This window comes from Pomacea canaliculata, linkage group LG2 (assembly GCF_003073045.1).
Source record: "Pomacea canaliculata isolate SZHN2017 linkage group LG2, ASM307304v1, whole genome shotgun sequence".
Classification (NCBI taxonomy): domain Eukaryota; kingdom Metazoa; phylum Mollusca; class Gastropoda; order Architaenioglossa; family Ampullariidae; genus Pomacea; species Pomacea canaliculata.
The window spans coordinates 1194998-1248103 of record NC_037591.1 but is presented as its reverse complement, the minus strand read 5'-3'; the positions used below and the strand labels follow the sequence as shown (position 1 = coordinate 1248103).

At 49.3% G+C, this 53106-nt stretch overlaps 3 protein-coding genes across 4 annotated transcripts; 2 read left to right on the top strand and 1 right to left on the bottom strand.

Annotated features, from left to right (window-relative positions):
• Positions 1-4724: 4724 nt before the first annotated feature.
• Positions 4725-14981, top strand: LOC112557675 (endoglucanase E-4-like). The gene is made up of 12 exons (XM_025227667.1): positions 4725-4871; positions 7854-8053; positions 8372-8585; positions 8965-9138; positions 9325-9509; positions 9646-9805; positions 10828-10939; positions 11417-11567; positions 12162-12309; positions 12997-13162; positions 13701-13891; positions 14823-14981. The coding sequence occupies exons 2-12, from the start codon at positions 7859-7861 to the stop codon at positions 14882-14884; spliced, it is 1758 nt and encodes a 585-aa protein (XP_025083452.1). The 5' UTR covers positions 4725-4871; positions 7854-7858; the 3' UTR covers positions 14885-14981.
• Positions 14982-23525: 8544 nt separating this feature from the next.
• LOC112557596 lies at positions 23526-37395 on the top strand. 2 transcript variants are annotated; one of them, XM_025227556.1, is made up of 7 exons: positions 23526-24381; positions 32479-32722; positions 33687-33874; positions 34532-34717; positions 35093-35187; positions 36036-36100; positions 36131-37395. In XM_025227556.1, the coding sequence occupies exons 1-7, from the start codon at positions 23834-23836 to the stop codon at positions 36245-36247; spliced, it is 1443 nt and encodes a 480-aa protein (XP_025083341.1). In that variant the 5' UTR covers positions 23526-23833; the 3' UTR covers positions 36248-37395. The 2 variants fall into 2 exon arrangements, with proteins under 2 accessions (XP_025083341.1, XP_025083340.1); XM_025227555.1 differs by having other exon boundaries at positions 23679-24381; positions 36036-37395.
• Positions 37396-39729: 2334 nt separating this feature from the next.
• On the bottom strand, positions 39730-52208 carry LOC112558008 (serine-rich adhesin for platelets-like). Its single transcript, XM_025228185.1, has 4 exons — positions 51700-52208; positions 47940-48563; positions 47307-47513; positions 39730-46476 (listed from the first exon to the last, which is right to left on the bottom strand). Exons 1-4 carry the CDS (start codon positions 51734-51736, stop codon positions 41435-41437), a joined length of 5910 nt encoding a protein of 1969 aa, XP_025083970.1. The 5' UTR covers positions 51737-52208; the 3' UTR covers positions 39730-41434.
• Positions 52209-53106: the final 898 nt, after the last annotated feature.

Sequence of the window (53106 nt, the reverse complement as noted above, 5' to 3'; positions counted from 1 at the left end):
CCTACACACCTCGCCTCCAGACAAGGGTCACTTGGTGCACTTCTTGGGTTTTGTCTATTTATAGGTTTGAGACAACTAGTTTGAAGCAATTAATGTCCATTTCCATCTTGAAGGATTGGTTCCTAAATTACCACCCCTCTCCTCCATCATAGAAATGTTTCACTGGACGGAAGACGCACACACAAGGGACATAAGCGTGTCTGTGTGTTATTGCAAGGGAGGTAATAACATCACTCAGATCCCCCTTCCTCTAATCTAATGATTGAGGAGGTGAGCACTGGAACTACAAACTGAGCTTTTTATGTCTGGAACTAGAAACTGAGCTTTTTGTGTCTGGAACTAGAAACTGAGCTTTTTGTGTCTGGAACTAGAAACTGAGCTTTTTGTGTCTGGAACTAGAAACTAGGAACTAGAGCTTTTTGTCCCTGGAACTACAATCTGAGCTGTTTGTGTTTGTCTGGCTCCACCTCGGGTCCAGTGTGTGCCACTGCTCACATTACCTGACAATGCTTCTCTCCTGTCGTTGTCTCCGTGCGCGTGTGTATTTAGAACTTATTCTGCCCACGGATATAGCACGTGCACACACACACACAGATACAGTGCACACACACACACACACACAGATACAGTGCACACACACAGAGAAGAGAGATAGTGGAGTTCACAATGCTGCGGCTGTGGTGCATCCTTCTCAGATGTTCAAGCGTGGCATCACCACAAGTATTACACCCTCCCCTCTCTACTCCCTGCCCCTCCCCACGGCCTAACGGTGCTGAGGTGAGTGGCACGAGAGACTAGCCAGCCTGACCCCGCCCTCACAGGGCCGCCCACGGGATCTGGCACAATCCCTGAGATTAGATCGCCACTCCACTCAACTCATGTTTCATGTGGTACAGGTGTGCACATCGCCATCTACCTCCTCTCCTCTCCCCTCCCCCTAGTGTGACAACTGTCACCTCACCTCAGTGAGTGCACCGGGAGACACACATGGAGACAGTGAGTGGTGCTCACCCAGTGCACAGCGTCATGTGGACTGACCTGGTCCTGAAGGTTTATGTGATACTTTGTCTTGTCTTTCACCTGTAAGTCTTTAAAAGTGTCTTTCACCTGTAAGTCTCTCTCAAACTGTCTTTCACCTGAAAGTCTTTAAAAGTGTCTTTCACCTGTATGTCTCCCTCAAACTGTCTTTCACCTGTAAGTCTTCCTCAAAGTACGTTTTACCTGTAAGCCTCTCTCACAGTGCCTTTCCCCTGTAAGTGTCTGTGGCCGCGTCTGTCATCTGTATGTCTGTATGAAAGTGTTTTTCACCTGTCGGTTTTTGTTTAGCCTTGTCGTCACGCTGTTTTTTTCATTCCTTGTCTCAGTTGCTTAGTTTCGGCATTGCAGTTTAAAAATATTTCCCAAGCATTCAACTAGCATTAAAAATGTCAGAACCAAGGGCACCTGTACAATAATAGATTAAAGCAAGCTCAGGAGGTAACCTTCACGACAACTCTAGTGCACCTGTGATGAACAGGTGAGCAAGCAAACAGGTACATCGACATACAACACCTTGCCTTGAAGTGTACACCTGCTCGTTGTTCTCACAGCTTACATTACCCCGAGATTTACTGGCTGAACCTCGGGTGCCCTCGGAAGGATCCATTGGAAGGAGTATTTTTTCTTGCACCTGAAGGTGTTAAGGTGCATGTCGCGGACTGAGTTGTCCTCAAGATTCTGTCGACATGCGCCTCCCATCAACATGGCCGCCAGCCTCGTGTCCGTGGGTGAGTAACAAGAGTCTGTCAACATCTCGTGGACTTGGGACTAGTGGCAGACTGGAGGATACTGTAGACACAGCGGCTGTGTCCACCTTGATGTCGTCTGATGGAAGCTGCATGCATGTGTCAAGCTCTGGGAGGGACCCGGAAGTCACGGAGGTTGTCTCCTCAGGTGTTTGTGCCAACATCAGCGCCACCACCAGGTGCGAGACTCGCCATCACACACCTGAGTTACAACTGTCGTGGGGCGTGTGTTCCAGCCTCTGACCGACCTGAGTGTGGAAAAACAACGAGCCTAGAGTGTTTCTCAAAACATAATACACAAAAAACACAAAAATAAAGCAACAACAACGAACAAAAAAGAAAAGAAAAGTGCGCGAAGGTCCCCAAAATAGACTGCAGCTGGCGTAGGGCTCCTGGGATTAGATTATCTCATTATCTCAAAATAATAATTATATTTGATCGTTTTATCTTGTAACGACACTAGTGTGTAAATACAGGTAATGTTCCTATGTTGACACAGAACACAGCTTCGGTAACATTCCCAAGCTCTCACCTGTGCCAGGTGCACATTGCTTGTGACTAGTAAACCCAAGATGTCAGCATCACATCGTCACTTCACTTTCCTCCATTCCCAGCAGGAAACTATCTTAAATATATCACTCACTATAAATTGTGAGAACTCAGTGTGGCTGAAAAACCTTTGCAGAGGCGCTCGTGCACACACATACACACACTCTCTCTCTCACACTCACACTTAGACACTCTCTCTCTCACTCACACAACAACGATTTCTAATCATCTCACTGACCTGCTCGGTAATGAGAGAATATCGACCTCGTAACGCGAGTCAGTGACGTGGCGCGTGCACAGTGTGGGCGAGATACAGAGGTCAGAGGGCATCTGTCTTGTCCTCCACAGGCCATGGCAGTCGCTGTCTCAGACCTCGTGCAAATGCACCTACAGACTGTGTAGTAGGAGGATGTGTCAGACCATATGTCAGCCGCACACAAGACTGGTGTTAACTGAGCATCAAACATCTTAACAACACAATCGTCCTGTCCTAGAGTCCACACAATTCTCATTATTTTCACCACATGACCCTCGGCTCAAGCTGCAAATTCTTCTATTGCTTAATTAAAGGATAATATTGTAGTTATCGTGAAACCTGAATAGTTATACCTCGTTACTAGTTCTACCTCTTTGTCTTGTTTTTATCAACTAAATCGACAGCTTTCATGCAACCCACAACAACATAGAATTTTATTCTTTCTGGTCTAGAAACACCTCACTGACCACAGACACACCTCACTGACCACAGAAACACCTCACTGACCACAGAAACACCTCACTGACCACAGACACACCTCACTGACCACAGACACACCTCACTGACCACAGAAACACCTCACTGACCACAGACACACCTCGCTGACCACAGACACACCTCGCTGACCACAGACACACCTCGCTGACCACATAAATGTTTCTGGGCCATAGAGACCAAGGTGTACAGTAGGTCAGAGGTAGATAGTTTTGTTGCCAAGAGCCAACCTGCTCTTCACAAATTTTGTGTTCTTACTCTCTCCAGGTATGAGGCTCGCAATGATGTGAGCGAGAGTGACTTGCCCCAGCTTGGAGTAAACAAAACTTGACCTGAACAACACTCAGACTACGGTCGGGAAGGAGTGAATGCCGATGGTGACAGAGAAAGAACAGGTTTGCAAGCGGGAAGAAGTGGTTAAGAATGTAGGTGCAAGTCTTGTCACACCCAGCAACACCTTCACTTCCCACAACAGCTGAAGACATGGATGGAGACCAGATGGAGACCAGAGCCTGTGGTCCAGACTAACCGGGGGGCTGGGGGTGGTGGAGTGTGTACTGACATTCTCCGTCTGACAGAACAGAAAGTCCAACTCGCCGGGTGGCACGTGCGGCTAGTGTACTGGGTGTGGGTCTGTGACCTCCCCCCTGTGGGTACCATCAACACCCAGGACAGTCTGTGGGGCCCAAGATTGTGGGGGAGGTTTCCCACCCGCCAATGACGTGTTGTGTCTCATGTCCTCCGGAGTCAGGTAGAGACTCGTCTGGCCACAACCTCCGGGTTGAGGTCGTTGTTGTTTGCTGAGGTAATTAAAGTCTTCGTGAACTGCGCGTGGCTGGTGTCAGCACCGACATGAGTTCAGTGTGAGTCTTGGTGTCTGTGAGGGGGGCGAGCTTACACCCTCGTGTACCTGTCGCCATGGGTTGTGATGTCTGTGGATACTCTGATATGTGCGTGTGGGTCATGTCTAGTCAATGTGGGCGGTGTCTGTGTGTCTGTGTGTCGGTGTGTTTGTGTGTATCTGTTTGTGTGTGTCTGTGTGTGTGTGTGTGAATGAACGTGAGGAGTGAGGAAGAGAGAGCAAGCGAGAAAGAGTATGTACGTGTGTAGTGTGTATGTATGTGTGTGTGCAGGAGTGTAAAGGTGTGGATGTGTGGTGCGTACACACAGCAGTGCGAGCTGTGTCGTGTGAAATTGATAGTGTACTATCACTGAAATAAACGAATTCTTCTTCTTTTTCTTCTTCTTGTCAACCACTCCTTCTACCCAGTTGTTTCCTCCTTCTTTTGCTCCTCCTGCTCATGAACAGACTTCCTTCAAACACGTGCAAAGATGTAAGACAGTATTGCAAATAACAAACATTTAAGGCGTGGCAGGTGAAAGTCATGGGAGTGCAGACACACCCTCCCCCTCCCCGTGTGTAGACACCACCCCTCCCCAGACCCCCCCACCCCCCGTGTCTCACTTTAGTAACTGTACCTCCACCCCTCCCCCACCTCACGTATGCTTTTTTTAAGGAGTGAATTAAGTTTCTTAAGTATTCGGATGTTTTATTTTCGGAAGTTCACTTTCTATTGTTTGAGCTCGTGTCCCCTGATAACCCTTGACCTCCACGTTTGTGTGTGGCGCTTGGTGGAGAGACAGAAGGACGGCTTTGGTCTGGTTCCCGCAATGAGACTGAGACTTGCATTGTCCTCTGTCTTATCTCAGCGATTACACTCCATCAGTACAAATACCAGTCTGTGACATCGTGTGGCAAGTTATCTCCAAGCCAACGACCACGAAAGGTAAGACAGTCGGTCTGTTGTGAGGGTCCACGATGTGGACAAGTCGTTGATTGAAGTCGGTTATGGGACACCGAGGCTGTCAACAGAGTCAGTAGTGTGGGTGTGCCCTGTGCCCCATGCCCCATGCCCCATGTATGCCCCATGCCCCATGCCCTATGTATGCCCCATGCCCTATGCCCTCACAGACATGAAGAAGAAGAGACGTGGTGCTCTAGGACTGAGCAGGTGGAGCAGGCGGTGATGTCTGACGCCTGCTGTCTAAATGTTGCCAGTGTCTAAACTAACTCTCTGTCGCTTTTGTTGTTGTTGACATTTCGCACAAATGTCCAGGACTGTGCTCATGACTCACACATGGGGCAAGATGAACTCGTTGAACGGAAAGGAAGAGTGAAACCTCCGGGGTGCCCTCAAGTCCCGTTGTATCGGCAGATGGACTGGACATTGGTGGGCTACATGTTGACTAAAGCTTTAATACCCCGGGTGTTCTCTTCAAAACAGTTGGCTGCTTGTGGTCATCAGTTTTATTAGACTTTGTCCAACGGACGACGCCATTGGAAGGACCTTCAGGGTCTATAGATGACCATAGAGGTTATCCAATACTTGACTCAGTCCGTCATGGTTGATGACAGCCAGGTGTAAACATTGTCCGTAACAGGGACACGTGGCTGACACATGGCTGACACGTGGACACATGGCTGACACATGGCTGACACATGGCTGACGTGTCCGGGTAAGAAAGGTTGCTCGGCCTGCACACTACCAACAGGAAGGAGACTGTAGGATGTCAGCCATGGGGGCGGGGGACTCATCAATCGATGTCCTGTTGTTGATGCTCTCCACGCGCATGCGCACTGTGTGGCTGACAGTTGACACTTGGATGACCTCGATGACCCCTGCTGTGGGTGTGCAGCGGGTACCTGGGGGATGAGCGTGTGTTGCGAGTGAGGCTCGACGCCATCTTCCTGCACCACGTGACCTTTTTCACGATCATTCCACGTGGAAGCTCGTCATCGCTATTTTTAGGCCCGTTGTTTGTGGCGCCGACATCGCTCGGAGGAATCAGCGAGGGAACGTGGAGGACTTCTGGGAGAGGAAACGCGGAAATATTTATCACAGACACGATGGGGAGCTGAGACCAGGAAGGAAGGAACACCGCATGAGAGATGTTTCGACTGATGTTAACACAAACAGGAAAACAAGAATGAGAATCGTCATAGGATTCCTTCAAAATCTTTTCTGAGCTGACACTTGCCCTCGTCTGTCGCATCCTCCTTGTTGCTTTGTTTATCTCAGCTTCGTGCTGAAGGCCTGAAGTGATGCCACATGCTGTAAACAGGAGATTATGTTACACACCAGGATTGAGTGGCGAATACAATTACAAATGTTTGAGTTTCAGCAAAAGCTGTTTTTAGATGATTAGTAAATTTTGCCTCTTGAGAGCCCCCCAGTAGAGAGAGGGTGGGGAGGTGTGGTCCGCGGGCCGTAAACACAATGTTTGACAGTTGACACTGTCTGATGGTAAGACTGGTGTGTATACTGCAAACACACAGCTTGTAAATGTATACCTGTCATCACAGCACTGAGGGTTGGCTGTCCTGGGTTCAGTTCTCGTCTCGGGGGCGGTGTTGTTTCTTGGCATGTGGCATGTGACTGCCTGCCTTACCACGAGGTACCCTTAGCTGCTGGCTCGGGTAAAACAACAATCCCCTCCCCCTTCAAAATGTGTACTTCATGTGCTTCTTTCTAGCAAACTTGTCTGGAAAACAGGAGTGAAGATGGATAACTAAGCATCAAACATTTTCACTGGACTAGTGAGTTTCTGTACTCATGCTAATAGTGAGTTTCTTTATTTACTTGAATACTGAACTGGTTTTTTTCTCTACTAACAGATAAAAAATACAAAGAAGGAGGAAAGAAGAAAGTACTTCAAAAGGGCGTTTGCTCCTTCTTTGACGGTAGCATGTCTGTCTAGCAGCTGTTCACAACAAAGATATCTATCTATATATATCTATGAAGTTAAAAGGTTTTTTCATCTGTGACGGCATCAGCTGTCTTTATAGCAGTTGCTCAGTGTGAGAGGACGATAAGACAGGCGTTATCGTCTGTAATGGCATCAGCTGACGATACCGGTTATTGAAAATGAGAGAGAGATGAAGATAGTCATCGCCATCTTTACTGGTGCCAGCTACCGTGATGGCAGTCACTACAACATCAGGCCGCGTGTCTGACATCAGGGAGTGTGTCCGACATCAGGGTAGTGTGTTTGACATCAGGTAGTGTGTCTGTACGATTGAGTGGCGCTAGAGGTACAAAGTGTGAAACTAATAACAGACTAAATACAACTGTAACTTACACCAACTATGAGCAGCCATGTACCCCAGGGTGGGGGACTTGATCCCACCCGCCAAGATAAGCACAAATGTACAAAGGTCTTCCCAGCAATAAATGTGTAGATACCAAGGGAATGAGGGAGGAAACACGTCCAAGACATCCCAAGTCGACCTCGTCCCCCATCTTTACCTCACATACCGCCAGCAAGTGAAAAGCTTCGTGTCAACACCAGCCTCCCACTCAGACAGAAACCATCACAGCTATCAAACGATGAACAGTACAAAGCAGCAGCTAACCCGGATGACGTACCCCAGGCCACTTCCGGTTTGATGTTGGCTGTTGATACTTCAAACAGTTGTTTGTTGTTTTCTTGTTCTCGATACATCACTATCATTGTACATCACTGTACACCAATATCACCAATATCGTTGTACAGTATACATCACTATCACTATACATCACTGTACAATTCAAACTTGTACAGAGTTTGTACCATTAACCCTTTATTTACATATTTACACAGCACACCTGTAGGTCACACCAGCAGCTTGTCTGTAGAGCACCTGGAGATGTCGCTGATGACTGAGTACATCCCTCTCACCTTGTGAGATCCTCTCACAGACCTGTACACCTTGTCTCACCTGTGTGCAGGTATCATGGACACGGCCACGGTCGTGGTGCTGGTGGCGACAGTCCTGCTGGGGACGGAGGCGGCTAACATCACGGTGGACATGCAGGTGATGCAGCAGTGGGATGACAACTGGGAGGGCAAGTTCTGCTTCACGCTCAAACAACCCATTGTGGGCTTCCAGATGGTCTTCACCTTCAGCCAGGGGGTCAAGAGCATCCAGGTTCGCTGCTTGAGGATGCTTGGTGGAGGGCGTGTGTGCGAAGGGAGGGGTTAAATGGTAGTGTGCGTGAACTAAGTTATCCTCCCCATGGGCGGAATAATCTCCCCTGGTAGCGGCGTGCACATCGATTGTTAATGGAGGCGCTAACCGTCCGGTGTTGACAGTTTCTGTGTTGCTTACCTGACCTCCGCCCCCTGTCAATGTAGATCGTTGCCCTTAGATACTACAGTCTTACCTTCAGCACAAACACTTAACCACAGACTTGCGAGTCGTAGTTACCCGAGTCTCTACCCGGCTTGACACTTGACTGTCCGGCAGCAATGGGTGGGCAACTGGCAGGGCAGTCCTGCCGACTGCAGCACCACGTGGACCATGCTCAACCAGGACAGCCACGGCGTGCACGAGGCGGGCGAGTTCTGCGTGCGCATGATGGGACGCGTGTGTGGTACCCCCTCTCACCTCACTGGCCATGGTGTACTGGTGGACCTGACAGACGACGGTCAGCACGTGTCGCCTGTCCCCGCCATCGCAGGTGCGAGAGAAATGTCCACGTCATCCTTGTCATGTCATTAATAGCACAAAGGTGTGATGTGGACACCATTTCCTAAACCCTGCCTTGGGTACAAGGGGACTGAACCTCATCACAGGTGTGAAGGAGGAAAACTGCATAGAGAGAGACAGAGAGAGAGACAGAGACAGAGACAGAGAGAAGATGCGAAAAGTGAGATGGAGAGAAATGTGTGTTTGTGCGAGAGGATGAGTGAGAGTGTGTGAGGTGAAGATTAATGAATGGTAGTTGTGTGTGTGTAAGGATAAGATGACCCTATACTGGGGTCACCATGTCATCTGCTGTAATCACAGCTGTGAATATTAACGAGGGGCCAGCGAATCACAGACATTGTGTCCTGCAGGCGCCCAGCAGACGAAGTACAACTACGCCGAGGTGCTGCAGAAGTCCATCCTCTTCTACGAGGCGCAGCGCTCAGGTAAACTACCTGCCAGCAACCGCATCCCCTGGCGGGGGGACTCGGCTCTACAGGACCGGGGGGACAAGGGCGAGGACCTGACAGGCGGCTGGTATGATGGTGAGTAGGTGGTGTGTGTGTGAGTAGGTGTTGTGATGGTGAGTGGGGGTGTGACTGTGAGTGGGTGGAGGACGGTGAGTGGGTGGTGTGACTGACTTGCGAATCTGTCTCTTCTCCAATCTTTGTCTTTTCCACAATCTGGTCTTTTCTAGAATCTTTGTATCGTCCTCCATCAAAATATTCCAGCTGGTGACAACGTCAAGTTCAACTTCCCCATGGCCTTCAGTACCACGGTGTTGTGCTGGAGTCTGCTGGAGTTTAAAGATGCTTATGACAAGGCGGGACAACTGGACTACATGTATGACTCTATCCGCTGGCCCCTCGAGTACTTCATCAAGTGTCACACCGGTCCTAACGAACTGTATGTACAGGTGAGACGCATAGCTCGATTAATTGCTGTCCTTTGAGAGTAGGCTTCTTCACCTGTAACAGCTCACCTGTACAAGTAGCTCGCCTCACCTGTAGCAGTCTCACCTGGGCTTTTCTCCCACAACCCATCTGTTGCAGGTGGGTACCGGCTCGTCTGACCACGGGTCGTGGACAAGCCCGGAGCGCATGGACCAGAACAGGAAAGCCTACAAAGTGACAGCCGCGAGCCCCGGAAGTGACGTGGCAGGAGAAACAGCAGCAGCAATGGCGTGTGGCGCCATCGCATTCCAGAGCAAAGGTGAGACACAGTGAAACGACACAAGCGACACAACTGCTGACACGGACACCAAACTAGACGACTTCCTGTCCTGTCGTAGTGTCACGTGGTCAGGACATCGCACAGTCAAGTTGAGACTAAAAGTGACCGCCACCCCAGTACACTCGGGTAGCGACAAGGGTCGTGTGCACACAGCATGGTATCACGTGATGTAGGGGGCGCTCGTGTAAGGTCGACAGCGGGAGCGAACCGCATGCGAGCAGCTGCCACCCGACGTGCGGCGTTGAGATGAAAGGTCGCCGCGAGGAGAGTGATGATGTGCAGTCAGATGCCAGCTGGTCATCACAGGTGTGGACTGACAAGGGAGAGACTGAGACTCGCAGTAAGAACTGCCGGAGCTCAGTTGATGTGCGCATGTACGTGAGAGCACGTGGTCATAACGGGGTTAGCAGCTCTGTCACGTGGGGTACCTGTAGATGACCACGTGGGTAGTTTACATGACTTACGTGCTAACTAAGTCTTGTTGTACGTTGATTCGCTAGTCGTCAAGTCTTCTGTTCGGGTACGAGCAGGGGTGGGAGCTCGTGAGGCGCGTGCTAACATGTTCATGTATTGACTGACATTAGCACACTAACATGTTCATGTTGTTAGCTCACTAACGTGTTCATGCTGTTAGCACACTAATGTGTTCATGCTGTTAGCACATTAACATGTTCATATTGCTAACACACTAACATGTTCATATTGCTAGCACACTAACATGTTCATATTGCTAGCACACTAACATGTTCATATTGCTAACACACTAACATGTTCATATTGCTAACACACTAACATGTTCATATTGTTAACACACTAACGTGTTCATATTGTTAGCTCACTAACATGTTCATGCTGTATTGACTGACATTAGCACACTAACATGTTCATGCTGTTAACACACTAACATGTTCACATTGTTAGCACACTAACGTGTTCATGCTGTTAGCACGCTAACATGTTCATTTTGCTAGCACGCTAACATGTTCATGCTGTGTGTGCAGACAAGACATTCGCGGAGAAGCTGTTACAACACTCGGAGCAGCTTTTCGACTTCGCGCAGGCGCACCAGGGCTTCTACTCCAGTAGTGTTGCTGACGCCGCCGCCTTCTACAAGTGAGCAGCCACCTCCCCTCCTGTCCCCCCTTTACAGCGCTCCTACCCTTCCCACCCCTCTCTTCACGAGGCTCCTATCCTCCCCTCCCCAGTGTCCGCTGCTCCCTCCCTGGTCCTGTCGGCGTGTGAAGCACTGAAGCACTTGACGAGCACTTGACGATCACTTGATTGATTCCACAGATCACTACACCAGGTGTCGTCTGCTTCAAACACGAATGCCTCCATCACTCAGCCACACACCCCTCCTACCCCACCACCCACTCTCCGTGTTCGGTTCCCTGTTTGTAAAGACCCCTTCCCCCAGTGTTTGGGTATCGCTGTGTCACGTGCTGTACTGTGTCACGTGCTCTACCCGGGAACGTAGGGGTGTCCTCGTCATGACATGTGAGAGAAATGTTGTGGAAGTCGTTTGCTGACTGTCTTGTGGTGGCGATGCTACCTCACCTTGTCCACGTCACACCTTTGTCACGTGTGCAGGTCAAACAACTACTCGGACGAGGTCTCGTGGTCAGCGGGGTGGCTGTTCAAGGCCACAAATCAAAACAAATATCTAGAGATCGCCAAGAAGGGGTATCTACCCGGCCCCGCCTGGGGTTTCTCTTGGGACGAGAAGCTGGCTGGCAACATGGTGAGCTCCCGTCTGTCTGGGTGGCCTGATGCTCCCTCCCACTGCTACCCACACCTTTCTTGACCTCCACACTCCTTTGCCCTCTGACCCGCACTCCCCTGCTCTGGTCTGTGAGTGTGTGTGGTGTGTGTTGTAGAAGTGAGTGTTTGTTACATGTAAATGTACGTGCGTGGTTGTTAACGACTCAGTCTGTGTATGATTTATGTAAAGAGTTCTGAGAAAACCTTTGGAAAGGCACAATACTCAAATCCCTATAACGATACATTGAAGAGACCTTTATTGTATCCCAGAATACTCTCAAGATAAATCATCTTCTCTCACACCTCAAGCACCTTTCCTCATCCAACCAACTCTCGCTCACCCTCCAGTCTCACTCCTCTCGCCAGTCATCTGTATCCAGGTTCATCTGTGCATGTCTATAAACATCCTCAACATCTCGTTATTCACACCTGGTTGCCATGTGTCGTCCTGTTTGTTTATCTTTCTTTCTCGTCAGCTTTGGTTTCATCCCCCCCCCCAACAATTATTGTTGTATTGACCTCGCCTCCACACCGAGATAAACAATCAATGTTTGTGATTGTTGTTGTCTGGCAGCTGTTGATGTACAGCTTCACCAACGGCGAGGCCCAGTATCGCACGGACATCGAGGACTCGATGAAAGCCTGGTCCAAAGCCGGGGGGATGGACTACACCCCCAAGTGTCTGGCCTTCCGCCTGCAGTGGGGGGCATTGCGCTACTCGGGTACGTGCCGGCCTCCACACCTGACCATCGCTCCATATCACTGCAATATTAATAGTATCGGCCAGTTATTATTGTTAGGATGGAGGTGAGAAGGGGGGACATGTCCAGCACACGGCTCAGACCAGATGATGACAAAGTCTTTATTGTTGGCGCAGACAGACACAAGCCACCCCACTGTAGTGTAAGTCAGTAGCGGGGTTGTAGGCCCCCAGACAACAACTGTGTGGAGGACAAGCTTTGAGCACAAATTAGAGACATTGGAGGAGATTGATCTCGTTCACACCGGCGATTGTGAACTCGCCCTCGCCAAAGAAGATCAATGAACACCGGTGACAGCGCCAGCAACAGCTGCACCACGTGGCTGACAACGTGGACACTGAGAAGCTGGGTGTGGGTGGCTGTGTACCCGGTGCTGTCTCGGGATTTGTGTAGGGGTCAAGATCCTGTGAGAGCGAAATCTTGTAGGGTCAGGGTCAGCACAACATCGTCAGCACAACATCGTCAATGGTAGTGATGCTCAGTGATGCTCATAGGCTAGTAGGGGTTAACAGTATTGATACACCTTAGCTGTCAAGCTGCCCTCTCATGACAAGTTGTGTACCCGGTCTCAGGTGATTGGTTAGATATACAGAGCAATTATTATACTGTTATTAGTTACCCGGATGTAACGGGTTGTGATGGTTACAGCCAACATGGCCTTCTTCGCGCTGGTGGCCGCCAAGTACGGGCTCCACGCCAGCGACTACCGCCAGTGGGCCATGTGTCAGATCCACTACGCCCTCGGCGACACGGGCAGAAGTTTCGTAGTTGGCTTCGGCGTCAACCCCCCGACACGTCCTCATCACAGAGCCAGGTGAGCATCCCTCTCCCTTCCCTCCGCAGTTTGTCCTTCACAAACTCCTTCTTTCTGCAGTCAGGTGTCACTTCCTGCCTCCGTCCTGTCATCCACTCACTCATCCACTGTCGTCTCGCTCCCTCACACACACCAACGCACAGTCCTGAGGCGGGTCATCGGTTGATTGACTTTATCGACTTTAATGACGTCATGTGAGTCACGTGACATAAACATTGTCTTCCTACCACTGCCCTTTACTCTCCTCTCCAGCCTCCCACACCACATCCCCCCGACAGCTAGCCAGCACTTGCCATCGTGGTCTTTGATGGATGGAAGCTGACAGCTGCTGGGTAGAATGTGTGCGTGCGTGCGTGCGTGTGCATGTGTGTGTGTGTGTGAATAAATAAGGGTACACAAGAGATAATTGGTCATAAACCTCCACTCTCCCCAACACACACACACACGCACATCGGGGTCAACACGTCGGTGATGGCTGTGGCCTGTCAGTCTTGGACTAGACACAGTGTACCACTTACTGCTTGCTTGCTGTGTACAGCTCGTGCCCCATGCTACCAGCGCCGTGCGGGTGGGAGGCTCAGCAGAACCCCGGCCCCAACCCCCACGTGCTGTACGGAGCACTGGTCGGGGGGCCCGGGGGCAGCGACGACTACGTGGACGACCGCAAGGACTACGTGCACAACGAGGTGGCCTGCGACTACAACGCCGGCTTCCAGAGCGCTGTGGCCGGTGAGTGACGTCATGGGGGTACACGGGGTCACGGCACTCACCTCGTGCGATGCGTGCGCAATACGACCTCCGTTAAACCCTCCTCATCCTCGGTTGCAGCTCTAGTGTTCTGTTTGTTTGCTTGTTTGTTTGTTTGTTTGTTTCTCACGACAGGTATTCTAGTTTCAATCAGCTAATGTTGCCACCTTCAGATGTACACAGAGTTGGTGTGCGTGCCCGTCTTTTAGCTGCAAATCCCTGTGAAGATGGAAGGGGTCGGGTGAGTTGGGGGGCGAAGGGATTTATCCTGGTGCTTGGTGCACTCAGTGTTGGAGCAGGAAGTGGTGGGGCTGACACTGGTACAGTTGGGTAACACCCCCACACACACCCAGACACACACACCCCCAGCCTACTCCCCACTGCCCACCAGCAAAAAGTGGCGCCTTGGAAGAATAAACACGATGAGCCACTCTAAGTTTACCTCCTGTGCGGCCGCTAGGGTACAGGGTGGTCACATGTTTACCCTGGGAGCATTGACGATGAACACTTGTCACTTTTTGGAGCTCAATGCTGGGAAATAATTCACGGCTGAGTTCCCAACATGTCCTCAGGCTCAAGACATGACGGGGATCGCTCCGCCAGGGACCTTATCTACCTCAAGCACCTCAAGCACCTCAAGCAAAATGTTAAATAGTTGTCACTTCCCGGACACAGCTCCAACAAGTAAATTATTCATGAGCGTGGGGTATGTGTGTCCACCCTGCTGTCTGTTGAAAGGATTATTAGCATACCCTTCCTGTTTCTGGAAAAGATTGTTGACACACCCTGTGTGATGAAATAGATAACACACACACTCACTGTGTTGAACTCGGTCACTAGCACACCCCGGGTGTTGAAGTAGTCTTGTGGATTGTGTGCTAACCCGATGCTAACTCTGTGGTGCATGTTGCAGGGCTCCTACAGCTGGCACTGGACCATCAGCTACCCGAAGCCTCCCGATGCGGGACTTGCTAACAGCTGCTGACCCCGCCGCCAGCGCCACCCTGCACGTGATCTCATTATCACCGATGATTAGATGATTTCCTTATTAAACTGAGGGTGGTCGCGCACATTGTCGGGTGTTGTTGTGAGGTCAGCGGGACAGTTTACGTGAGTCGAATGCTTCGTGCTTTCATGGGTGCATCCACCCGTATGCCAGTTAGAGTTCATCCAATTTCACTGGAAAGTTTCTGGTTGCTCTTCATCGGGGTGGAGGAGAGATGGGAAAGACACGATTCGCTTTCGATCGAGATTTGCATTCATCTTAGTTCTGGGTTATTAAAGTTAAATTAAATTAAATTAAAATTAAAGTTTTAGCTGATACCCGTGGAAGAAGATCGCAGCCTGGGTCCTCGTGGGTTTGGCACACGTCACGTGGTCAGACGGAAGGGAAGAGGAGCGGATGGAATCATGGGATAGCAGACATCTACAGCTGAACGCGCGTGCTTACTTGCATCTGGCATCACGTGACTGGCTTTGTGTGGCTCAATGGTTCAAACTTGGCCTGGAAGAGCTTCGCGACATTGAGAATGGAGTGTTGCTGTTCCTATTAACATGTCTGTCACCGCCGCCAGGTCACTTGACTCAGGAGTTCGGTGTGAAAGGTCACAAGATGTCCAGAGTGATGAGTCAAGTGAGAGGCGCCTGCTCCCTCCCGACGACGATAGACGCTGCACTTAGCACACATCATCTGTTTACACTCCTACAGGCCCACCCACACAAACGCTCGTGCTGCCCACAAACAACCCACCCACGCATGTCACCCTTGTGGGGCAGTGGGTCTGGGTGCACGTGAGTCTGAGAGATGGTGAGCACCGACATTGTCAGGTGTGGGAGGGGGAGCTGTTGATGGTGGCGATGACAAACACTACCTGTACACCTTCATTCTGTCAGCAACTCAACTCCGGCATTTCTAGGGTACCTCCTTTGTTTACTGCAGGCTTTGCAGTGATTCATGTTTATGCTTGTCAGTAAACAAAGCAGGAACAAGGACATGTACACAGTCCTCCACTCGCCCCCCGAGATGTTCAGATAAGCTTGGCAATTAACTGCTGCAAGTCTCGGCACATGCCCACCACCGGACATTTTCTTTAGGCCGACTGTAGCGAGGATTCGGGCAAACTGCCTTTCATTTTCTCCTAATGGATTTCTCCCAGGACTGTTCCGGACGGTTGGCCACGACCCTCGGTGATGAGACAAGTCAGAGCTGAAGTCCCTCATCTTACTGCAGAATGATAGAACAGCTTCAACAGTTTCAAAACAAGAACCCAGAGTTCTATGTTCCATTGTCTCCCAACATCTCTTACTTTCATTTCATGCTTGACTTGCACTAACCTCTGACCCTGTGTTACAGTAGAGGTACACGGTACACGGTCCTCCCGCTTGTCCCCCCTTGAAGGTGAGGGTGTGTCCAGACTCCGGGATCTACCAGCAGTGACACACTTTGTGTTTCCTCCACACCTACAAGTAAACCTGTGTTTGTCACTTCACTTCCGCTCCTAACGGCCACATCATCAACATCTCTAACGAGCGGCGTCCACAATAGCCTGGACTGTGACGTCAGCTGTCGTCTGCTGTCAGCCTTTCTATGACCTGGGTGACCCCAGCGATGAGAGAAAGACAAGAACAGAAACATGTCTGACACCTGACAATTAGCATGTTAACAAGTCTGTCGCCATGTCGTGTCCCCCACAGGACACACGGAGGGCAGACATGGTGGAGGTCACCAGCCACATCAGCCAGCACATGGCGGCGGTGGTCACAATGTCTGACACGCTGAGATTGCATTTTATTAGAGAAGACACTCAGTCTTGCTGTGCCTGCTCTCAAGTGTTAGTTAATGTAATAACCTGAGGGCGACTAATAATTCAAACTCTGATCATGACCTCTGTATGACCCGCAGACGTGTGTAGGTGGACGGCTGACTGTTAGCCAAGACCAAGACTCGGCTTGCCAAGATCTCCTGCTAGTCTCGGCGAGCAGCTGACAGACTTCCGCTTCAAACAAATCTTGGCTTTCAATGAAATCGAACTTTTATCTGAACACCTGTAGCATGAGTGAGAGCCGCTCACTTGTTTGGCTCTGAGGTAGACGGTAGCTGGGGGAGTGATGCAGGCCGCTAGGGAGCGCCACAGTCTACACATATTACATACAGTCACTACAGCAGGCTAGGGTAGGCTCGACACTTGTCACAGTTGCCAGGAGCAACAGGCTCGCCAGTCATACAATCAGTCCTCGAAGACGAGTCTGATAACATTATCATGAATGTCAAAAACAGTCATTGTTGTTGTCGCACGAAAGGCGAGCACAGAAACACAGCAGACACTACACAACTACAGTCTATTCAGTCATCATCACAGTACATACTACAGAACTACAGTCTATTCAGTCATCAAAACACACACTACAGAACTGCAGTCTATTCAGTCATCATACCAGTACACACTACAGAACTACAGTCTAATCAGTCATCATCACAGTACATACTACAGAACTACAGTATATTCAGTCACCACAGCACACACTCCACAACTATCAGTCTATTCAGTCATCATAATACACACTACACAACTATCAGTCTATTCACTACAGGACTCTCAGTCTATTCAGTCATCAAACCAACGTGTTGCTGTAACTAACTCAGAATTTCACCAGCACCACTCTACCAAGCTGCTAGCGGACGAGCAGAGCGGATTGAAGACCAGACACAAACAGTCCAGCAGATGTCTAGCTGCGTTGTCCTGAGAGAGAAACATCTTCTGTCATCGCCTTATCGACCTAAAAAAGGTTTTTGACCAAGTCTGGCACGAGGGGATGTGTGATGCTGACACTCAGCGAAGAGGATCTGTCCAAGTCCTCAGAAGTCTGTGTAACATCTCTACGAGCGCAGTGCTGCTGACAGACATCCGGGGCTCACTGTCACACCAGCAGGAGTGCTACACTACTACAGGTGCTCCTCGTCATCCCATTCAATGTTGTGCTGGAGCACATCACCACTTTTACATTGACATCAGTAGACGACTGACACCTACACCGTGCACACGATGTCTATCTGATAGCAGGCAGAAACACAGAGCTGCCAGACTCACCAACAGACTGACAGACAGCTCACGCATGTGGAATGGAGACCAACACCGACAAGAGCAGAGCCATGGCCACTGGCAACAGCAAGGCAGAGGTCTCCATGGACAGAGCACAGCTGCAAGTACTGGGGAGCCACCCTCTCTGAACACGGAGCTCCATTCCAGTATTGGCATAGAATCCTGACAGCTAAAGAAGCAATTGTTAGATGAACAAGGTCTGGCAGCCATGACATGAGGTTGTATGCATACTCTGTACAAGTCCCTTGTAGTACCCACAGTGTTGTCCATAGGAATGGGAATCCCATGGGAATCCCATGGGAAACGTCCCATGGGATGGGATGGGATGGGACAGCACACATTTGTATTTCCCATGGTAGTCGATACTTGATATTGCAAATTAAATTTACTGTTATTTCATTCATCAAGGATTTAAATCTTTCCTCTGAATCATCTATTGTATGTGAAGTAGCAGGAATTATAGAACAAAAGCCGAAAAGTGGTTTTCAGTGTTGTCCATAGGATTGTTAATACCATGGGAATCCCATGGGAAACGTCCCGTGGGATGGGACGGGATGGGACAGGCATAAATTGCCATGGGACGGGATGGGATGGGATAGAAAAATATGTCCCATGGACAACCCTGAGTACCCAGGCTGCCATACCCATGTGACACGTGGACTCTGCTCGCACACCCATAAGAGATAAGACAATCAAGTGCCCGCGGAGGCTGCTCCGGATCTCATAAAAAGAAGATAAAACCAATAATTCTGATGTCTGTCACGTGCTCGTACTCTGAGCGAAGTTTCGTGTAACCTTCTGCAAACTCTGCTTGAAAGTTGACTCCGTATAGAATATAGGTCTAGAACATTCTATAGCTGCACATTTCACTCCATACTTAAAGATGTTTCTAGTCGCTGAAGCCTCGCCACTATCGTCTGCTGAGGACTGACGTCTCCTCTCACGCCTAGAGGACTGCCATGTCCGGTGCCACACCCCACACCCCTCGTCTTCAAAGCGTTGAGAACACCGCTACCCGTCTGGTGTCATGCGATGATCGAGCCCTTCCCCCCATCTGCCTGCTTTCACTGGGTGCCTGTCATCGCTTGCACACTGGGAGGTCATTGCAAGTCCATCACTGTTCCTCCACAGACGTGTACAGGTGGACGGCCGTCTGTCTGCGAGACCAACGCTTCGCCTCTCGCCAACTCCTCCACTGTTAGTCTCGGCGAGCCTAAACAAAGAATGTGACTAAACCGGAAGCTTTGTCGTCTCATGCCTCGTTTTAGTGGTTAATCTGAAATGTGACTTAACCGGAAGCTATGTAGACTAGTGCCTCGTTTTAGCAACCACATTTGAAAAGTGTGTATTAAAAAAACTGGAAATGTGTAATCTCTCCTCGTATCCCGGGTGCAGCCTAGAAACAAACAGCCGCTGACACCCTGACGACGATGTGTAGACCGTACAACGAGCTGTGGAGGATTTGGGAGAATTATGCATGCGTGTGACCTTTACCCTCAGGGGCTGCTAGACTTCCTGTCGGCTCTTGATACGCGTAGCGCATGTGGACTCTGACCAAACATAAATAAATAATGATCCTCACGTGGTCACATGTATGTCAGCACTCAGGTAAGTGTCACGTGCTGACAGCGCAGGTCTGGGTACGGGGAGGGGGACATGGGGTCGTTGTCTCCCTGGTTATCTCCCCTTGCTGCGGTGGACCGACTGATTTCTTGGACGGAGTCATGTGATGTCCTGATGACCAATGAGTGCCGGCAGTTGATGTTTACATCTCACATCTGATCATTACAGTGTATTGATTGAACATCGCACTGTCCGTCATCGGCGCCAGTATTTACACTCACTCGTCGGTTACGCAGGGTTGATATCCTGACATTACATGTTGATATCCTGGCATTACATGTTGATATCCTGACATTACATGTTGATATAGTCGTATTCAAATCACAACTGCAGATGGCGCTGCTGCAGCCACCCTGTGCTGACAACTTGACTGTGTCGAGCAGTTGATGACAGGCCCCAGTGTCTACATGTCTGATGTGCCAGTCCACATGGTCACCTTGGTGTCACATATCCGAGTGGACCTTCGTGACCCGAAGTGAACTCGCCAGCGAGCTGAGTGTTTGGCGGAGGACTGGACTCACCATCCACAGAGACTATAAGGCCGCCAAGGGAAGTGTTGCGAAATAACTTGACACCGTGGACCACTCTCTGCTCCTTCATACACCACACACCCTGTAGGTGGTTTGTGGACCTGCACTAGCGGGGTTCAACTCCTGTCTCACTGATAGGACACAGACTGTTTGTTGATGGCAAACATCTCGCCTGCTCCACTTTCTTGTGGTGTCCCTCAGTCCTCGGCTCACTTCTGTTTATTCTGTAAATGAAAGCACTTTTATCTTGTATGCACTCTCACAAGTTTCTCATCCATCATATGTTGATGACACATGGTACACATGGTTGATGGTACAGCTCCACGCCACCGGCTGAGTGTCACTCACTACTAGCACCAGAGAAGTCTGTGTTCAGGAATACTCACTCTCCTAAGGACCAAGCTCTTAGAACTTATGAACAAGAACGAAACATGGACAGCATACGAGGGACAGGAACACAAACAACATATGAGCTATACAACAGTAAACAACAGTACTAACGAAGAATAAAATCAAACACACAGAGGAAGCAATAACATGACAAGAACAAGAGCTGATAATAGCACGATATTGCACAAGGTATTGTAAAAAGTGTCTTGAGTGGATTTTGGAAAGAATAGGTGTCTAGGGCCAGACCCTGTCTTCAGCCATGAAGTTCCAGCTACTGGTCCGCTTGTGAGGACGGACTAGTGAACAGCCACTGTGAACACCAGTTCTTTTACCTGGACAACAGGATGTGGTGAGCTCAGCAGGTGAGAGACTGTGGGGCCACCTACCGATGGCAGCTTTGTGTTGAGCTGAGTGCACCCTGTCATGTCTCCCCTGATGTCAGTCCTTGTAGCCAAGCCCCTACCTGGCCCCTACTTTGTCCTGTCACTGCCTGCTGCTCCACGCTGTAGAGGGGAAGAGGGTTGTGTTGTGTTTTGATTTGATTGTTTGTTTGTTTGTTTATTTATTTGGTTTTTTACCCTTCCAGCGTGTAGCTGCACTTCTGAGCGGTATTGAGCTGCGCGAGTGTCCATTAATTTGTTTTGTTGTATCTGCTTGTTTATTTGTTTGTCTTTGTTGCTCTTTAGGAGTCCTTGCCTTTCTATTTGGTTCGTCGACCACATCCAGTGGCCCCCAGTAAACATGTTTTATATTGTTCATATGTAGGTGTACTTGCTCGCTCTAACGCCCCATCGCGTTACGCGACAGACCTGTACAACATCAAACATTGCCAACATCAGACTGACAACATAAGACAGTGCCAACATCATACAGTGCCAACATCAGTCAGTGCCAACATCAGACAATGCCAACATCAGGCAGCTCCAACATCAGACAGCTCCAACATCAGACAGTTACAACATCAGACAGTGCCAACATCAGACAGTTACAACATCAGACAGTGCCAACATCAGACAGTTACAACATCAGAAAGCTCCAACATCAGTCAGTGCCAACATCATACAGTGCCAACATCAGTCAGTGCCAACATCATACAGTGCCAACATCAGTCAGTGCCAACATCAGACAGTGCCAACATCAGTCAGTGCCAACATCATACAGTGCCAACATCAGTCAGTGCCAACATCAGACAGTGCCAACATCAGTCAGTGCCAACATCATACAGTGCCAACATCAGTCAGTGCCAACATCAGACAATGCCAACATCAGGCAGCTCCAACATCAGACAGTTCCAACATCAGACAGCTCCAACATCAGACAGTGCCAACATCAGTCAGTGCCAACATCAGAGTTCCAACATCAGTCAATACCAACATCAGACAGTGCCAACATCAGACAGTGCCAACATCATACAGTGCCAACATCAGACAGTTCCAACATCAGACAGCTCCAACATCAGACAGTTCCAACATCAGACAGCTCCAACATCAGACAGTGCCAACATCAGACAGCTCCAACATCAGACAGTTCCAACATCAGACAGCTCCAACATCAGACAGTTCCAACATCAGACAGTGCCAACATCAGACAGCTCCAACATCAGACAGTTCCAACATCAGACAGTTCCAACATCAGACAGCTCCAACATCAGACAGTTACAACATCAGACAGTGCCAACATCAGACAGCTCCAACATCAGACAGCTCCAACATCAGACAGTGCCAGCATCAGACAGTTACAACATCAGACAGTGTCAACATCAGACAATACCAACATCAGACAGTGCCAGCATCAGACAGTACCAACATCAGTCAATACCAACATCAGACAGTGCCAACATCAGACAGTTACAACATCAGACAGTGCCAACATCCTCCTCTCGTGGATTTTCAAAGCATGAGCAAATAAGTTTTGACTTGCGTTTGAGTGTTAGTTTAATTGTCCCAGCCCGACATTCCATGTTGTACATTTCGACACGACGACGACGACGACGACGACGACATTCGTACCAGCAACGTCTGCACCGGAAACCACCGGGTGGCTGGTGACGACAGTTATTTGCACCACCTCAACAGGAAAAGGCGGAGACTGGGTATCATGTACCATGTCCTGCTGCCACACACACACACACGTGTATAACGCTGCATAAAGTACTACACACACACACACACACGTGTATAACGCTGAATAAAGCACTTCACACACACACACACACGTGTATAACGCTGCATAAAGCACTACACACACACACACACACGTGTATAACGCTGAATAAAGCACTTCACACACACACACACACGTGTATAACGCTGAATAAAGCACTTCACACACACACACACACGTGTATAACGCTGAATAAAGCACTTCACACACACACACACGTGTATAACGCTGCATAAAGTACTTCACGTTCCACACGCGGGAAGAACGACTCTAGGAACACGTGTGTTGCTCATCTGCACGGCACGCGGCGCCCCCCGCAGTACCTCATCCCCCCTACACTCAGTAACCTTATCATCCTCATCATCCTCCTCAAAGGGCAGCTCATGAGCAGCACACAGCTCCGCTCTACTCACGCTCACAGCACGTGCCTCTCTCTACAGGCGTCACAACTGACACATACTGACAAACACGTCCGTCATGAGTAGTAGTGACACGAGTAGTGGTAGTGACGTGTGTAGTAGTAACGTGTGTAGTAGTAGTGACACGTACTAGTAACATGTGTACTAGTAGTGACATGTGTAGTAGTAGTGACGTGGATACATTAGTAGTGACGTGTGTAGTAGTAGTGACACGAGTAGTAGTAGTGACGTGTGTACAGTAGCAGTGACGTGTGTAGTGGTAGTGACACGTGTAGCAGTAGTGTGTGTAGTAGTAGTGACACGTGTGCTAGTAACATGTGTAGTAGTAGTGACGTGTATACATTAGTAGTGACGTGTGAACAGTTCACTTGACACACAGTTATGGCCCTTGTGGCAGACCAGTCGCTAGAAAGCAAACGTTAAGAAGACACAAACAAACAAACATTCTCCATTGTGTTTACAAAGTCTTTCCAAAGGATGCGCTGTCCAATAAACATATTGTCACTCCACCATATTGTTTGTTTACTTTGTGAGCTGCTGCTGCTGCTCGCTGGCTGACGTCAGCACACAAGAAAGGGAATGTGCCAGGCCGTGGAGTGGCGCCGGTGAGCCAGCGTGTGTACGTCACACTTAGACCACGCCCACCATCCCGGCGCGTGCTTGTCGAGAAAAGTTCGCCGCCGCAGTTGAGGGTCGAGGATGGACTGCAGGCGGTTGGCCTTCGTGTGTATAGTGACGTACGTCCTGTCTGTCATCGCCTACATCGCCTACACCAGGCTCGTGCCCTACGACGTCACCCTCGTGCCTGCACCGGCGGCCGCCAGCATCTCGCTGTTGCTGTCGACAGGAAATCTCTCGTCGACTGCAAACACCACAAAAGTTTTGGCGAGTGCGTCAGGAGGAGAGCGCAGCACACCAACCCCCACTGCTGCACCTCCGTCCACAGGCCCCCCGCCTGCAGCGTCGTCGTCGTCGTGGTTGTGGTCAGCGTTTGCTGCGAACACCAGCGCAGCCTCGCAGGATGGTGTGTGGCAGGCAGTGGATGACAACTCCACCTTTGTGTACTCCGCGTACCACGATGACGTCAGCACACCCGTCGTACGCGTCATCGCCATCGTGGCAGAGGGCCTGCAGGATTCCAGCCCTCGATGCCTCTACTTCGCTCGCTTCCCGCCGCCTCCATCAGGGCCCTTCGCTACACGCACGGCGACAGTGCAGTTCGTCCCCGAGCCCAAGTGGGGCTACAAGTGAGTCTGTGTGTCTATCTGTGTGTGTGTGTGTTTGTTCGTGTGTGTGTGTGTTCGCGTGTGTGTCTGTGTGTGTTTGTGTATGTGTGTGTCTCTGTGTGTGTCTGTGTGTGTTCGTGTGTCTGTGTGTGTGTGTGTAAGGCTGTTTCTCTGTGTCGGTGGTGCCAGTGCCGCTGCTGTACAAGATGCTGTGGCTGTGGCTGGTGATGCAGGAGGCAAGAGACAGGCTGTGTTCACTGTGCGGCCCACTCATCATGCTTTGTGACAAACCGTCTCGCAACATGAATTTATTCGTTTGATTGTCGAGGTAGTAAACCCACAGGCTGTAGTTCAGTCGGGCTGTTGCTCAGTGAGGGTTCGGTTGAGGGGTTGTACAGTGGGGCTGTATAGGGTGTATAGTGGGGCTGTATAGGGGTGTACAGTGGGGCTGTTACGTAGAGCCTAGACACTGAGATTCACGGACTTTCAATGTTGTGGAGAGCGCGAGTAAATAAGAGGGAGGAGGTAGAGTGATAGGAATAAGAGTGGAGGAAGAATGGAGTGAGTTAAGCATGAAGTGAGAGGATGTGGGAAAAAGAAAAGTGCCGAAGTATTCTCCTGAGTAAGAAATGGTGTCCTTAGACTTAGTGGAGTAAACTTTGTGTACACCGACTGTGCTGACAGTGAGCAGACTTCAGCCTTCACTCACTGTTACGTTCACCCCACACTCAGCTGTACAGGGCCAGCAGGTCACGTGTGCACCATGTTCCCTGACAGCAAGATAAGCTCAGTGCATGGCACAGGAAGGTTGTCACAGTAAGAAGGATTTCCCGCTGGTGGTCGACCTGGTGACGTAACGGTGGCGCCTGTCACAACACAGCGAGGGTTGGTGACGTAACGGTGAGCGCCTGTCACAACGCAGCGAGGGCTGGTGACGTAACGGTGAGCGCCTGTCACAACGCAGCGAGGGCTGGTGACGTAACGGTGAGCGCCTGTCACAACACAGCGAGGGCTGGTGACGTAACGGTGGCGCCTGTCACAACGCAGCGAGGGTTGGGGACGTAACGGTGGCGCCTGTCACAACGCAGCGAGGGTTGGGGACGTAACGGTGGCGCCTGTCACAACGCAGCGAGGGCTGGTGACGATACACATCGCTGTAGGGATGCACGACGGCTTCAGGAAACATTTGATTATAATTGTTTGTTGTGTTGAAGCTGTTACAGTTACAGTTACAGTTACAGTATAACTGAATGCTAGCTGTGTACACGTGACCTATAGACTGCAACCTTCCTGTCTTCTTCCTTTTGGTGTGTAACGGAATTATGATAGCGCAACACATGACAGAATTACTACACATGACAGAATTGTGACAGCACTACACATGACAGATTATGACTGCAGTCTACTCTAATCGCCAGTTGGTGTTTCTAGGAAAGGTTGCTGCCCTCCTCCTCCCTGACCCTCTCAGGGTTATCATTATGTCGACTCAAGAGCGGGGTCAACTAGAGGCACAAGCCAGTCCGGTATTTGAGGCTTTGAGTGTGTCGGCACTTGGCGACCCCCTGATTGTCACTGAAAGGTAGAGTAACGGCGGTGAGGACGGTGACGAGGCTGTGGCGGGCTGTGACGTCAGCGAGGGACAGGAAGTGTCGGTCGTTGTTAGGATTTGAACTCTAGTGATCGGTGGTGTGTTGTTAGCTGGATTAGTGAGATATTAGTGATGACAATCAACATGGCTGTAGGCGATGTCCAGCCATGTCGTGTCATCAGCTGACACTGGGGTCGAGTTGACGTCATCGGAGTACAAACGAGACGAAAGAGTGCCGTGTATTTTCTCTGACTAAACACAACATCATATGAACCATTCAACTTTTTCTGCATGGACAGACACGAAAATAGACGAGATTACAGCTGATCCTCCTCTTTACCAGATTGTGATAAGTTTTATTTTGTCTTTACAACCTTTAACGCTGTGACAGCGGGCATCAGGCTGTGGCGACTGTGAAAACATTTGAAAAATAGATTTTATTACAATTACAGGATACCAGAGCAATATACAAGAAATAAATGATTCTGTCCTCACTTTCTCACCACTTACAAGCACAACCTCAGTTGCCGATGTCTATAAAAGCGAAAACTTGCAGTGAACTTAATATGATGTGACAGCACCAGGAGAAAACATGTAAATAATAACACCTGTTAATTATAATTCTGATGTCATCATATTAAATGTACATTTCCATAATTTCATAATTGCTTGCACTCCATAGATGACAATAAACGTCCATCAAGTGAACACTGAGATGTGTGTGTGTTTGTGTATTGATGAACAGATAATATTTAGATGACAGACACAATGATCAGTATCTAAACACGACACCAATACACAGGGTGAACACCTGCTTGCAGAACAACACTGATACCAGTTTATTTACCTGTGTTTTTGGATCTTGAATTTGTCCAATCTTTGCCCCGTGTGGGAGGTGTGCCATCTGTCTTCTGTCTCACATTGCAGTCTCCAACATAGGGTCACATCTCCTGGACATGTTTATTTTATTGTTAATTAAAATCAGACATATTTATTTCTATAAAACAATTACAAATAAAAAAAATCATTTTACATGTACATATTTAGCATTCCATATATCTGTGATTCAAATATCTTTGTTAGAAGATGTTGTGTTATCGGTTTGTGGGTATTAGAGGTGGCACTCATTAAACTGTCCAGTTAGAAAACACACAAGAGACAGCTTCATGTCGGCTCCCGCCCAAGTATATTTGAATCTCTTCACCGGAACTAAACCTTTTATGGATTGTTCATTTTGGGAATAAGGCCAACACTTGCCTTATGTCACATCTCCCTTTCTTTAAAATGGACATTGTTTCAATATACTTAATTAACATTAATTTAATATTCTTGACATTTCCCATTCAAGTCTATGTGCGTTTGCTTCGAGTCAATCATTTACAGTCAAGTCTCTGTGGGATCTTGATGGTGCGACCACTCTTGGTAGTCTTGACAGGCTGGTCTGGAGGAGCGATGACTTTGACGCTGGCACCTTCCTGGCTGCGGCTCTGGACATGCTCTGGGATTGTCAACAGTAACGTCTGGATCATCTGAGTGTAGACCAGACAAGGGGTCGGATCCTCTTCGGACTTTGGGTTTGTTGGAATAAGGGACGACAGAGTCTTTGGATAGGTCTGGGAGTCTCTGGATTGGGATCTCTGGGAATCAAGAGACGGCGGTTGCGTCGTTGCGACCGTAGGGAGTCTCTACTCATATGATCTGTTGGCAGAGACTTGATGATCGTCCCTGGTGTCTGGGTTGCTTCACCCAAACTGGCTGACCTGGTTCCAACTCAGCGGCTGGTCTGGCACGGTGTGCTCTGTCGAAGTTCTGTTTATGTTTCAACTTCTGCATCTCGTCTTTCTTATGAAAGTCCTTCCTTTCTTTTTCCTTTTTCTCGGAAAAACTGAGATGGTATGTGGGGACCAAGGTGCGTAGTCTTCTCCCGAACAACAGTTCTGCTGGACTGAGACCTTGCTGAAGTGGCGTAGCGCGATATGTGAGAATCGCTAAATAAGGATCATCTGCCTTCTTCAGGATTGATTTCACAGTTTGAACGGCGCGTTCGGCTTCGCCATTCGCTTGTGGGTAGTACGGGGCTGCTTGTTGTGTGAGTGAACTCGTACTGTTGAGCGAACGTTTGGAACTGCTTGCTGGAGAACTGCGGGGCCGTTGTCTGAGATGACGATTTGTGGAATTCCATGGCGGGAAAAAATGCTCTTAACATGGTTGATGACTGTTTCCGCCGAAGTATTCTTCAAGTGTGCCAACTCAATATAACGTGAATAATAGTCCACCACCAGTAAGTACTGTTCTTTTTTCAGTTCAAAGATGTCCATGCCAACTTTCTGCCAAGGGAATGCTGGTGTGACAGAGGGAATGAGTGGCTCAGGGGGAATTGGCCTCTCCTTGATGCAAATTGTGCACTTCTGTACCATGGACTCTATCTGCTGAGAAAGCTTTGGCCACCAAACGCTCTCTCTGGCCAAGGGACGACATTTTACGATGCCTTGATGTCCAATGTGAAGTCTGTGGAGAATGTCTGTTCTCAGTACTTCAGGGATGATCAGTCTTGATCTGTAGAGAAGAAGTCCATCATGTTCTGTGACTTCTGAACGTACTGTCCAAAATGCTTTCAGTTCTTCATGTTCTGGACTAGAACGTGGCCATCCATTGTGGAGATAATACAGCACTGTCTTACAAACAGTATCTCTTGCAGTCTCATTCTTGATTTTCTTCGATGCGTTTTTCACTGGCTGGCAAGCTCTGAATCACTTGCTTGATGAAGATCTCTTCTTCTTCACTTCTCTCATCTTTCTGAGTGTTTCTTACTGGGGCTCGTGAGAGTGTGTCAGCAGTCACGAGATTCTTGCCTTTTGTGTAGACAATGTTGTACTTGAACCTCATCAGGCGCATCCGGAATCTCTGAATTCTCGGAGGTAGATCTTCAAGGTTCTTTGTTTTCAGTAGAGCCAATAATGGCTTGTGGTCAGTTTCGATTGTCAGATCACGAAGTCCTGTGATGTAGTCACAGAACTTTTCACACGCCCAAATCACTGCGAGTGCTTCACGCTCAACTTGCGCGTACCTGCGCTCAGTTTCCGTCATACTTCTTGATGCGTAGAAAACTGGCTTGAGGTGACCATCTGACTGTTTCTGAAGTAATACTGCACCGAGACCGAAAGATGAAGCATCTGTTGAGACGACGGTCGTTTTGTCAGTACCATAGTGTGCCAACACTGGAGCTTCAGTCAGCTGTTTCTTAATCTTCTCAAACGAGGTTTCTTGAGCAGTGTCCCAACACCACTCTATGTTTTTTCTTGAGCAGGTCACGTAGCGGTTTGCTGTCGTTTGCGAGGTTAGGGCCTGCAAACTTCGCAACGTGGTTAACCATTCCTAACAATCTTCTGAGATCAGAATGTTCTCTGGCTTGGGAAAATTCTTCACAGCAGACAGTTTCTCTGGGTCGATGGCGATCCCATCTTTCGAGATGATGTGCCCGAGAAAGGATATCTTCTCTTTGGCAAACTGGCACTTCTCGTCGTTCAGGGTAATGCCCGCTTCTTGAAGCGTCGACATCACTTTCTTCAAGTAACGATCATGTTCTTGCTTGTTCTTACCGAAAATGAGCAGATCGTCAATGTCACAAATCACATTTTCATGGTTCGCCAGAAGTTGAGACATTCGTCGTTGAAATACTTCTGGCCCTGAACTTATCCCGAAAGGTAAGCGTGTATAACAGTACCTTCCAAAAGGTGTAATGAAGGTTGTTAACTCCTGACTTCCTTCATCCAGTGGAAGTTGATGGAAACCCTTTTTGCAATCAAGCTTTGTGAACATTTTTGCTCCTGACAGCTGGGCTAACAGTTCATCTGTTGACAGTAACGGGTAGTTCTCTCTGCGAACTGCTTCATTTAGTTTGCTCAGATCGACGCAGATTCTGACTCTCTCGTCGCTCTTTGGCACCACTACTATTGGGGCGCACCAATCACTGGCTTGGTGACTGTGCGAATCACTCCCTGTTCTTCAAGTTGATCCAATTCTGCCTTGACTTTCTGTTTCAAGGGCAAAGGTAAGCGTCTTGGAGCTGCTACTGCATATGGAACAGCTTGTTCTTTCAGACGAATCTTGTAAGGATCTTGTAGACTTCCTAGTCCTCTGAAGAGTTTTGGGAATTCTTCCTTGTACTGTTTTTCGTGGTCCTCTATAACTGTGTTGATTCTCTCAATCAACTTCAACGCTGTAATGGCTGGTCGACCTAGCAATGGTTCTTCAAGTGTTTTTACGACATACACATCTTGCAGTGTAGAGACATTCTTGTATGTCAGTTTTGCCTTGAACATGCCTTCCACAGCTATCTCAACACGACCTGGACCATACAGTTTCTTGCGCACTTTCTGCAATGGTCGCTTGGCTGCTGGAACTGCGGTCTGAGGTACGACGGTAACATCAGCTCCGGTGTCAAGCTTAAATACATTCTCTGTGTCTTCCATCAGGAGACTGACTTTCCAAGGATCTGTTGTCACACTGCCCACAATCATACCATGTAAGCTTCTTCGTCTTCTTCTTCCTCTTCCACTGTGTGAATCTTAGAAGAACCTGAAGAGCGACAGACTGCAGCGTAGTGACCAATCTTGGAACATTTTCTGCATTTAGCGTTCTTTGCAGGACAACCATCTCTGTTGTGGGAACCTTTTCCGCATCGAGAGCATGGCTTAGTCTCTGGTTTTCCCCGAAGGCCTGGCTTCGTACCGCAACGAACTTTTCGCTGACCTTTCTGAATCTTGTTGATGGTTTTTTCAACTGTACTCTCGCTGTTGCTTGCCAACATCGAGTGTGCTTGAGTCTTGGAAGTCTCATGAGCTCTGCAAATTTCTATTGCTTCTGGAAGCTTGAGTGTTTTCTTCTGCAACAATTTTTCACGCATAGTGTCATCTTGAACACCGATCACAAGTCTGTCACGAATCATGCGGTCAACATCTTTGAAATCACATGATTTTGCTAACTTGCGTAAAGCTGCGACGTAAGTATCAACTGACTCATCCTTGTTTTGGTTTCGGCTATGAAACTTGTAGCTCTCATACACTTCATGTGTGCTACCCAAACAAAAGTCGTTGAAGTTGTCGATGACAGTCTGAATATCTTTGTCGTTCTCCCCTTCTGCAAAGGATAATCCTTCGTAGATTTCTTGTGCGTCCTCACCAATGCAAGCTAATAGAACTGCACAACGATAAGCTGAATCTTCTTTATCAAGGCGCGTAGCTACCTCATAGTTCTGCCACTGACGAATAAATTTTTTCCAATTTACTTCAATGTTAGAAGACAAATCCAGCTTTGAGGGAACAGGAACGTTTGCAGTGAAGTGTTTTCTCTGATGTGTCTCCGCCATCTTGCGAGAAATGTCACTTTGCGAACGTACGACGCAATATTTCAAAATGAGAAAAACGTGCCCACCTGAAAGTTTCTGGAGAAATCACACAGCTAGCACATTGCTGCTCACTTCTGACACCATGTTGTGTTATCGGTTTGTGGGTATTAGAGGTGGCACTCATTAAACTGTCCAGTTAGAAAACACACAAGAGACAGCTTCATGTCGGCTCCCGCCCAAGTATATTTAAATCTCTCAACCGGAACTAAACCTTTTATGGATTGTTCATTTTGGGAATAAGGCCAACACTTGCCTTATGTCACAGAAGAGCCATCATTTACAAATATTCTTCCTGAGTTTCGATGTAAGAGGTCAACAAGAAACAGAATGGAAGTTGGTCGTTATCTTTGTGAATCGGCCTGTGAGGACTTTGTAGACAACAAAGGTGAAGAAACCTGGAGATGTGGGTGTGTTTGCACCCCTTCATTCATGTCCAGTTTAGCAGTTGAGTGTAAGTGTTGATCATTGTCTGGAATAAGTATTATTAGTGAAAAACTGTGGTGTGAACTCAGCAATAGTCTTTAATATTATCTTTAACACACTGCACACAAGGTTTCAGTAATTCGTGTAGGTATGTGTTAGTATGCTGATTATATTACAATATTCTTTCAACATAGAGACTCCGTATTTACAAACAGACGCCACAATTACAAAGACATCAATCAATGAAATGAGCCACCATTGTATAAAATGTAAATAAGTTTAAAATAAAATGTAGCAACTACTGGATGCACAACAGTCTATTTACACTTGCAGCTTGATACATTCTTTTCTCACTCATGTTAGATAGATACTGTGTATGTTGTGTAGTTCACATGTTTGATGTAAGTACAAACTAATATTTTATTGTCATGTACATGTCATCTTGTACACACTGTAATGGTGTCTAAGATCGAATGACAATCACAGTTTGTTTACACTTGTAACTAGCGGCAGTAGCACTCGTGACAGACTTGTTTATGCTGGTCATCAGGTCACGTGACGGAGAACGAGAAGCCAATGAATGTCCGGTGTTGTTTCACCCGATGTACTTGTAACTGGAATGTTTTCTATGTACACATGTGACGTATGTATACTACTTACCTAAAATATTTCAAAGTCTCCCCTCCCCACCTCTTTTCAGGTACCGGTCGGCAGCAGTCATCTGCCCCCTGGAGGCGGGGGATCGTCCCCAGGCTGTGTCCGTTGTGCCCCCCACCTGGAGGGAGTCTCAAGGCCAGCAGCCGCTCAACGTGGTGCACGTGCACTGGCGGACGTACAGCAGCAACCTGCTCCGCAACCTCACGCGCTGCAACCCCGCGCTGCACTCCAGTCTCACAGCCAGCACTCCCTTGGTGGAGATGTTCACCTTCAACAGACATTTTGGGGTGAGCCTCTCTCTTTCACACAATCACACATACCCACAATATGTACACATGCAATACTTGATCTGATACAGTCACGTGGTTTATAAATAGTAATACCATCACGTGGTTTGTAAGTACTTACACCATCACGTGGTTTATAACTACTAATATGATCACGTGGTTTATAACTACTATTACCACCACGCCCACACATCAGCTGAGTGTTTACATGTTGGGGGAGATGCTCACTACTGTGAACGGACCACCACCATGCCCCCTTGTGTAGCCTCTCTGTCGTCGCTCTCACGTGTCTCATTACCGACAGGGTAGTTTGTGGATGGGGAGGACGACTCCGCAGGCCTGTTGCAGAGATAAGAGAGATAAGAGAAATGAAAGCTGACCCCGTGAAGTGAAGGACGACTAAGAGGTCAAAGAGCAGTCGGGGGGAGGGTCGCTGCTGGCCGGTTATCTTCAAGTGGTGAATGTTCCACACACAATCACACACAACACACGATAACCGCGAGTGTGTAGCAAAGAATAAAGTGGTTGTAGCCAGGGACAGTGCCACCTGTCTACAGACATCCTCACACTGGCAAACCTTGTGAAGACAGAGCGAGGCTCCCCCGACCTTCGCAGTGCAGCGTCAAATGATCTTTGTAGTATTCTGGTAGTAAACAATGCCACGTGAATCCTGTGATATCAACTTACCTTGCTGTGAAAGAAAGCTGACAGTTACTGAAATCTGCGGTTGACGATGATTAGCGGGCGGATGTTACCACCTGCTGTACACTAAACACCTTTACCATCACATTTCTGGACACCGCTGTGAATGAGGCTGGGATAACACACTGCGTGATGCTGTGTGATGCTGGGTGATGCTGGGTGTTGTGTGATGTTGTGTGATGTTGCATTATGTTACGTGATGTGTGATGTTGTGTGATGTTGTGTGATGTTGCATTATGTTGCGTGATGTGTGATGTTGCAGACTGAGCATTTCGTCATGTACTCGCTGAAGGTGGGTGACCAGGAGCAACGTGTGCTGGACTTGTACAGGTCACGTGGACAGCTGGACCTGTATCAGTGGAACCTGCCGGTGCCAGCCTCAGATATCCACTACTTCGGTCAGCTGGCAAACATACAGGACTGCATCTACCGTAACCTGCACGTGTCCAGGTGAGCAGCCACCTGGTGTCTTACATAGTAATCAGCTTGTGTCCACGTGATCAAGCTACAGGTGTGCAGGTGACACGGGGTTAGTCTGTGGCTTCTTCCTTGACACTGTTAACACCTTTGCTGTCAATGGTACAGCAGCACAGACAGAACATTAACTATAGTACGACAGCACTGTAACAATGGTATAGCAGCACTGTAACAATAGTACAGCAGCACTGTAACAATAGTACAACAGCACTGTAACATTGGTACGACAGCACTGTAACAATAGTACAACAGCACTGTAACAATAGTACAACAGCACTGTAACAGTGGTACAACAGCACTGTAGCATTGGTACAACAGCACTGTAACAGTGGTACAGCAGCACTGTAACAATAGTACGACAGCACTGTAACAATAGTACAACAGCACTGTAACAATAGTACAACAGCACTGTAACATGATGGTAACAGTGTTATCGCCAGTAGTACAACAGTCCAGGATACAAACATACCCTGGGGTGTCGTGACACCCTGAATGAAGGACGTTAAGGTGAAGGCCGCGGTAAATGTGTCTGTGTGTGTGACACATATAAATGTGTGTGTGTGTAAATGTGTCTGTGTGTGTGACATATAAATGTGTGTGTGACATATAAATGTGTTTGTGTGTGTACAGGTTTGTCATGTTCGGTGATGTGGACGAGATCCTGGTGCCGCGCTCGACATCCAGCTTGTTGACGCTGGCGTGGATGTGGTTGGTCGGTCGCCCCAACTGCGGCAGCCTGCAGTTCTACAACATCTTCTTCCCGCTACAGCAGCCGGACACAGACATACAGTTCCCCCACCGCCCCCTGGCGGAGAAGTGAGTTACGCTTACCTCCTGTACCGTCTGTATAAGGACTTGTGTACTGAAGTTACCACCTGTACCCTGTCTGTATACCTGTGTACTGGCATTGCCACCTGTACCCTGTCTGTATAAGGACTTGTGTACTGGCTACCTGTTGTACACCTGTAGCAGTTTATGGAAGAGCTGCTTTGATGTGGGTGACTGAGTAGACAAGAGTATCATGACATGCTGTGTGCGTGCGTGTTTGCGTGTCTCTATGCATGGCTGCGTGTGTCTGTGTCTGTGTGTGTGTCTTTGTCTGTGTGTGTGTCTGTGTGTGTGTCTGTGTTTGTGTCTGTGTGTGTGAGAGAGAGAGAACTCCAGGTCAACACTGTCGCTATGGTGTTGCAGGTATCGCATGAACACCTTTCTCAAGACACAAGCCATGGCAACGGGCACGTCACGGCAGAAGATGATTATTGACCCCACGCGCGTGGAGATCAGCGGTCAGTCACGTGACACTTAGTATACTCATGCTATTTCCTTCTCATAACATCGCTATTTACTCGCCATCTTTGTCTGGTCACAAAAATTGTAATGAACTCTTTGTCATGTCACATAGTACTTGTCAGAACTCACAGACCACACAGCCTCACAGACCTCACAGACCTCACAGCCTATACAGACCTCACAGACCACACAGCCTCACAGACCTCACAGCCTCACAGACCTCGCAGACCCCACAGCCTATACAGACCCCACAAGCCTCACAGACCTCACAGCCTATACAGACCTCACAGACCTCACAGCCTATACAGACCCCACAAGCCTCACAGACCTCACAGCCTCACAGACCTCACAGCCTATACAGACCTCACAGACCTCACAGCCTATACAGACCCCACAAGCCTCACAGACCTCACAGCCTATACAGACCTCACAGACCTCACAGCCTATACAGACCCCACAAGCCTCACAGACCTCACAGCCTCACAGACCTCACAGCCTATACAGACCTCACAGACCTCACAGCCTATACAGACCCACAAGCCTCACAGACCTCGCAGACCTCACAGACCTCACAGCCTATACAGACCTCACAGCCTCACAGACCTCACAGACCTCACAGCCTCACAGACCTCACAGACCTCACAGCCTATACAGACCTCACAGCCTCACAGACCTCACAGCCTATACAGACCTCACAAGCCTCACAGACCTCACATGGTGGACCTCACCCAACTGCTGCTGTTGATGTTGCTAGTGACTGACCTCAGTCCAGAAGTCGTCAGGTGATCATTTGACAGTTAGTCAGACAGTGCTGTGTGTCTCACCTTCACTTTGATGTTGCCAGGTATTCACGACATAGAGGTGTTCCGCCCCGGCTTCACTCGCTGTCGTGTCCAGCACAGTGAGGGTGTGCTCCAGCACTACAGGACTGTCACAGAGGAGAGCGAAGTCAACCATTTAAAAAGAAACCATCTACCTGTGGACACCTTTTTGCATCGGTACACTGATGTGATTGTGACAGTGGCCAGTGAATTGACTACTCTGGGGTACACGTGAACATCGCGTGCGTCCTGCAGGTGGTCGTGAAGCCACACCTGTGCCGAGTCTTCACTCAGTGCCTTACACACCTTCTACACTCTCTCACTCTTTCACTGGACACTGGACTGACTCATCAATCAGCCGGTGCCCTGGTGTCGGACATGAAGACACCTCACACTATAGTGTCAGACTGACACACTCACCACCATTGTGCACATAGTGTTATATTACATTTACATGGTGTCGGACATGGACACACCTCATCATCATGGTGTCAGATTGAGAGACACGGACACACCTCACACTATGGTGTCAGATTGAGAGACACGGACACACCTCACACCATGGTGTCAGATTGAGAGACATGGAGACACCTCACCACAAGGTGTCGGACATGGAGACCGCCAGACACACACCACGGCTACAGAGGTCGTGGCTGGCACCAGTGGCGGTCGTTTTCTGACATTCTATTTGTAGAGACCTGTGTCCTACACGACTTTTAAACTGTTTTATTTATTTATTGTTACTTTGATTATTTTCCATTGGACTGTAGTTGGATCTGAGTGTGCAGGCACTGACCTTGTCTGTTGAACAGTGAAGCCTGTGTCCAAGTGTATAAGTGTCCAAGTGTACAAGTGTATAAGTGTCCAAGTGTACATGTGTACAAGTGTATAAGTGTCCAAGTGTATAAGTATACAAGTGTACAAGTGTAGTCTCGTTACTGTCAAGCACTTCCACAGTTCCAGTCCTGCTAGTACTGGACACAGAAGCTATAATATATTTACATTTAATTCAGTCTTTGAGGCCTTCTCAAATTAATTTCTGTGACTAAACGTCGGTCTGTCTGTCTTCTTTATTTAGTTGTTTCCTTTTCTCTTTTCCTTCTCTCTCTGTCTCGCCTTCTGTCGTTCTCTCCGCTGTCAGTGTAACTAACCTGTCTCCACCTTGACGGACATTCCCACAACTCCATCATCGTCTGCCATGGCACTAGTCTCCCATTGTCATGAATATTTTGTGGGCAATAAATTATTTCATGCAGTCCATCGTCACGTGAGGTGCCCCACTTGACATGTCACGTGTTCACTGTGGTGTTCAGGTCGGGGTCACCTCGTGTTACGGGTCATGAAAACTTCGTCATCAAATAAATGTTTACTGTGAGAATATTATCGATGTATAGCTATAGTTACATTTATTTGTATCGTCTCCATCAAAGCATGCACGATGGAATTCGACTTCAGCAGGCGGTTGTTCCTAATCCCACAAAGTCTCAGTGCAACTCCATCGACGACCCAATCAACAGGTCACTCCGCCAACGTCCTGGGGGAGCACTGGGAGGACGACACGTCACACGAGTCATTGGTGCGTAACGCTGGGTGACGGATGAGAGCATGAACCCGTGTATTGTGGGGTGTGTGTTACGGGTAGTCATTACCTCACATGGTGTCTGGGTTTTCAATAGGGAATGTTGACGGAAATCTAAAAAACAACAACAACAACAAAGCACAAGCTGTTTAGAATAGATGTTTATTTACATTGATGAAAATATTGTAGCAAACCCCGATTTTATTCACACTTCTTTTATTTGACACTAACCCGTGTCGCTGTCACTCATTTCAACAAACATTCACAGTCGCTTATGTAACCATGGGCAGCACATTGATTGATTAGCGTGTCTTTAATTTAGTTTAATGATTACATGGGTTTTAATAAATAACACACAACAACCACACAGCCATCTTCTCATATGACCGACACCACTGACTTCTACCGCCCGTTGATGACGATTTAACGAGAGGCCATCAACATCAGCTGAGTGTTTATACATTTCACACGCACGTGATGACAGGCAGGGCGTGGTCAGCCGCGCGTGACGTCTGTCAATCTCATTATCAGGAAATTTTCACCTGGGCTCGTGCTTGTGACGGACTGCAAGTGGAGGGAAGGGGAGAGGTGAAGGTGTGCGACCTCAACATAGTGAGACTTGTACATCACACAGAGTGTTTCATACATAACATACAGTGCCTCATACATAACATAGTGTTACTCATACATAACACGGCATGTCTCATACATAACAGTTTATCTCATACAGTGAAGGTTAAGGGTACACGCGCCCACACACACTATCAGACCGTGAATAATTAAAAGACTGCAAGGTCAGGGCTTCTGCTAAGGCTAAATTATTTGAGGTCCCAGGGACCCCTTCAGATTTTTAAGGGGTCCCTGTTCTTCACCCAAATTTGAAGGGGACCCCATTGACAAAAATTGAAGGGGTCCTCCGAACTTTTATTGCGTACTGTACGCAATTTTTTGCATAATCAGAAGCCCTGAAGGTAAGCAGGGTGTGTACAACACGAGTAGACTATGTATAACACGTACAACATGTACAACATTGAGAGACCGTGTACAACATGAACTGGCAAGTGTGCACAAGTACAGTCGTCTCAGTCCCAGCTCTCCCTCTTTATTTCTCCTTCCTTCTTCTTTCTCCATCTTCTTACCCTTTCCGCAACTTACCTTCTTCTCCACGACTCAGTCTTCTGTCAGTGTTTAGCTCCACCCACTGTCAGTGTTAAGCTCCACCCACTGTCAGTGTTTAGCCCCATCGCTCCACCCACTGTCAGTGTTTAGCTCCACCCACTGTCAGTGTTTAGCTCCACCCACTGTCAGTGTTTAGCTCCACCCACTGTCAGTGTTGTCGCCATGTACCTGCGATGTGTTCGAGGCTGTCAGCGTCCGAATAGTCCGAATAGTCCGAGTTGTCGCTCATTGTCTGATTGGTGTTGACTGCTGGCAACTTTGTGAATGGTGCACTATCGTGACGTAATGCACCGTTAACGTGACGTAGTACACTGTTGACCGCAGGTACAAACCGCGGACTTCGTTAGCGGATATTTAACTAACGGATGGGTTTTGGAGGCTGAAATGTGCAAGTTTGTTTATGTCACCGGTAGCTACTGTAAACATAAACAAACAACTCATGTTGGTCTAGTAAATTTGCGAAGCGCAGCTGTCCTCGCCTCTTCCCGTGTGTCTGTGAGAGACAGTATGGAGACTTTGACAGATGACTGAGCGTGTGATGTGAAGCAAACTATCTTTGATGTCAGGCCATCTGAGTGTGTGTGAGAGAGAGAGAGATAGAGAGAGAATGCAAACAGTTTTGATACACAGTCACACGTGCAGTTTCTTGTGTTCATGAAATCAGCTAATGAGTTGCAACACAAGTTGCTGTCATCTGTCATCTGTCATCTGTCATGAGCTGCAGTGTCAAGAGTCGACTTGTATAATACACTTATTTAGTTTGTCTTAAAATTGTGTGTATTTGCAGTTATTTTACAAGAAACACACGCACACTCTTACACTCACACACTGGCACTCACACACACTCACGCACATACACTCACACAAAGTCACACACACTCACACACACACACACACTCACACACACACACACACGCACTCACACACACTCACACACTCACTATCCAAAGCCACACGAGTCATGTATTAAAGGCCTCTTTACTTACAGCCTTAGGAAATGCAGTACAAAATAAAAGGCTTATAAAAACATTTGTACAAGTCCCTCCACACACCCAGCGCAGACATCAACAACCAGCGAGACTCGGGGTCAGTGGTGCTGACCTCTGTGTACTACCTTCTCCTCTACCTGTACCCCTCCCCCACGTCCACCCGCTACTTGCACGTGACTACGACGACCTGCACGTGCCTCCCGTTGCCTGCAGGTGTGGACATGCTGTGCCCCTCCCCACACTTCCCCTTTCCTTCCGCACGTGCAGGAAGCTTGTCCTCCGTCTTGTGCCAACAGAAGCAGGGGAAGACAACCAGAGAGCAGCGCACTCCACAAACATCGCAGCACACGACAGACAAATAGTCTCCCCTTTGATTACTCTGAGATTTGTTTATCGCGGGAAAGAGGGACAGGGTCAGGGAAACAAGAACAGGGAATATTCCCCGACGCAAAAATAAAGCTTAATAAGGGATAGGGCAAGAAGAGTTGTCCGACAAAAAAACTCTTAGGTTCAAAAGAAAAGAAGGGTAACTAGCTTTTTCTTCCCTATTCTTTCCTTTTTATTTACTGTTTTTTTTTTTTTTTTCCAATTATCACGTTACCTGGCATGGAGGATACACAATGTTCCTCCTACACGAGCGCGTGTGTGTCTCAACATGCAGTACCGACAGGTCGAGGGTAAATGGCCTTTGGGCTGTCTAGTCTTGGACATCTTCCTCCCTCTCACCAACGGGATATCGACAGGAGACCAGTCAAGATGACAGGACAGGTGTGAACGTCTACATCTGACGCTCTTAGAAATAACCCAGTCGTCGTCAGCTCACCATGGTAAACGGCGATGACATCAATGACGATGTGAAAACTACTGCTAGAGACCTCCCACCATTCACCATGATGTCCCCACTACTCAATCTAGACTAAACGTCGTCGTCGCCCACGTAGTACGTCACGTAGTCGGTGGTCAGTCGCCAGTAGCATCTCAACATGCACACGGTGTTGGTACCGGTGACAGGAGTGGAAGTCAGAAGTCAAACTACCAACGTCCTCTGCCGGTCGCCCCCCACTGTACAACCCCTCAGCAACATTCGGACGAGAGATGACGGCAGACCCATGGGTGCTAACAATAGGCGTGACGGCTGAGTATTACTGCGCTGTTCTTACACCCTCCCCCTGCTACCTTCCCAGCCTACTGTCCAACGTGGGAACCACGGGGATGGGTGACTGGGGATGGGGGAGGATGTAAGGACATCGCTCACTTAAGCATTTTAAATGGCGGAACAACAACAACAACAACAGAGGGAAAGTGGAGGCAAACATTACAAAATATTTGTGTACAGACTCACAGGCACGTTGGCAAATTGTCCAAAAGCACAAAGTAAACTGCATTTTCAATTTCCCCCTTCACCACTCCCGCCGTCACACAGCCGGTCACAGCGACCGAGACAGACGGGATGTGCATGCAAGCGAGTAGGGGCGAGCTGTCAACGAAATAGTCACGTGATCACAACAGTGGCGACTGCAGCAGCGGCAAAAGAAGTGGACAGGACGATGTCGGATGTCGCGGCAGCCAGCACTCACCAAGTGTCAGCACTGGGGTCGTCACTGGCTGCACTCAGCCGCCACGTCGCCAGCGTCATCGCAGATGACTGCGATGATAACGAGTCCTTTGGCGTGGCTCACGGCTCGGGTGTGGATGAAGGAAGAGTTGTGTGCTCCTGACGCCAGCGCGTGTAGTTCCGCCAGTGCTTGAGGTACCACGTGATGAGGTCCGTCAGCGACACGAAGGACCGCTTGACGCCCACTGCTTCCGCGTCATCAGCTGAGTCAGCCCTTTCGACGTCAGCAGCCACCATCTTGTCGGCGTCATGAGCACGTGCATCTTCGTATTCTCGTGTTTCTTCGACAATGCCGTCGGATTTCTCGTCGACGACGACAGCTGAGGCTGAAATGTTGTGTTGGTGGCTGATGACGTTATCGCTGGTGTGGGGCCGCTCATTTCCCTCCCCTGGAATCACCTTCTCCGTGGCAATGCTCCCTGAGTCATCTGAGAATGACTCTGGCGATGAGGACAAGGTGGTGGTTGTAGTGAGGTCAGCGCCTTCTGATGACATGTTCGTCTTGCTCTCCGCTACAGTCGTCTGTTCCTGCCCCAAAGTTTCTTCCAGTGACACTGATGCCTCGTCCCCCTTGGTGCCGCTCGCTGTTTCGTGGTCGTTGTTGTCGGCCGCCGTTAGGCCAGAGTGGTTTTGAGACTCATGCACTTGCTGCACCTCGCCAACTACTTCGGCCTCAGACAAGAGAGACGACGAATCTTTAGTGTGGAAGATATTGGTGTCCTCACTTTTGGTCTCCAGCAGTTCATTCCCTGAGCTTTTTATGAGGGTCTCGTCACTAAGGTAAGCGACTGGCACCAGCTCCACAGCCTGGGAGGCGTTCACTTCTGTGTTGTTTTCAATGATGCTGTCCTCAGTAATGTCTGACGCTGGGCTTGTGTTGACTGCTGTTGTGTTGTCGTCAATGTTTTCTTGCTCAGCCATGCTGACGTTGATCAGGCCACTGTATGGGGCGCTGTCTATCAAAACTTTCTGCACGACGGTTGCGTCCACAGACGATACAGTCTGAGTGTCGTTGTCTCCAAGTTGTCTGTCCACAGCCGAAAATTCGTCGATGATGGGACTCAAGCTGGGGTCCAGGGAGACAACTCGGGTGCTGGAGCTGACAGAGTCCTGCACTGCCCCCTGGTCAGTAGCGTTGTGCGAAGTCGAGTCGTTTGTCTCTCTTTCAAGTTTAGTTGCCGTCAGCAGCACTGTCTGCTCCTCCTGTGGCGCCCCCGTGCCCTCGGCAAGCCTCCACACGCTAGTGCTGCTGTCCGCGTCCTTGATGTCCTCAGAGATGACTCTGTCCTCCAGTTCCGCCGCAGAGTACACTGACGCATTGACGATGCTGGAGATGTTGTTGGCACTGATCTCAGGCGACTCAGAGCTGACACCTGCTGTTGTCGGTGAGCTGCTGGTGTCGGATGTTGCTGTCGGAGAGCTATGTGTGTCGGATGCAGCTGTTGTGGAGCTGTTGGTGTCAAAGGTTGCTCTGGTGGAGCTATTGGTGTCGGAATCAGTTATCGTGGAGTTGTTTGTGCGTGATACGTCTGTGGTGGACTTGTCTGTGTCGGGTGCAGCGTCGTCTGCTGCTGCGGGCTGCGCAACGATGGATTCATTGTTGCTGGGCAACATGGCTGTCTCATTGTTGCTAAGCAACATCGTTGTCTCATTTTGCTGTGGCTCGACACCTGACGTATGCAGCAAGGCTGTGGCGCCATGAATGTCTGATGAAGCGTTGGTCGGAGGGGCGACTGTGTCGTCTGCGTCTTCCCCTTCCTGCTGACCTTTGCTGACGTCACCAACTGCCACCTGCACTTCCTCTGCCTCAGCGCCCTCGGTGGTGTTGTCTGCAACGCTGTCAAGATTCTTTGCCTTGAACACTTCCGCCTTTTGTGTGGAGTCTGAGAGGGTTGTGTTGCTCGGATGGTCTGGTGAGGCAGGTGTGACGACTATGGACGGCTGGACAGAACTTTCTGGAGCTTTTGACGATGCGTCACTGGATGGGGTGGTGCTGCTGCTGTCGGAGGATGTAGAAGTGCTGCTGTGGGTGTCCGACATCATGGTAGAGGATTCTCTTGATGTGTCGCTGCTGTCTGATGATCGGGCTGTGGTCGATTCTGGTGACGATGTCTGGTTGTCGTCTTCAAGCAGCGATGTAGATAACGCCGGTGATGATGTGACGTTTGCTTTATCTGAAGGTGTCAGGGAGATGTTGCTAGAACCTTCTTGTGACGATGCTGAATGTGTCAGAGAAGCGTTTCCATGGTTTTCCCCTGATGTCTCAATCACAGAAGGGTTACCAGGGTTTTCTGGTGGTGACACTGGCAGAGAGCTGTTGTCAGTGTGTTGTAGTGGTGACACTGACAGAGAGCTGTTGTCAGTGTGCTGTAGTGATGACACTGACAGAGAGCTGTTGTCAGTTTGTCGTAGTGGTGACACTGACAGAGAGCTGTTGTCAGAGTGTCGTAGTGATGATGCGGGTTGTGTCAGAGAAGTGTTGTCTGACGAGGGCGACAAAAGCTCATTGGCGGTGGTACCATCAGCAGCAGTGTCGTCGGTGTTGTTGACAACGGATGTGGTAGACGTGCTGTTATCTACTGCCTGCGCCTCTTCTACTTTTGCTGTCGATGTGCTGTCGCCTGTCAGTGCCTGTGTAGATGACGACTGTCCAGAACTCTCTGTGACATTGCTGTCAGCTGGGGTGGACTGTGGAGGAAGGGGCGAGCTCGACATGTCAGCTGACACCTTGGAAGCGACCCTGTTCGTCTGGTTTGTGTCCGTTGGAACAATCTTCGACAAATCGCCGACACTCGGTGAACTTGTGGACTGATGGTAATCAGTGAGATTAATGTCCTGTTGATTGTGGGTCACCAGGGTGGTGTGCTGAGTGGTGTCGACTGCCGGAGTGCTCGGGCTAGCCGCGCCATCCTCTTGAACAGAAACATCCTGCGTTGTGGTGGAAGCTGGGATTCCATCGCCAGTCTCGTTCTGGCTCGGGTCGTTGGAGCTGGAGTTCGTCTGTTCCTCTAAAGCTAAGATTCCCGAAAAAGCTTGTATCTTGGGGATGTGATTCGTCATTTCCGGCGTCTCGCCATCCCCGGACAGGTCGACCTCATCCCCTAAGTTGCTGTAGATTTTGGGGTAGGCATACCCCATCTGTAGCCCTAGATCACGTGACTTCACGTCCCACTCCTCCACCTTATCGTCTAGCCCTGTCATCGCTTGACTCTCGGCTTTCATCGTTTGCTCGTCATACAAATATTTGGCCTTGGCGTTCTCTCTCAGAGCGTCGTGCTCCACCAGGTTGTCGAACTCCTTGCTGTCGGCGTCCCTGGCCGCGAAGGGGAAGCTGGCCGTCTTCTTGGAGAATGCTCCCTGGTCGTCGGCCTGCAGGGGGAGTGTCTGGCGATAAGGCTGCGGCTCCATGTCAGACACGCCGCTCACGTGCATATCCTGCTGCAAGGTGCTCGTGCCGAAGTCCTGGCCGTTGCCAGGCAACTGGAAAAACAGCGTGGAGGGAGCCACTTCTTCGTGGACGTACGAATCGTCTTCGTTGACTTCCTCGATGTCAGCTTCAGCTTTCATGTTTTTAACATCGTGAGTGGTTGGTGGATGTTTTCTGTCGCCGTCGCTGGTGTTGCCAGCGGACCAGGTGGTAGGTTCCCCGGTCAGACCAGAGGACGTGATGGCGTCGGACGTAGTGTCGCTAACGTCTCTGGACACCACGTGACGAGAGCGCATGGCGTCGTTGAGCAGCTTGATCATGAACTTCTCGATCTGAACGTCGTCGTAGCTGTGGAACTCTTGCGCCGCGGGAGTACGGAATGGAGAGACAGCCATGGCGGCTGGCATGTAGGGACTGACAGACATCGACTGCGCCTGCGGCACGTGCGTGCGGGCTCTCAAGCGGCTACCTCGGTGGTAAGCGGTGTTGGAGGTTGCTGTCCTGCTGGATCCCGCGTGGCGGCTGTCCATGGCGTAGAAAGGAACTCGTGCTGCCATGGCGGACAGCGGGGTAGTGGGGTCACGGGTCACGGGGCTTGGGGGTGGCATGGTTGTGGTTGCATTGTCGGCAGCCAGCGAAACGAAGGACGAGGACGATGTCTGTGCTGGCAAGGGGGCGCTGGTGTTGGAGCCCTCGTCGCCAGGGGGCGCGCTCTGGTGCTGTGGTGCCGGAGGCGTGTGGCTGTCAGAGAGACTGCTCAGGATACTTGCTGCAGAAGTCTGGACGCTGCTGCTGTCGGGTGCCCCGCTGGCTGTTGCGACACTTGTGTCGGGAGGCGCTGCAGTCGAACTATTTTCTTCTAGCCGCGTCGTCGCGCCTGTCGACGTCAAAGAAGCGAGGCTGTCATCACTGGCCTCATCGCTGCTGGACACATTCTTCTTGAGATCGTCGTTGTTGGCGTAGAGTTCCGCCAGCACGTGTTCAGTCTCGAGGGGTAGGTCGCTGACACGTGACCACGCCGTGGTATCTGTCACCTGCAGCGAGCTTCTAGAGAGACTGCTGCTTGTGTCTTTCCCGTTGTCGCTTTTTGGTTGGTCCGTGAGAGGGGAAGATTCCAGAAGGTTTTGAGTGGAACTAATCTTAGACTCCAGTCGCTGGGTGACGATCTCGTGAGGAACCTCGTAGGTTGTCGTGGAAACAGAGTCCAGCCCTTCAAACAGTACACGCGTTGACTCCGTGTTGGCTGATTCGCTGCGAGAGGTCAAAGGTTGTGTTGTGATTTCTGCGGAAGTAGTTCTGCTGGTGGGTAGTTCCGTCGTGGTGGTCGTGGTTGTTGTGGTTGTCGTTGTTGTTGTGGGGACGGTGGTTCTAGCAGTTGATGGCTTCAACGTTTTTTCCTTCAAGTCCTTAGGAATACGCGCAGTTGTCTCCCGAACCTCGGCGTGGTCTCGCCGGAAGTTGTTGAAGCTGTACAGAGTCTTGGCGCGGTAGCCCTCGATACAGTTGACGTTGTGGGGCCAGTTGCAGACGTAGGTTTGGTGGTCGAAGAAGAGGCCGGGTGGGCACATCTTCTTCATAGGCTGCCAGTTGTAGCAGTGGTAGAAGGTGCCGCAGTTGGACGGGTCGGGCATGTAGGCGAAACCAGAGGGACAGCGCACGTCCTCCGAAAGGTAATCTGCAAATTGCTGAGTGTTAGTCAACCCTCCTCTCACCCAGCATCTTACAACTTGTAATACAGCCAATGAAAATTGCGTAGCTACCTACTGTGAACTCACCTGTAGCTCCTGATACAATACACGAAGCTGTCTTAAAGCTGAACAGCAATTTAAACGACTTTGCTGACTTAGCATTGGATACTAAATTTAGCTTTAGCGGCTTAAGTTAGCATTAACTACTAAAGTTAGCTTTTGGTGCTGTTCGTGACAATCTGAGTGAATAATCCATTTCCTTTCTCGCAGCACGTCTGCAACCCCCATCCAACCAATGCACGGAACCACCAAAGACGCTGAGGTCACGTGTTAAAGCTCGAGCCAATGGGAGAAGCTGTGATCGTATGTTAATGTGACTTATCCTTAGATATTTGTGGCCTCAAGGTTTTGACTAAATATGCAGGTAAACTCTCTGAATGAATCCAGCTATCCCGGCACTCCTCAGTAGTAATGCCAATGAACCACTGGAGGCGAGAACAGTCTACTGTAGAGTAAAGTCAACGATCTCAGGGTGGGTGGGGTGGGGGAGCAAGGTACTGTGCCCTAATATCAATGACCCGGGGAGGGAAACAGACCGGCAACAGACCCAGTCAAACTCGACAGGATGACCCTTGCAGGTCTCGATGACTGGGTCAAGCCAAGGTTTGTTGAGACAGGAGGATTAACGGCGGAAGAAGTGTTGGTGTAGAGGGTGTAGCATCAGAAGTTTGTTGTTGCATGCGCCGTGTGTGCGGTGGTGGGCTGCTGCAAACCTAAACATCAACAGCGGGGTGGACACAGGCCGGGTGTTACTCACTGCCAAAGCCTTTGTTGTCCGGAGATCTCCTGTGCACTGAGTGAGCTCCCTTGTCTTCCTCCTTCAGCAGGGGACTTGAGGATGAGGGATTATCGCCTTCCTGGGGTTTATCGCTTTTGTCAGCTTGGGACACACTCGTGTCAGCGGCAGAGTTGTCTCCCTGGAGGGTCGAGCTGGCGGTGGTTGTTGTGAGGGGCAGTGGTGTACCTGTTAGACAATGAATGTGTTGATGAATGTGTTGATGAACGTGTTAATGAACGTGTTAATGAAAGTGTTCATGAACGTGTTGAATGTGTTGATGAAAGAGTTCATGAATGTTAATGAATGCCATAAACTACCTTTAATCGCCTATCGTTACTTCTCGTGCTTTTGAGAGTCGGGACGAATGACTCCACAGAGTTTCTAGACAAGTGGAGAGAACACAAAACACGAAGATGAGAGAAGAATGAGAAAAAGGGGAGACATAGAGAGATAGAGAGATAAAGAGGGGAGAATGAGGACGAACACCTACACATGAGACAAGCAGTCACACGGACAGCCAGACAGGGAAAGATAACTCTGTGGCTGTTGCTGCAGCTTCATGTTCAGAACTCACCAATTCTCTCTCTGCTTTGAGCGCTGAGCTCCACTCACCTGACGCCGGGTGCTGTGCCTGTGACGCGGTCTCGGGTCCCACCCTGGACAGAAGACTGTTGATAACATCGACAGCATCCGAGAACTGCTTCTCCAGCTCCGCCCCCTTGGAACTCGTTGTTGATTTAGCTTCTGTCGAAAAGGTTTCAGTTGTCGTTGTTGCTGTCGTTGTTGATGTTGTAGATGCTGTGGTGCTTGTTGGCGTTGACGAATGTGTGGTGGCAGGTGTAGTCAAGACTGGTTTCCTCCTTTCTTGCGTCTCCTGCACGTCTTTGTTGCGCCGGGCTGTGCTGATGATGTTCTTGGGAGGGTCAGGGGCTGTCATCTTGGACGCTTTGGGTCGTGAGTGCCCTCCCTTTGTGGCAGGTGTCTTGGTGGTGTGTGACGACTGGTGCTGTGGTAGCGAAGGCAGCTCCGTGTCGGGTGCACACGACTTGGCCGTGGAGTCCCAGATGCACACCTTCTGGCGGGTGTCGAAGACGAGTCCGTTGGGGCACTGCATGGGGAAGACGCGGCCACCCGGCAGACAGTGGTAGTACTTGCGGCAGTCGCTGGGGTCTGGGATCAGGGCCTGGTTCTGCAGCACCGGACACTTGAAGGAGGCCATGGCTGCCTGTACCATCACTGTAAGCAGAGCACGTGACCTACTGTAACGGCCAATCAGAGGAATGAATCCGCAGCGACCGACAACTCCTTCCCTACTTCTACGGGCAATCAAGAATGGAGCTGCCGGGACCAGCATCTTTCTCCAGTCGGCTTACTTCTAAAAAAACCTCTCACTGGTTCACACAAGATAAGTAGAGTATACCCCGGGTAGAGTACGGGATGTGCGTGTCAGTTATTTTAATGTGTAGTATCGCTCCTATTCGTTAAAATGAACACAAGAATGAATGTTTGGTTTACTGCTGTAGTGCAGTTTGTTGACATGTTTTTAAAGTTCATGTTTATCTAGTGTGTTGTATACCTGACATGTTTGTGACTTTTGTCACGATGTGTCAAGTGCTGCACTTATCTTACCTGTGTGAAATTATGGTTTAGTCGACAGCACGTGGGCTGAGTATTGCTGGTGAAGACTAGTGTCACGTGGTGTGTGGGGAGCATGACTGTTGGTGTGCACCACACTACTTCCACTATTGACACTAGCCACGATCTCCAGTGAGTCAAACTCACACAGGCTAGTGAGTCATACTCACACAGGCTAGTGAGTCAAACTCACACAGGCTAGTGAGTCAAACTCACACAGGCTAGTGAGTCAAACTCACACAGGTTGTGTTTAGCCTTGTAATCCCAGCCAGTACTAGAGGATTTCCTGTCTTTCAGGTCGCGCCAAGCGCCTGATGCCGACAGGAAGGTGGAGGAGGAGCAGGGGGGGGGTTTGAGGCCTGAGAGAGACAACATTTTGTTTTGACAAACACGACGAGCGGCCGGTCAGTGCCGAGCTTAGGGGGGACCTGAGGGTTTGTCCGTCAACAGCCAACAGTCAACAGTGTTGTCCGGCCAACAGGGAGGTCAACACGTGGTCGTGCTGCGTGCGGCGAGCTGCGACAATCTCAAAGGTCAACACAGGGCAGGTCACGTGGGAGTAGCTGCAGCGGAGGGTGATAATAATAATAATGACTGCGGTCACAACTTGGTATCAACACCAGCTACAGCAGTGACACGCGAGGTCACAGACCAGCAAGATGACGACGATGACGACAGGCGAGGTCACAGACCAGCAAGATGATGACGACGACGACGACGACAGAGGCACTGCCCAAGCTCACATTTAGTAATTCCCTCCTGTCTTTTATTTCCTGTCACAGTTTCCTGTCTTAATTAAAAGCTTTACTTTATTTCGTATCTTGTCCTAATGTCGTCATCGGCGTCTTGCTCTCATCTTGTTAGACAATTGTTGTATTCGGTGTTTACATTTAGAAAAATATACATGTAGACATAGCCCTTCCCAACCCTATCTACAGTACATTTACAATATATGTATAACTGTATGTAATATGTGGGTAGCTTTTACCCATCATTCCTGCGCTCTGTCGCTCTGCACCTACAGCAAAATAAGAGGGTAGGTGGAGAGCAAGGAAGGAGATGAAAATTGTAGAGAAAAAGGAGAAAGAAAGAGAGCTTCAGAAAAGGAGAGCTAGTTCTAGTATGTGAGTTCAGAACGTGTCCACAGAGGGTGACATCCCTCCAGCTTGTGACCTGTCACGTGACATGTGTCTGTAGTCTGTGGGTATCTTACCCACCCACCGCGTGTCTCTACCGTCTCTCATAGTCCACTAGCAGTCTGAGTACCTCAACTACCGCTGTAGACAACCTTTGCCATTGTGGGTTGGTGGAGCGATTGCTGACCTCTGGCAGACAAACCAACATGTCACCAACAGAAAGAAGCCATCAAGAAGCTCTCCTACTCGCTCGGATCGCAAACGAGGCTGCGCCTGGCGGTGTCTTTGTCCTCCGCTGATTCTCCTCTTTTCTTGTGCAGCCTCCCAGTGATGACAGCATCTTGGTGACCGTGACTATGGGCTACAGGAATCACACCTTGTTTATTATTATTATTAGTAGTAGTAGTTGCCACCGAAATTAGTTTCTAACGAGCGTATAGTAGTGAGCTGTCAAGGGGAAAAGCAAATAACTAGCTCGATAAATAACTCGATGAGGCAGACGTGAATCATGTCCGATATAAAAAGTGTTCAGTCTTACAGTGAGTACTGTCTGACATCTTTCTGAGCAGAGAAGATGACTGGTCTGTGAAGTCTGTGTGGTACACAGCTTGCTGTAGTCCCCTCGACATCTCACATTGTGTAACAAAGCAGGTGTGGAGCGTGAACAGGTTTACACGCAGCAGACATCTTGAGTTTGAAAGTATAGAACTCAGGAAGTTTACAAGAGCGATGTTCAGTGGCTTTAAAACAATAGTAAGATACAATGATAGGAGTTTTGAACATTGAAACATTCCCGTCTTACGATGACCTGTCCATTAGTTTCAGTTCAGTGTAAAACCTGACGAGACTGACAAACTTTCTTCTGCTAATGATGATGATGATGAGTAGGATAATGATGGTGATGATGATTTTCTTCCTACCTTTCAACAATCTAGTTTAAACACATCTAAATTGTCTGTCTGTCGCCGTTCTGTCTGTTCTCGATATTCGTTCTGTTTTTTTCTGTCTGTCAGTCAGTCTGTCTTTCCTCTATGCTCGTTCTGTCCAGCTTGTGATTACTGGCTACAAGATGTAGATGACATAGATATTTTACACCAGATGGCAAGCACGCGCAGTGTTCGGCGGGTGTAAATGCATTTTTAAAACGAAAGAGTGAGAGGATAACTACCGTTTACTCACATACTTCTCTGTGTGTTCTTACACGCGCCACAACGGTAACAGGTCGAACAGGTTGGACAGACAGGGCGACTTCACCAATTTAACCCTTTTTATCTCAGACTGATGGCCCACATCATGTGATGAATCTTCTAGTTCTTTTAAATCTGGTTTCTATGGAGCTTCCTGGTGATAATTTGCAGTCAGAAAACTCTATTCACAGAAAGTGTGCCGCAGATAACCATTGCTGTTCGTAAGTTCAGTTAGTCCTAACCGTTGTGAAGACTAGAGCACAAGGAGCTGCTCGCATCTTCTTCAAAACTTCTCTAAATGTGAAATATTTAAATGTCTACGGACGACCCATGCTAGGCAGCTTCCAGTGTATAAAAGTGTACGACCAAGAGAATACTTAAAACACCATAGTGCCAGATCGGGGTGAGACTCACCAGTCACAGCCGCGTAGTAGACGATGCTTTGCGCCATCTTCAGGTCAGGCAGGGGAAGTAATTTCGGTCAGACTTGTCGCATGCGGGGTGCTGGGGAGACAATCTGTCACTGGTTACCCGGCGGTAACTAAGGGCGCCACCTGGGGAGACGCCCAGAGAAGGTAGACTGAAGTCGATGTGGACGAGAGGGGGACACCTACACCATGGACGCTCCACGGCCAAGGAGGTGGTTGGCGGGCGACGATGTTGCGGCGGAGACAGCGACACTACAGACGGCGACACTTCAGATGGTGAGCCAGGAGCAGGGCAGAGAGTTTTCACGGGTATCCGTGCGATCAACACCAACAGTCTCTCGATCGCCACTCCAGCAGACGAGGGCTGTCAGGGAGGAGGCCGCGTGCCGAAGGATGCTTTGTAGGGTGAGCAGGAGCTGGACAGCGGGAGTAGGTGTCAGCACTGGTCGCTCGTGTCCTGCGCTCCTCCCGCTGTGGGGCGAGCTTTATATGATGTCGTCTTGTTTGCCGTCGTCAGCAGCCACCTCGCCCGCCTGCTGCTGCCCACTCCTCGCCCCGCCCCGTTCTCAGCCTTTCATCGCCCCCCCCCCCCTTCCCATGATGCCTCATGCCAACAGCCCGCTGCCCTGCCTTGTGCATACAGGTGATCCACTGGCCCTCACCTAGGGTAGCCAGCTTTGTATGACTGATGGACAGTGCCTAAGTTGTGTTCTTGGTGTTATGTACAGCCTATTGTATATAAATATATAAATATATATATATATGTGTAAAGTTATGTACAGCAGATTATTAATGTTGTGTATACAGCTTGTAAAGTTGTAGTCTTCGTGTGACATACAACAGACTGTTATTTATGCAGGTGTAAAAGTTGTGGTTTTTACTGGGTCACACAACAAACTATTGTTTCATGGCTGTAAAGGTTCCGCTGGTTATACACGACAGGTTGTAGACTACAGGAAGCGGGGAGCCGGGGGAGCCGGGGGAGCCGGGGGAGCCCAACGAAGCGACCACTAGACTGTGTTATACTGGTGTGATTCACGTACCCGTCCCACCCCAGGTGACACCCAGCTCTGGACTGGGTACCTAACTTTTCTGGTGGGGAAGGCAAATTAATTTAAACCCTACAAATGTCGCCTGTGGGTCACATACAACTCCCTGTTTGAACCCTGACTGCAATCTTAAGGTCCTCTACCAGGGAGGGTTAGGACAGGACACGTGGTGTCCGGAATGTGTCACTGATCATTGTTGCCATGGACTCTGTAGTCAACTTTCAATTTACTACTTTGTTGTTTCAATCATGGAGCCGAAACCAAAAGATGGCGACGTGTATAGTCTTGAATAAATTCTCCTTTATGTCTTCTTGTCTGTCAGTACGTTCAACAATTCATCTTTT

Excerpts from the sequence above, each read along its gene's own strand:
- LOC112557675 (XM_025227667.1), top strand. The coding sequence starts at position 7,859 with ATGGACACGGCCACGGTCGTGGTGCTGGTGGCGACAGTCCTGCTGGGG. Across the intron at positions 8,054-8,371 it reads AGGGGGTCAAGAGCATCCAG|CAATGGGTGGGCAACTGGCA; the intron begins GTTCGCTGCTTG and ends ACTGTCCGGCAG. Across the intron at positions 9,139-9,324 it reads GACAGGCGGCTGGTATGATG|CTGGTGACAACGTCAAGTTC; the intron begins GTGAGTAGGTGG and ends AAAATATTCCAG.
- LOC112557596 (XM_025227555.1), top strand. The coding sequence starts at position 23,834 with ATGGACTGCAGGCGGTTGGCCTTCGTGTGTATAGTGACGTACGTCCTG. Across the intron at positions 24,382-32,478 it reads GAGCCCAAGTGGGGCTACAA|GTACCGGTCGGCAGCAGTCA; the intron begins GTGAGTCTGTGT and ends ACCTCTTTTCAG. Across the intron at positions 35,188-36,035 it reads CACGCGCGTGGAGATCAGCG|GTATTCACGACATAGAGGTG; the intron begins GTCAGTCACGTG and ends TGATGTTGCCAG.
- LOC112558008 (XM_025228185.1), bottom strand. The coding sequence starts at position 51,736 with ATGGCGCAAAGCATCGTCTACTACGCGGCTGTGACTG. Across the intron at positions 47,514-47,939 it reads GGCACAGCACCCGGCGTCAG|GTACACCACTGCCCCTCACA; the intron begins GTGAGTGGAGCT and ends ATTGTCTAACAG. Across the intron at positions 46,477-47,306 it reads GGACAACAAAGGCTTTGGCA|ATTACCTTTCGGAGGACGTG; the intron begins GTGAGTAACACC and ends AGCAATTTGCAG.